At 44.7% G+C, this 71324-nt stretch overlaps 3 protein-coding genes and 1 pseudogene across 17 annotated transcripts in view; 2 read left to right on the top strand and 2 right to left on the bottom strand.

Annotated features, from left to right (window-relative positions):
- The window catches only part of GBF1 (golgi brefeldin A resistant guanine nucleotide exchange factor 1), a 122187-nt gene extending 87549 nt beyond the window's left edge, over positions 1-34638 (bottom strand). For 5 of the 15 annotated variants that reach the window (XM_027112400.1, XM_027112403.1, XM_027112405.1 and 2 more), the window contains exons 1-3: positions 34367-34613; positions 20418-20526; positions 18837-18903 (exon numbers count right to left, since the gene is read on the bottom strand). In XM_027112400.1, the coding sequence (XP_026968201.1) occupies positions 18837-18903; positions 20418-20513 (163 nt within the window). In that variant the 5' untranslated portion in view covers positions 20514-20526; positions 34367-34613. Of the gene's footprint in view, positions 1-18836; positions 18904-20417; positions 20527-34366 lie in introns of those variants that run through there. The other 10 variants (XM_027112402.1, XM_027112406.1, XM_027112409.1 and 7 more) reach the window with 4 other exon arrangements.
- A 3410-nt stretch (positions 34639-38048) lies between these two features.
- On the top strand, positions 38049-49385 carry PITX3 (paired like homeodomain 3). The gene is made up of 5 exons (XM_027112399.1): positions 38049-38229; positions 39752-39871; positions 47148-47277; positions 47451-47653; positions 48196-49385. The coding sequence occupies exons 3-5, from the start codon at positions 47160-47162 to the stop codon at positions 48781-48783; spliced, it is 909 nt and encodes a 302-aa protein (XP_026968200.1). The 5' UTR covers positions 38049-38229; positions 39752-39871; positions 47148-47159; the 3' UTR covers positions 48784-49385.
- Positions 49386-49701: 316 nt separating this feature from the next.
- ELOVL3 (ELOVL fatty acid elongase 3) lies at positions 49702-52785 on the bottom strand. Its single transcript, XM_027113117.1, is given in 6 exon segments — positions 49702-50263; positions 50266-50459; positions 50718-50819; positions 50822-50868; positions 51508-51639; positions 52585-52785. Coding segments are annotated over 6 exon segments (810 nt in total). The 5' UTR covers positions 52686-52785; the 3' UTR covers positions 49702-50029.
- Positions 52786-56240: 3455 nt separating this feature from the next.
- Positions 56241-57351, top strand: LOC113623606 (formylglycine-generating enzyme pseudogene; annotated as a pseudogene).
- The last annotated feature ends 13973 nt before the right edge of the window (positions 57352-71324 follow it).

The raw sequence follows: 71324 nt of genomic DNA, 5'->3' as shown, positions 1-71324 counted from the left end.
TCCTGCCACATGGTCCTGTCACTCAGCCACAACACTCAGAGGGGAATCTGTCCAGAGGGCAGAGCCTAGAAATCACTACACACTAATCCATGCTTCCTCTATTGGTAGCCTTCAGAGTAAAGTGAGACAAAATACGGACAGTATTACTCCCTGTTTATTTTGGAAGTGACTGGGGAGACAAGACGTACTTCATTTTGTATAGTTGCTAATTTTGACTGCTCTCACAGTAGCCAGTGGAGGAGCCTAAAGAATGAAGGGATTGAAATGGAAGGTTAAAAATAACTGTTAATGCTAGCTCTCCAAAAGGCATCACTTAATAGACTCTTCCACCCCAACCTACTAGGATCAGGCTATCAAGTCACCCTATTACAGGGTAAGCCCTTCAGTTCTGAGTGGATGGATCCAAGGAGTCAAAGATGGGACCATTTCATTCAACCCAACCTCATCCTACCTTGCAACCCCCTCTACTGAAGGGGGAAAGCCCAAACAGTAGACTAGGTAAAGGTAAATGTTAGAGCTAATTCCCAGTTTCCTATTTAGCAGCCCTGTATTCTTGGTCCTTCCCTCCAAGTTCTTTTCTTCTCCTCCTTTCTGTTCATTCTTCCTTACTTTCTGCCTCTCTAGTTCCATTTATTTTCTTTCCCTACTTTTATCTCTCTTTTTAAATTTATCATGGGCAAGGTTTCCTCCACAAAACATAACTGATAGCTAGTAAGGCTTTCAGTAGTAATGTCATATCATCAGCCTACTCTTCACTGTAGTAACACCAAAGGACCTGAGACTCAAGAGCAATACCTCTTTCTCTCTCTGCCTTTTCTTTTCTTAGGGAAGCTCATTCACGCATATTGATCAGATCCTTCAAAGGAATAAAAGGAAAGTAGAAGCAAAAGGAAAAATGTAGAGAAAAAAAAAGCGAAGGAGAGAAAAGGGTGATAGTAAATAAGAATGGGGAGTACTTTTCTCAAACCATTTTTCTCTCTTAAAGCTCCTGAGGGGCATTTCAAAACTTTATTCATTTTAAAAAGCTGAAGTAGAAGTTCTTAATGAGCCCAACCAGGCTTTTAAAACAGATTTGAGAAAAGTTGAAATATGTTGCATTCATATTGCTATCCCACTTATTAAAAGGGGGAAAGAAAAAAAGAGAAGGGAATCAGCTTCACATGGCTGTTTCCAGTCTGGCTTAGAGGAGAAACATTTATGCTGTTGGTTGAGTGGAGAACAAATTCCACTGGGTTATGTTGCCATATTCTAGGAAATCACCAAACCCTCAGTCAAGCCTCATTGAAATAAACCTTTTCCCAATTTTCAAAACTCTTTTAAGTTACTGGATTTTTTTTTTTTTTGGCTGTGCCACACAGCTTATGGGATTTTAGTTCCCTGACCAGGAATCTAACCCGGGCCCTTGGCCATGACAGCGCAGAGTCCTAACCACTAGACTGCCAGGGAATTCCTCAAGTTACTGGATATTTTTAAAAAACAGCATCACCGAAGCCATAAAGAAATACAGACCTTCAGGACATGTGACTGTATTTCTTAGAAAGGAAGAAACACAAGCAAGCTAAGAAGAAAATTCACATTTTCTTTCCATACCTAAGAACAAGTCCTTTAAGAGCAGGTATTTTAAGCAACCACTCAAAATTTTCTGTCACTGCAATCTGAAAATGGTTCAGGCAAAAATCATCAATGTATGATAAATCATGGGGGGAAAAGTTTAATGAAGAGCAAAACAAGGTCTTAATGTGTCTCCCCACAGACTCCTTATGAGTTCCAAGGGGCTAATAGTATCTATCCAGTGGAGAAACAAAGTAACATCTTGATGAAATGATCAAAATTAATATCACAAATGAGGGGCACCTCCACATATCATATCCTGAGAAGGACACTGTTATCAGTAGTGATTGTATAGATTCATGCCAGATACATATAACCTGAATCATCATGACGAAAACACCAGACTAACCCAAATGAGGAACATTCTCGAAAGAAAGAAAGAAAGAAAGAAAGAGAAAGAGAAAAAGAGAGGGAAGGAAGGAGGGAGAGAGAGAAAGAAAGAGAGAAAGAAAGAAAGGAAAAGAAAGAAAGAAAAAAAACTGGCTGGTATTCATAAAAAATTTCAATATCATAAAAGACCAAGAAAGGCTGAAGAACTGTGTCAGATTAAAGGAGACTAAAGAAACATGACAACTAAATGCAATATGTGATCCCTGACTGAAGGGAAAAAACTAAAAAGTTTATTATTGGGACACTTGACAGAATTGGTATATGAATAGTACTGTATCAATGCTAAATTTCTTGAATTTGATAACTGTACTAAAGATTATGTAAGAGAATATCCTCGTTCTTAGGAAACATACACTGAAGTATTAAGGGATAAAAGGTCGTGATATATATAATCTACTCTCAAATGGTTTAGAATAAAGTTTATATACATATGTATGTGTGTGTGTACAGAAAGAGAATAATAAAACAAGTAGCAGAAGGGTATATAGGAGATCTCTGTATTATCCTTGCAACGTTTCTGTAAGTTTGAAATTATTTCAAAATAAAAATTCGAAAGAATTCACCATCAGTTGACCTGATTAAATGTCCTGACACCAATTAGGTAAGGAGGAAATGGGGCTGGACTCATATTCTAGATAACAATACAACCATCTATGGTAGGGAAGCAAGCCAACTTTTTCCTTCCCTTTGGAGCTTTCAGAGGAAAACTATTACCAACATAAATATTTCCCGCTCTCTGACTTCTGTTACTGCATGCACACAACCCAGTTTTGCTGACTCTCGAGACTGTAGCCTACCTAGGACCACTTAGCATCCTGGCAACAGCTCCCATTCTCTAAATACCAAAGAGTTCTACCAAATGCAGCCACTGCTCATTTCCTTCTTTATAAAGAACCTAGAGAACAGAATAAGTCTTTAAAACCTCTGAAACGAGACTGATTAAGATGCTAATCTTGGGCTCACTTGGGAGGATTAATGAGCCATATTTGGATTCTGGCAACAGAAATCCACTTCCCTTGACTACTTTCCCCACAATGCTTCTTTCCAGGTGGGCTGAACCAAAAGAAAACTTCTCTTCCTGGGCCAGAGCGAACCAGGATCCTCTGCCAGTCACTGGGCTCTGGTCACAAAAAGTATTTGGCTACAGTAGGTATTAACGATGTACCTTGGATGTACACTCATCCCAGAAAAAAGGTAAAGGAGAAAGAACTGCACTTCAAACATAATAAGCGGGTTTCCCTGGTGGCTCAGTGGTTAAGAATCCGCCTGCCAATGCAGGGGGCACGGGTTCGAGCCCTGGTCCGGGAAGATCCCATATGCCGCGGAGCAACTAAGCTCGTGTGCCACAACTACTGAGCCTGCGCTCTAGAACCCACGAGCCACAATTACTCAGCCTGCGAGCCTAGAGCCCGTTCTCCACAACAAGAGAAGCCACCGCAATGAGAAGCCCGTGCACCGCAACGAAGAGTAACCTCCACTCACCGCAGCTAGGGAAAGCCCGCGCAGAGCAACGAAGACCTAATGCAGCCAAAAATAAATTAATTAAATAAATTAAAAAAAAACATAATAAGCTATCAAGCAAATGATAGGTCACAGGTCTTTTTGTGGAATACATTTATACTCCAACAGCCACTCCAACCTTCTTTTTTCTTTTTTGGCTGTGTTGGGTCTTTGTTGCTGCACATGGGCTTTCTCTAGCTGCAGCGAGCGGGGGCTACTCTCATTGTGGTGTGCGGGCTTCTCATTGTGGCGGCTTCTCTTGCTGCGGAGCATGGGTTCTAGAGCGTGAAGGCTTCAGCAGGTGTGGCATGAGGGCTCACTAGTTGTGGCTCATGGGCTCTAAAGTGCAGACTCAGTAGTTGTGGCTCACAGGATTAAGTGCTCCACAGCATGTGGGATCTTCCCGGACCAGGGCTCAAACCTGTGTCCCCTGCACTGGCAGGCGGATTCTTAACCACTGCGCCATCATGGAAGTCTCTCCAACTTTCTCTTTTAGAAAGATCTTAACCACTGTTTGTTTGGTTTCTTTTTTTGGCTGCATTGGGTCTTCGTTGCTGTGCACAGGCTTTCTTTAGTTGTGGCGAGCGGGGCCTACTCTTCGTTGCAGTGCGTGGGCTTCTCATTGCAGTGGCTTCTCTTGTTGTGGAGCACGGGCTCTAGGTGTGCGGGCTCAGTAGTTGTGGCACGTGTGCTTAGTTGCTCCGCGGAATGTGGGATCTTCCTGGACCAGGGCTCGAACCCGTGTCCCCTTGCATTGGCAGGAGGATTCTTAACCACTGTGCCACCAGAGAAGCCCTTAACCACTGTTTAACTGCTTCACTGCCTTACTATCTCTTTCCACCCTTGAAAATCCTAGGAATACATTTTTTTTTCCTAAGGAAAAAGGACATTTCTAAAGGGCATTCTCTCTAAGGACCCAAGTTTCTTAAGGGTTACTTCTAAATAAGGGTGCTTTTCTCTGGGATTCACAAGATAAATATATGATGGTATGTTCTATTAATCTGAAGCTAAATCCTATCCAAAGTCACATGGGTTTTGATACTTTTTCCTCATATGAGGCCGCTGGGCTAAAGACAATGGGCTGCTACTAAAAAATGTTCATGTTATTTTTGAAATGGGATTGTCCGATTCGAGCTATAGAAAAGGACTTTGCTCATTCTTTATTTATTTTTGGTTGTGCTGGGTCTTCATTGCTGAGCCCAGGCTTTCTCTAGTTGCGGTGAGTGGGGGCTACTCTTCGTTGTGGTGCGCAGGCTTCTCATTGCAGTGGCTTCTCTTGTTGCGGAGAATGGGCTCTACGCTCGCGGGCTCAGTAGTTGTGGCGCACAGGCTTAGTTGCTCTGTGGCATGTGGGATCTTCCCGGACCAGGGTTTGAACCCGTGTCCCCTTGCATTGGCAGGCGGATTCTTCACCACTGCGCCACCAGGAAAGCCCCTCATTCTTTTATTTATTTTTTTACAGTGTTAGCCCAATTAAGTTATGAATTTTTATTTTATTTTTTTGGCCACGCCACAAAGCTTGAGGGATCTTGGTTCCCCGACCTGGGCCCTCAGCAGTGAAAGCAGAGTCCTAACCACTGGACCGCCAGGGAATTCCCCTCATTCTTTCGGCACCTTAGCTAAATAGCTATTAATATCTTCGTTTTGTGCCCCAAGACCGTAGAATCCTAACAATTGTGTTAGAAGCCCCAAGCCTGAGAGCTGAATTTTATTAGAAGCTGATTTTTTTTTTTTTTTTTTTTGCGGTACGCGGGCCTCTCACCGCTGTGGCCTCTCCCGTTGCAGAGCACAGGCTCCGGACGCACAGGCTCAGCGGCCATGGCTCACGGGCCTAGCCACTCTGCGGCATGTGGGATCTTCCCAGACCGGGGCACGAACCCGTGTCCCCTGTATCGGCAGGCGGACTCTCAACCACTGTGCCACCAGGGAAGCCCTAGAAGCTGACTTTTATTAGAGAAGACAATTAGCCATTGATTTTTTTTTAATAAGTTTATTTATTTATTATTTATTTTTGGCTGTGTTGGGTTCATTGCTGCACGCGGGCTTTCTCTAGTTGCGGTGAGCTGGGGTTACTCTTCATTGTAGTGCGCGGGCTTCTCATGGCAGTGGTTCTCTTGTTGCGGAGCACGGGCTCTAAGCACTTGGGCTTCAGTAGTTATGGCATGCGGGGGCTCAGTAGTTGCGGCACTCAGGCTCAGTAGTTGTGGCCCATGGGCTCTAGAGCGCAGGCTCAGTAGTTGTGGTGCAAGGGCTTAGCTGCTCCGTAGCATGTGGGATCTTCCCGGACCAGGGCTCGAACCCATGTCCCCTGCATTGGCAGGTGGATTCTTAACCACTGCACCACCAGGGATGTCCCCAGCCATTGATATCTTATCCTGTGGTACAATTTTAGTCAGTTCAGCTCTGAGATGCAGACTGATTAATCAAAGATGAATATAAATGGACTAATCGAGCCAAGACATTCAAAGCCCTAAAGCAGCTAATGAAGCTGCCATGCACATGGTTACTGCCAAGTAGCCAAGGCGAGAGGAGAGAGTGGGGGTGGGATAGATAATGCAGACAAACACAAGTGCTGTTCTTCTGACCACCCTAGAACCTCTTTCAGCACACCAGGGCATACAACAATTTCCTGAGGTCACATGTGGAAGCTGGGAAGACTTCAAACCAGTGCCCAGCTGTCCACTCAAATTCCAGAGCTTCTCAAATCAACAGCCCACTAGACCATATACTTTATGAGGACAGGAACTGTGTTGGTCTCCTTGAAAACTAGGTTCTTAATACCTAATTCAGTGTCTGGCACACATTATGTGCTCGAGAAATACTTGTTGACTTAGTAGATAAATGAATTTCTGCCAAGAGCAAAGTTCCTGGAAAAGATGCTGTTCTGGAGTCTTTCCAGCACAAATTACTCCCTCCTTGACCCACCAAAAGAACTAAAACGTTTAAAAAAAAAAAAGAACTAAAAGGATGGCCAGGTCAGGCCATGTCTAACACAATGTGCTATCCCCCTTTCCTGAACAATCAGCTTAACATCACATAAAACAGATAAGGTACAAGGTGCAAAGTGACTAGTTAGTCACGATTACATCCACAATCATTATCTCCTTGGGGGAAATCATAACATTCTCCAGGACTGTTATGATTCAAATGGTCTCAAATTAACCTCTGCCTTGCAAAAGCTGATTCATCCAGAGAGAAATGACCATATAAATAGAACTGCTTCAGCCATAAACAAAAAAAAGGAAATCCTGTCATTTGTAACAACATAGATGAACCCTGAGGACCTTATGCTAATTGAATACATCAGACAGAGGAAGATAAATAATGTATAATCTCATTTACGTGTGAAATCTGAAAAAACCAAATTTATATAAACAGAAAGTAGAATTGTGGTTGCCAAGGGGCTGGGTGTTGTAGGGAATGAGGAGACGTTGGTCAAAGGGTATAAACTTCTAGTTATAAGATGAATAAGTTCTGAGGATCTAATATACAGCATGGTGACTACAGTTAAAAATAATGTATTATATACTTGAAAGTTGCTATGAGAATAGATCTTAAATGTTCTTAACACACACACACACAAACTGTAATTATGTGAGGTGATGGATGTGTTAACTAACATTATTGTGTTAATCATTTTGCAAAATACATGTGATTCAAATCATCATGCTGTACACCTTAAACTTACATAATGTTATATGTCAATTATATCTCAATAAAGCTGGGGAGAGAAAAGAGATCTTTAAGTAAATAAAGGAATGAACAGATAGATAAGATAAGGCTCTCTTTACCAGGGCTTTCAAAGTTTTTTTTTTACCATGACCTACAGAAAGAAATAGTTTGCACTGTAACCCAGAACATACACGTCTCTAACTGAAAACAAAAGTTTCCCCAAACAATATTTATCCTTATTATGTGTGATGCACTGATACTTTCTATTCTATTCCTTTTAATGACCACAGCTTGTACCAGGAAGCAAGGAAGTGCTCAAAGCGGTCATATCAAAGGAACTAGTTTGAAGGGGCTCTCACTGATCAAATTTGGAATTACTTGAGCACCAAAAATAATCATAAATGAAATTAACTGTAAACATTGAATAAATAAAAATTCACAGGCCCCCCAAAAGGGGGAAAACTTACTTGCCACCGTCAGTTGTCATTATTACACAAACTCCTTACCTGAAAATTGGCGATTTAAGGGAAAGAATTAAGCATTTTCCTTGCCTTTTCAGGAGAAACTGTGGTTCATCCTCCAGTTTGTGAAGGAAAGCTATTCTAGACACTGCCAGCTAATAATGTAGAAAGAATGACAGAATTAGAAAATCATCATTCTGCAAACCCCCTCCCCCCAGTGAAATAAGTGATTCTGGCAAAAATTCACCAGTGGGTGATCATTAGGTAAAAGGATATTAGAGACAGGATATTCACAAGGTGCCAAATTACCACTTCACAGATTATCTACCAATTGCAAAGAGAAAAATAAATTTATTTTACAGTGAGGAGATATGGCAGTCACCACCAGAAGCAAGTAATCAAATTTAACACCACCAACGGTGGGACAACATGTGACAGTATGTGCCTCCTGTGGTGATAGAATATGAAGTACGCAGTAACATCTATGAAATACTCTTGCCAAAAATGTTTAACCTGAATCAAATTAAGCTTTTAATCCTAACTTCTAGAATGGAAATATATGAGATAGAGTCACAAGTTAAATAACACCATAAGGACACAGACAAACCCAGAATATAGAACATTCTAAAGATAAATGGCCTGGTCTCTTCAAAAAGTCAATGCCAAGAAAAAAAGCAATAGGGTGGAGAAAACTGTATTAGATTTTTAAAGTCTAAAGAGATATAACTACCTAATGAAATGAGAATTCTGCTTGGATTTTGGTTTGTAAAACCAGCTATAGCTATAAAAGGCAGTTTGGGAACAAAAAGGAAATTTTAATACATGGACTAGATATTAGCTAATATTGGTAAATTACTGTTAAGTTTCTTAGGTGTGACAATGGTACTATGATTATGTAGGAGAATGTCCTTATTTAGGATGCATGCTGAAATATCAACACATCTGCAACTTATTTTCAAATGGTGTATGAAAAATATACACACATATATATTGATAAAGCAAATTATGGCTAAATATTAATAATTTTGACTCAAGAGCTTCCCTGGTGGCTCAGTGGTTGAGAGTCCACCTGCCGATGCAGTGGACACGGGTTCGTGCCCTGGTCTGGGAAGATCCCACATGCCACGGAGCTGCTGGGCCCGTGAGCCATGGCCGCTAAGCCTGCGCGTCCAGAGCCCGTGCTCCGCAACGGGAGAGGCCACAGCAGTGAGAGGCCCGCGTACCGCAAAAAAAAAAATTTTGACTCAAGTGTGAGATGTAGGTGGTCACTGTTGTATTATTTCAATTTTGCTGTGTTTGAAATTTTTCATACTAAAATTTGAGGAAAAAATGCTGTGCAACCCTTTAAAATGATATTACAGTTCATTAATAGAATGCAACTTGTAGTCTGAAGATACCACTCTAGCCCACAGTAGGGTAGTCATCATATTATCTTAGCTCTCTGGGACTTCCTTGGTGGTCCAGGGGGTAAGACGCCGTGCTCCCAGTGCAGAGGGCCAGCATTCGATCCCTGGTTGGGGAACTAGATCCTGCATGCATGACACAACTAGGAGTTCGCATGTCACAACTAAGAAGTCCTCATGCCACAACTAAGAGTCCGCATGCTGCAACTAAGACCAGGAGCAGCCTAAATAAATAAATAAATATTTTTAAAATAGTATTATCTTAGCTCTCACTTTATTACCAGTATGGAGGCAGTTTTCTTTAACCTGTGGCCCAAAGAGAAGAATGAACCTTCATGAAAAAGCTCACATGGAATGAGGCTTTCTTATTCTGCAACCCTTTGTCAAGAGCCTCCCAAGTTTTATATTTTTCTGCCAATTAATAACTCGCTTTACTTGAAAAGGAAGAATAATCAGTTGAAAAATTCCTACTAGAGTCAGGAAAATTTCATTTTGTCCCTCTACTTTTAGATGATCTTTCCCAATTCAGGGTCCATCACAGATAACATTAAAGTCCTTTTGATCCTCTTCCTCACCAATTAATGTCCCCAACTACCCTTAGCCTCCAGTTCCCAAGCTGCTTTCCAGGACACCTGGAAGCAAGCTACATGGCTGACTGCAGAAAAACCTTTGCTCCCACACTACATCTGGCCCTGCCTTTCCACCAAATCAAATGCCAATTTATTGCCCTCTGATGTACAGTCTATCAGTCCACTTCCTGGACGGCCCCACTTCACATTGGGCCAGAAACCCAAAGCAATAATGTGAGTTCTACAAACGGGCAAGTAATTGCTCAACAAGCGTGGAACAAGGAAAGGTCAGTTGTGATATGTGCACATGTGGCAGCCCTTCACAACTCAAACTACAGTGGTAACAGTGGTAACAGAAGGCTGGTGTTCCAGAAGAGGCATGCACTGAGAAGCCAGCCAACAGGCAGCCAGGAGTGCTTGTCCATCTAAGTCCTTCAGACTTCCAAAGACCAAAGTAAAGAAACAAAGACAAATGCACTCACCCTTTCCATAAACATATCCAATATCATTTTAGAAACTGGGGTGACCAACTGAGCATCTATGAGCATAGAGAGGTGGTTAGAGAAGGTAAAGCTAAGACAAATAACTCTATACTATCTCTCCTAATCAAAACTGCACACTGAATTTCAAACACCTGGCTTCTTCTGAAACCCTCTTGGCACTTGCCCTGAGTTTGAGTGGGTGGAAAAGAAGAAAGGGACTCTGCCTGCTTCCTTGTTAAAAACAAAGCAGCAGCTGGCTTTCCCTCTTTTAACTCATCTGACTGCTGTCATGGCAAGTTGAGCACATACCCAGAGAGAAATTTCAGGCCTTGAGAGGTGGCTGTGCTAAAGAGGACAATGTCAATGAGAGCAATACCAGCAACAATGACACCCACCACACACCTCACTGTTACCCTGTCCCCCAAACTCTACTAGAAATTAGGTTCTTTGCTTCTGATTTTGAGAGCCGAGCTATTAAGAAATGCCCTTTTTGGGACTTCCCTGACGGTCCACTGGTTAGGACTCTGTACTTTCACTGCCAAGGGTGCAGGTTCAATCCCTGATTGGGGAACTAAGATCCCACAAGCTGCGCAGCACAGCCAAAAAAAGCCCTTTTTTTCACAACTTCCTTTCAGATACAAGTAGTGGAAAATGTGCCAGGAGACTAGTTCTAACCGCTAAGCATGTTTGAGCACCAGGGAGAGAAAAAGGGAGAGCTGGACCAATAAGAAGCCAGACTACACAGAACTGCTTCTTCTCAAGAAAGTCTTCATTTTATAGTCCTGAGGACAAATAAATGTTTAGAAGAACTTCTTGGTTTAGAAGTGTCAAATGAAGAAGGTTCAGATCATTTGGGGAAAGCCCCAGTAAAAAGAAATGACCAAGTTAAGTCATCAAAATACAGGCCTCTGGAAGCCATCTTATTGATATGAATATTCCCTAGGGGAAAAAGAATCACAGTACCTTTATTTTCCCTAACTGTGCTCAAATGCCTGCAAGACTGAGGCTACTCAAGCTACCAAGATTCCAAATTGCCAAAGTCAGCCTGACTCAAATTCAAGTCACACCCTAATGTGCTACTCAACAATCTCCAAACTAATATAGTCACGAATTTTATTATACAACAAGAAACACAAAAAGGGCACAGGAGGGACTTTCCTGGCAGTTCAGTGGTTAAGACTCCACACTTACACTGCAGGGGCACAGGTTCAATCCCTGGTCAGGGAACTAAGATCCCGTGTGCTGCATGGCGTGGCCAAAAAAAAAAGGCACAGGAAAGAGATACTTATATTAGTGTGCCCAACCTTGCCTCTTCTAATACTTAGCCCATTACATAAATTTGTCTGCCAAAGTTTATCATACTTGGTTCTTTCAGCCTCCACTTAGGCCTTGAACAATTCACCAGCTCATTTCCAAGTGGGTCAAAGCTAATGACTCGGGGAATTTCCTGGTGATCCAGTGGTTAGGACTCTGAGCTTCCACTGCCAGGGGCCCGGGTTCGATCCCTGGTTGGGGAAGTAAGATCCCACAAGCCGCAGCACGGCCAAAATCAAAAAAAAGTTAGTGACTCATTCAACCTTCTTCTCATGGCTTCTCATGCTGATTAATAATGATATATTGCTTACTCTAGGGAGATGGTAGCTCTAACACCAATTTTTTTTTCAAATATTACCCTTACTCTAACAGCAAATTTTTTTTTCAAATATTACCCTTACTCAATCTTTTTCCTGACAGTGACTACTAAAATCTCTTCACTACACTTTCCCATGTTCCAACTGAAACAGATTAACTTGAGGTATGAGGCATCCTGGAAGAGTTTTGCTTCAACTTAGAAGGCTATTTCTATGAGGCCTAAGCCAAACAGGTGTTAAGTCATAGTTCCTCCCAGGTTGGCTTTCAGACTCTGTTTAAATGTTCTCTGTAAACCTCTGGAGGTTACACGGATTCAAACCTCCTAGCTCAGATTCTGAATTCACAAAGCTTGAGACAGACAGTACCCTACAGGTGTGTTTGTCCAGGATAAACTATATTTAAATAAACTCCTGATACATCCACTCTCTCCAGGCACCTGCTTCTCCCTCTTAAACTCAAGCACACCATATCTTGCTGTCCAGGTAAGCACAGTAAAGAAATATCCTATCCCTCAAATATCTTATCCCTCAGAGTTACAATATGCAAACCCACCAACGTCTTTGGGAACACCTAAACTCTGGCCAGAACAGCTTTACATGAGAAAGCCAAATAAGCAAATATATGAGTTAAATTTTTGTTCATTTCTTTGGCTTATGTGTTAGCAAGGGAAAGAGTGGGAGTAAGAAAAGATGGCAATAGATTTTTCTCGTTCACTCTCACCTATTCCATACCTGATAGGGAACCATATGGCACAGAGTAGAGGCTACAAAGGTTAGCCTTGGAATGGTCAGCTAGAGCCACTAGTCTTAAAAACCAGTGGTTACGAGGGCAGGAAGTTTGTTTACCATTACAGATCCAGTGCCTAAGTGCCTAAGCAAAATGTCTAGCACATAGCAGATATTCAATAAATATTGGTTAGAAGCAATTCAACAAGCTAGACCCAGAAGAAATCCAAAACTTGGTGAATCTCACAAAGAAAAGGTCCAAGCAGCTACAACAGTTCCATAGTTAATACAGGTGCTTATACTGAGCCTCAAGACCATATTAGTCTTATGCTAAATACCCCCAACCCCATAGGTCCTCAGAATTAAAAAGGCCAGCCAGGGGTTATATCTCCAAAGGCAAACTCACTACCCTCCCCACCACCACCACCCCTGACACACACCACTAAGAGGTCTTCCTCAAGCCCTGGCCTTAAAGGGCTTTAAAGGCTTTAAAGTCATTAACAGGTGATTCCTTAAGAGAAGATTCTGGTTGTGATACTTTTAGACTGTTCTTCTCTCTGTGCTTTAAAACAAAAATTTTCTGGAAAAGAATCTCTTTGTAATGATCTAAGTTTGAAGACCAAGGACAAAGGCAGCCTCAATCTGGAGGCAAATGAACACAGCCAAACACCACAAATCACAACTGACTAGAGCCTTGTCCATGAAGTTATACTGAATGAAGGGTACTAAGGCTTGCAAGGACTTACCTAATCTGGGAACAAAGAGATCAAAGACCAGAGATAATGCTGGCTAGAAGTATTCTTCTAAACTGTCTACTCTGGGGGGACTTCCCTGGCGGTCCAATGTTTAAGACTCCATGCTTCCATGGCAGGGGGCACGGGTGTGATCCCTCGTTGGGGAACTAAGATCTCACATCCCGTGCTGCGTGGCTAAAAAAATAAAAATAAACTGTCTACTCTCCACAGACCTAAAACCAAGAGCAGTATCAAGTATCCTAATATTTCACTTTCCCTTTCATCCCCCTATCCCATGCCACAGATCTTACCACCCAGTCTAACTGTGAGATCGGAGATAACTCCAATAAGCAAGAGCCCCAACAAGATCTCTAAAAGGATAAAAGGAAATGTGTCTTTGGAATCTAAGCCCATGGTAGGGCTTGGGCAGATGCAAGGGAGAGGCATTGGTCCTTCTGCCCCTAAGGCCAGGACAACCCAGCCCTGCAGGCAGCACAGAGTTAACTACCCACCCGCTTTGAGAAGCACAAAGGTACATCACTGCAACATGCCTAACATTTACATTGCCTCTCTCTGCTCATTAAACAGGTTTTGGTTAAATAATGAACAAACTGTATTACAGACTCCGATGAGAATTCCAAAATTATAAATCAACTGGGAAAGCCCAAAGGGGCAGACAGACAGGGAAGGGGGGAGAAGGATAATATTGACTAATATAAAGGGCGCAGCTTGACAGTGGATATTCCTGCCACACCTGATCAAACACACTCCGTTGGGGGAGGGGAAAGAGAGCAAGAGAGGGGAGATGGGACAAGAGAGCCTGAAATTTGCATCCGGAAAAGATTAAAATGGATTCTTTGGGGATAGAGAAAATACATAATATATATTACTATAAATGCAAAACTGTACTAAAAGCTAACTCAAATGTCAAAGATTACAGCTTGAATAAATTTAAATATAAAAGCCATGTGCTTCTTGAGTTAATGAGAGAGACATAAAAGGACAAACTGGGCTAGGAGGCTGAATAGAGCCTTATGCTGCCTTTGCTGGGCAATGGGTTCAAAGAACAGCAGCAACTATAGTCAGAGGCTTCCCTTCATGGCTCTGAGCCTTGAGAAAGAACTGGCAAATCCCATTACTTTTCCAGTGTACATTTGCTATTTTTAAAAATTAAGATACAATTCATATGCCATAAAATTCACCCTTCTAAAGTATACACTTCAATGGTTTTTAGTATATTCACAAAGCTGTACAACCATCATCATTATCTAATTCCAGAACATTTTCATCACCCCAAAAGGAAAGCCTATAACCATTAGGTTATAACCCTATAACCATGCCCACTCCCAGCTCCTGGCAACCACACATCTGCTTTAACTCCTTCAGAATAACCTCCTAAAGGATTCCTAAGAGAACTGAAAGACCAAATGAGGGGCAGCAGTCAAGTCTCACTGGTGGTGAGCTATGGCTTTATCCAAAGTACCAATATGCAAACTTTGCTCTTAGGCACTCCATACCTTCCAAGTGCAACCCTCTCTTTAGATTTGGTATTAGAATATTCTATTACTCTAGATGTTACAGAGCATCCAGTTGTCATGCATTTTAGGCAAATACTGACTGCAAATGTAGTCCAGAGACATATCTGTGAGAATAACTGATATGGACTTGCTAAACTTACTAGAGACAGTGGACTTATTTCCTTCACAATGCTCAGATAATGTTCCTGGAGAAGTAGGTAGCACTTATGTCGGTAAAAGATTCTCTGACTGCTTACAAGAAAAGAGACAAAATCATTTAGGTTGACTGACAATGTCCAATGAACCACCTATTTCCATTAGTAATATTCTTAACCAACCCAGCCAGCAAATAACCTAGAAAAGTGCAAATAGAAAGCCTTTGTAAAAAGAGACCAAGCCCAAGTCATTTTCATGAGTTAAACTGAATAGAGTCTTAGAATTCCTGCCATACTTCCTCTAAACTAAGTGGTACAACATTCCCAGTCACATAGCACAGGCAGTCCCTTCAGTCTCTCTCTCCAAGTTCAAAACCCTTTCCCAGCCTCCAACCGTTAACAGGCTTCCAAGAAAGCAGCCCTCCTGACACTGCCAATCAGAAAAATCTGTTTGTTTTGGTAAAAGAAACAAGAAATTGGTCATGGATTGCAGAGTCCAGGACCACAGGGGCAGTTGACCCATAAACCTGTTCCTGGAAGCCAGCACTATGTGGGGGGTCAGAACCAATCAGAAGATCATGAAATGCTCTATTTTGGGTCCACTCTGTTATTTTCTCAGGCAGGTAATATGCTAAAACCCAAGAACAATGGGGCAACCTTGGCAAGCACCATTTCAACATCTGCCACAGCTGTTGGTCCCTGGAAAATACTACAACCTTCTTCCTTGCTCTGAGGGAAAGCCTGGCAACCTTGTTGGAACCCAGCTATGTTCCTAGTACCACTGACAGAACTGGCTCCTCAGTGCATTCTGGTTTTAATAGTTTCAAGCAGAAGATAATCTGGATTCCTAACCCAAAGATGTAAGAAAATTAGGCAGCAGACTCAACTTTGGTAGCTCTTAGATGGTCTAGACTCCAAACCCTGGACTGCACTATTCACCACAGACACAGTCTCTGAACTGAAGTCTTGGGATATGTCAGAATGGAGAAAACAAGTGTGGGATATGGATTGGATGGCAAGTAGGAAATGTGGCTCTGTCAGGATAGCAGCACCACCTCAGCTCCTCAAGGTCTGCAGCATGCCCAAAAAGCCTACAAGACTACTCCAGTCTGACCTCAGCCATTTTAAGGTGTCCCCAGCCACTTATAACAACAATTCCTAGCTGTCTGTAAAATAATTGCCAAGTTTCCAAATGTATTAACTTGTTTAATCCCCTTAACTCTCTTAGAAAGACAATACTCTGAACTCTGACCCAACAAAAAGAGTTGTAAATATCTACTCACTACATTTTCTTTTTAATTGGGATGTGTACGCTTTATCTGAAAAGTTGAAAATATCTGGCAGCAGCATGGATGCAACTAGAGATTATCATACTAAGTGAAGTAAGTCAGAAAGAGAAAGACAAATACCATATGATATCACTTGTATGTGGAGTCTAAAATATGACACAAATTAACCTACCTAAGAAGCAGAAACAGAACAGAAACAGACTAACCTACCTAAGAAGCAGAAACAGAAACTCACAGAACAGACTTGTGGTTTTGGGGTGTGGGGGGAGGGGAGAGATGTAGTGGGAGTTTGGAGTTAGTAGATGCAAACTATTACATATAAAATGGATGAACAACAAGGTCCTACTGTATAGCACAGGGAACTATATTCAGTATCCTCGGATAAACCATAATGGAAAAGAATATAAAAAAGAATGTATACATGTATAACTGAGTCACTTTGCTGTATAGCAGAAATTAACACAACATTGTAAATCAACCATACTTCGATTAAAAAAAAAAATCTGTGCAAGCCACCAACTTTCTAAAGCAGCCAAATCACTTACAGTACAGGCCATAAAATGGAAACATGCCACCTAGTTGCATTAGCCTTGCTAACCAGCTAACAACAACAACCTCTATACTACTTGATCGTTCTTGGTTAATACTGCCAACACTTTTTAACTGAGTAGAATTTGCTCCTTTTGAGAAACATGTAGGGGCTTCCCTGGTGGCGCAGTGGTTGAGAGTCCTCCTGCCAATGCAGGGGATGCAGGTTCGTGCCCCGGTCCGGGAAGATCCCACATGCCACGGAGCAGCTGGGCCAGTGAGCCATGGCCGCTGAGCCTGCGCGTCTGGAGCCTGTGCTCTGCAACGGGAGAGGCCACAACAGTGAGAGGCCCGCGTAACGCAAAAAAAAAGAAAGAAAAAATAAGAAACATGTAGGGAATCCTTAGATAACTTCTGCCCATGTTTAGGAAAGTAAAAAGGAATTTTTCTCCAGATATTCTCCTATTGATACATTTCTCATGAAAGGAAAAATTTATTTGTTCGTTTATTATTTATTTAATTTGCAAAAGCTTTAAAAACTATTTCATTTGTGGTCTTAGATATGTTACTAGCTAAAACCATTCCAGGGTTATACACTGCAAAAGCCCTTTACAGTCAACAGAGGAACACGGCTCAGAGGCTTTCCCTTTAGGTCTACATATACCCCCTTGAAAAACCTGAAGTGTTGAGACTTGCCTCCTCCCTTGGCATGTTTTTATACATAATATAAGGCACTTCCTGTGTACCTTCTCCTCTAACTGTAAGAACAGAAGCAATGCAGAACAGGGCACTAAACCAGGCATCAGGGGCCTGAATTCTGACGGAAACTCTGATGGAGTTTTGACTCTGCTTCTTAGGATCAGTGTGACCTCAGCTAAATCACTTAAAATATCTCTGGGCTTCAACTTCATTCATAAAAAGGGGACAATATCTAACATGACTCCCCAACAGGGTTGTGTGAAAGTTCAATAAGGTACGGTAACTAGACTTACCATGGTGATCATTTTGAAATGTACAGAAATATCAAATCACAATGTTGTATAACAGGAACTAATATAGTATTATAGGTCAATTCTATTTCAAAAACAAACAACTCACAGAAAAAGAGATCACGTTTGTGATTACCAGAGGCAGGGGGTGGGGGAAGGAGGAACTGGATGAAAGCAGCCAAAAAGTACAAACTTCCAGTTATAAGATAAATAAGTACTAGGAATGTAATGTACAACATTATAAATATAATTAACACAGCTGTATGTTATATACGAAAGTTGTTAAGAGAGTAAATCCTAAGAGTTTTACATCACAAGGAAAAAAACCTTTTTTTTCTATTTCTTTAATTTTCAATCTATGTGAGATGATAGATGTTCACTAAACTTACTGTGGTAATCATTTCATAATGTATGTAAGTCAAAGCATATGTACACCTTAAACTTACACAGTGCTGTATGTCAGTTACATCTCAATGAAACTAGAAGAAAAAATGAAGTTCCCCATACAAAAAATAAATAAATAAATAAGTGAAAACAGTTCAATACAGTAATAAATATGAAAGTGGCTTTGAAAATTCTAAACACATGAATATTATGTAACATAATTATGATTAGGAAAACAGGGGCAGAGTGTGTGACACAAAAGATTCTGGGAACAAGAGAAGACTAAAAGATCTGCATTACAGAGAGCTAAGGCCCTAAAACCAACAATGATTTTCTGTAAGAAAAGGGTTTTTCTGCAAGTATTAAAAACTTCACTTGTGCCACCCACTTCCTATCTTATAGAATACTTAAGTTAGAGAAAGAAAGTAGTTAAAGCAAAACAAAACAAAACCAAAAAATAGCCAAAAATAACTTATTTATAACTCAAGCAATGAAGGAAGTTTATAATTGTACGAATGCTGATTCCCCACTAAAACGGGACACTCTACTAGGAAGGATCAGCAATAAAGTAAACCAGAGCAAACTATACCCGTGGGCCAAAGCTGGCTTGCAGCCTGTTTTTTAAAAGAAAATTTTATTTATCACTCATTCATTTAAGTATTATCCGAGTCTGCATTTGAGCTACAATGGCAGAGTTGAGTAGTTGCACAGTTGCTACAGCCTGCAAAGCCTAAAATATTTATCATATAGTCTTTTACAGAAAAAGTCTGCCCATCCCTGCAATAAATCACTTACCTGTTACATTGTTTAAAACCTCCTTTAGATGACTGAAACTATGCAGCAGAGGATCCCGTTCTTCATCCTATAACACATAAATTAAAAAAAAAAAATTCATTATCAGGCCAAGAGGAAAGAGGAAATAAAGGACAGATCAAGAGCTCTTTCTCTGAAGCCAACCAGAAAATTCAGTTTTCCTTCTGAAGAAAAGAAAGTTAGCTATAGTTCATTTTTCCAGTTCCCTAACCTCTTATCTCATAGAAGTACTCTGGGCTTACCAAAAACAGTACATCCTGAAATACTAAGCTTAATCTACACCATGACCATAGCACTCAAGCTACCATAGATTGCTAGGTCCTTTATATGTGCTATGGTCTGAATGTTTGTGCCCCTCAAAACTTCTAGGTTGGGATTTCCCTGGCGACTTCCCAGTGGTTAAGACTCTGTGCTTCCACTTCAGGGGGCGCGGGTTTGATCCCTGGTTGGGGAACTAAGATCCCACATGCCACATGGCGCGGCCACAAAAAAAAAAAAACTTCTATGTTGAAATCCTAAGGTGGGTGATTAGGTCATGAGGGCAGATTCCTCATGAATGGAATTAATGCCCTTTATACAAGAGGCCCAAGAGTGCTCCCTTGCCCTTCTACCATGTGAGCATACGATGAGAAGTCTGAGACCCAGAAGAAGTCCCTCACCCGAGCATGCTGACATCCTGATCTTGAAATTCCAGCCCCCAGAAATAAATATCTGTTGTTTAAAGAAAAAAAAAAAATCTGTTGTTTATAAGCTACCCAGTCTTTGGCATTTGGTTTTGGTTAGAGCATCCCAAACAGACTGAGACATACAGACTAAGATGTATGTATTATTCTATCTCTTCTATTTCTTCATAGTCATCATAATCACACATATTCATTTCTAAGACATTCCTGACTCCACTCGTACTTCTAATACAATCCACTTTTTTTTTTTTACAATCCACTTTTATAAATGAACATAAGAAATTTCTAAACACACATATACATATTCACCAAGTTGGAAATGTCTAAACTTAATTTTACAATTGTACCAAAAACTGTCTTACACAACTGTACAAAAAATATCCTTGAACATACAAATACAATAAAGAAAGTCCGCTTTACAACAGGTAATCTTACTCATCTGATTGGCAAGATATGGTCTGCTCTATATAAGAAAAATTGCTGAATTCCCAAGGAGTACCATTACCAAGCCATACTCCATGTATCAATAACTAAACTAACTGAAATGAATTCGATAGCTAATTATAGTTCTTGGGAATTAGAAGATAAGGAATCTTTCTGACATTTTTAGGCATATAAAAGAGATCTCAAGTGTTTGCTTAAGTTGTTTATGAAAACAGCTAAAGAAAAATGGTATCATCTTTTGGCTTCCAGAGAAAAAAACGCAGCTTATAAATTTGACTCTAGTTGAAATAAAACAAAACGGTCCTTGAAACCCTTCTGAAAAACACTGAATTCCTACTATTATCATTATTACCAGGAAATTGATTACTGTTTTAACCACACACCAGATCCCCTACAGCAACTCAGTGACCAGGTTCTCTACCCACTGCCCACTTACCAGTGGAGTATGGGTGCTCCATCGCGCATTTCGTTTGATGGCCCCAACCACAATGCTAATTTCCCCTTGAATGATGTAAATATTTTTATCCACCATCCTGGCAAACCTACTGAAACAGTGAAGAGAAAAGTTAGTTAATATTTGGTTACCCAAGAGCACACCCATGCTTAAATCAGTATCTGATAAGGTCAGAACTACGATTTAACTTTTCAGTACCAAGATTTCCCACCTGTAATACTAAGATGGGATGAAGCCCTTCTTATGTTATGAATCCAACTACCTGGCTCTTTTAGAGGTCTCTGCGAGTTCAAGATACAACTCAAAAAGCATCACACCAGAAACTTTTCAAAGGCACCTCAACAACCTCTAACAAGCATGTCAAATTCTTCAAAGTCAATTGTCCCCCAAATCTCTCCTACGAATCATACAGATATGCAGATACATCCATGTTGCTAGTTTGTTAAAGAAATATTTCAGATCTTCCTTTTGTTCTTCCTTTTTTATCAACTCAATAAATAATGAAGGTTTAAGTTAAAAGAAAAGAATGAAGGCTGTTAGAAAAATAGCCCTGGTCTGGAACCACAGTTACAATGTCAATTTATAGACTGCATCCATTCTGCCAAGTCAGCTCCAGAAAATTGGACAGTGGCAGTGATGCAACCTTTGAAAAGTTCTGAAAAGTCAAGTTCACTTGCTTATAGCAGGAAATCGCTAATAAGCAGACTGTAAGGTAGACTCTTCTTGGCATAGAGAAAACCCTAGGAACATGTAAAATCAACCTAATCACTTCCCATTGTTTAGAAATCCTCCTGAGAAAAGACAAAATTTTAAAAAACGAAAGGGATAGAAAGCAGGGTAGGGGAGACATACAGTTAGACAAACATTTATATCAGGCTCAAGGAAAATTAAAAAAGTAAGGCTAACAGAGTAAGGAAAGGAATTCCAAAAATATTTACTTAATAAGCACCTACTATGCATAAGGCATCTTTCAGAGTGCTAAGGATACAAAGCAAATAAGACATGGAAAGAGCTTCAGGCATACTGTGGAATGAAAAAAAAATTGTAATGCATGACTGTATGTTGCCAACTATGTAAAAACCAACCAACCAACCGACCTTACATAAAATACTAGATTTTTGTTTTCAAAAATATACCGTATTTAACATACAGTAAGATATAAAGAGAGTATAACAACCAGTATCCAGATTAAGAACAGTACAACTGAAGTCTCTGTGTGTCCTCCCTAATTACATCCTTCTCTCTTTCATCTATAGGTCCCACTATTCTTTTCTTTATAAATTTATTTACTTATTTATTTATTTATTTATTATTTTTGGCTGCGTTGGGTCTTTGTCGCTGCACACGGGCTTTTCTCTAGTTACGGCGAGTGGGGCCTACTCTTTGTTGTGGTGTGCGGGCTTCTCATTGGGTAGCTTCTCTTGTTGCAGAGCACGGGCTCTAGGCACGCGAGTTTCAGTAGTTGTGGCACTCGGGCTCAGTAGTTGCGGCTCGCAGGCTCTAGAACGCAGGCTCATAGTTGTGGCACACAGGCTTAGTTGCTCTGCAGCATGTGGGATCCTCCCGGACCAGGGCTTGAACCTGTGTCCCCTGCATTGGCAGGCGGATTCTTCACCACTGTGCCACCAGAGAAGCCCTGGTCCCACTACTCTTAATCTGATGTTTATTAAACTTTTATGTTGCTTTATACTTTTACTTCATTGATATGTATCTCTAGACAATATGTATCATTCTGCATATTTTTATATTTTGTATAATTAATATCATTTTGTATGTATTCTTCTGCAATTTGCCTTTTTCCCTTGAAACATTATGTTTGTGAGTCATCTATGTTGTTAAGTATACTTAATGTATTTTGTACAGGCATATAAAGAGATATATAACACAGAATAAAAGGTCTGGGCAGATGTACCCCAAACTCAACAATCATAGTCATCTCTAGAGAAGGTACTATGAAATCAGGGTGTAATCAGAGGATACTTAGCCTTATCTATATTTTAATTTTTTACAAGGAGAACATATTACTGTACCATCAATATAATTAAAAATTAATAATTATGAAAGAAATGAGATACAATTTCTGCCCTTGAGGCATTTACAGAGTTCAGTAGGATCTAAAAGAAAACTGAGCCAGAGACATGGAGGGAAGAAAAGCACCCTGAAAGTAGCTCTATTTGCATATTTTTTACACAAGAAAGTGAGAAGAATGAAAACCACTATGATAAAGGAAAAAAGAACTGGTACAAATTTTGTCCAGGCCCATAACACCTCTCCCAATCCACAAGGGAATCCAACAAAAGACAACACTTATTTTAAAGACAATTTAAAGAAACAACTAGGTTACTCTCAGAAGACTAAATGCTCTAGACACACAACAATGTTCTCTTCAATGAATAGATAAGATTCAATGATGAGAACATACCACAATGAAGAGGAGGAGAACCAAGAAGTGTAAGAAAGATAAACAAATTCAAAAATAGAGTATCAGGGGCTTCCCTGGTGGCGCAGTGGTTGAGAGTCCGCCTGCCAATGCAGGGGACACAGGCTCGTGCCCTGGTCCGGGAAGATCCCACATAACGCGGAGCAGCTGACGCCCATGAGCCATGGCCGCTGAGCCTGCGCGTCTGGAGCCTGTGCTCCGCAACGGGAGAGGCCACAACAGTAAGAGGCCTTCGTACCACCAAAAAATTAAAAAAAAAAAGTATCAGAAAAGAAAAGATAAAATCTCTAGTATCTCTCCTTCCTTAAATTATTTAGGCAAGATGAATATGCTCTAGATCTCTGGATTTTTTTTTTAATACACGTTACATTTTATTTTATTTATTTATTTTTATATATTTATTTTGGCTGCATCGGGTCTTAGTTGCGGCACGCAGAATCTTCGTTGCAGCATGCATGATCTTTTGTTGTGGCGTGCAGGCTTCTCTCTAGTTGTGACACGCAGGCTCTAGAGCACGTGGGCTCTGTAGTTTGCGGCACACAGGCTCTCTAGTTGAGGTGTGCAGGCTCAGCAGTTAAGGCACGCAGGCTTAGCTGCCCTGTGGCCTGTGGGATCCTAGTTCCCCAACCGGGGATCAAACCCACGTCCCCTGCATTGGAAGGCAGATTCTTAACCACTGGACCACCAGGGAAGTTCCTGGAAGGTTTTTTTTAAGAAACTCCTAACAACACGGGGAGGGGGAAGGGTAAGCTGGGACAAAGTGAGAGAGTGGCATGGACTTATATATACTACCAAATGTAAAATAGGTAGCTAGTGGGAAGCAGCCACATAGCACAAGGAGATCAGTTCAGTGCTTTGTGACCACCTAGAGGGGTGGGATAGGGAGGGTGGGAGAGAGACGCAAGAGGGAGGAGATATGGGGATATATGTATATGTATAGCTGATTCACTTTGTTATAAAGCAGAAACTAACACACCGTTGTAAAGCAGTTATACTCCAATAAAGATGTTAAGGGACTTCCCTGGTGGCACAGAGGTTGGGAGTCCACCTACCATTGCAGGGGACACATTGCAGGGGGGGTTCGAGCCCTGGTCTGGAAAGATCCCACATGCCATGGAGCAACTAAGCCCGTGCGCCACAACTACTGAGCCACATGCCACAACTACTGAAGCCCGCACGCCTAGAGCCTGTGTTCCGCAGCAAGAGAAGCCACTGCAATGAGAAGCCTGCGCACCGCAACAAAGAGCAGCCCCTGCTCACTGCAACTAGAGAAAGCCCGTGCAGCAATGAAGATCCAACGCAGCCAAAAATTAATTAATTAATTTAAAAAAAAAAAAAAGAAAGAAAACTCCTAACAGAGGTTGCCTCCAGAGAAAGGAACTGGGGAACAGTGGTGAGAGGAAGACTTATTTTTCTCTACATATTCTTTTGTGCTTTTTGAATTCTGTGTCACATACATATATTACTTATTTTTAAATTTTAATTAACAGATTTTTTTAATGAGTAGGCGCTACAGAAAAGTAGTTGTATTATTCCATGTATAAATGATTAAGAGCAGCAATCAAAGTTAATTAACTAACAAACATTTATTTCAGTCAACCAGATATTACTTAGCACATGCTAAGCAAAATGCTAGACAGAGTCATACAGAATTGTCCCTACCCACCCACAAGGAATTTATAATCTAGTAGATTAAACACATACATCTACACACAAACCCATACATATCTCCAATACATAAGTGATACACAGTGTCACAGTAGTGAAGCAAAGAAAATTATTTCTGGCAGAGGACCCTGAAAAGGCAAATGAAAGACAGGATTCAAACAGTCAAAAACACAAGGAGAGAATGGCAAGAGTAAAGGCTTATTGGTAGGAAAATGCTATATGTATTTAGGGGGTCATGATTATTCCAGACTTGTTGGAACATTATTCCTAGGAGAATAACAGCATGTAAAGCTAGAAAAGCAAGTTGTAGGGGGAGCATATCATGGAGGGCTTTCAATATATATAGTACATATACAGACTACCTATCATTGTAAAAAATATTTTGGGGGGCCTGGATGGGGCCACTATAAAATAAGAATATTTAATTTCTCTCTCTTTTTTTTTTTGGCTGTGCTGCACGGCATGTGGGATCTTAGTTTCCCAACCAGGGATCAAACCCGCGCCCCCTGCAGTGGAAGTGCAGAGTCTTAACCACTGGACCACTGGGGAAGTCCGTTTAATTTCTCTTTTAAAGAACTAAGAGAATGAGAGAAAACACCTATACTGAGAACAACACAGCAACAAGTAAATAACAAACACTACACTACAAATTGCAAACAAAAGTGTCAACAGGACTTAACTGAGATCTAATAGGATCTACATGCTATTTGGAAGGCTTTCTGGAGGAAATAAATTTTGAACTGGGATACCAACTGAAATAATCAACCTAACACTCAATCAAAATTCATTAGGCATCAGAAGCTAACAATTTTCTAAGATAGCAAAGATCTAAGCAAAAAATCACTGTCTTAAGTTTCTTAGTAAAAAAGAAACATCTCAGGAATAAAGAGGAATTATTTTCAAGGACTATGCAGAGTTGCCTAATCTCCCTCCAAGCCTGAGCATGTCTCCTCACCCAAGAATCTCCCAAGGGAATTTGCCCTTGATGCTCAAATGGGAAGCTCCAATGAACCACTTGCTGTCTGGTAGCCAATGGCCTAGAACCCCTTGCCGTAAGGTCACAAAGGCCGGCAGAGACCTCACGAGTATGGTAGAAAAGAACTTAAGGTTTACCTTTTATCAGAAATAATATGAGAAGGAATGACCAAATACACACCAACGAATATCCCTCAGCCAAATAAGCTAGTGGTTTATCTGCTCAGAGACTGCGAGCAACATATATTCTTTGAAAGTACGATCTGTTTAAAGCTGGGCCTATAGGATTACAATGGTGCTTTGCTGCATTCTGCAACTGGCAACTCCCTCTAGATCTAAACAAAAGCAGGAGAAACAGAAACAATAAATTGGATCCTTCATGGAATACCAAAAATTCTCTTTAGAATGAGTTAAAGACTTAAATGTAAAAAAGCAAAACCTGAAAACTTTTAGAATATAGGAGGGTGTTCCCTGGTGGTCTAGTGGTTAGGATTTAGCGCTTTCACTGCCGTGGCTCAGGTTTAATCCCTGGTTGGGGAACTGAGATCCCACAAGCCACGTGGCGTGGCCAAAAAAATATATGAGAATATTTTTATAATTTCAGCATAGGGCAGACGTACCTAAATAGGAAACAAAAAGCAGAACCCATAAAAAAAAAACTGGTAAATTAAACCATGTTAAAATTAAAGACATTTATTCAAAAGACACCATAAAAAAGAGGAAAAGATAAATCACAAACTGGGAGAAAATATATGTAACACATATAATAAAGAAGCAAAGAAGAATGGATAAAGAAGATGTGGTACATATATACAACAGAATATTACTCAGCCATAAAAAGGAATGAAATTGGGTCATTTGTAGAGACATGGATGGACCTAGAGACTGTCATAGAGAGTGAAGTAAGTCACAAAGAGAAAAACGAATAACATATTAACGCATATATATGGAATCTGAAAAAAAATGGTATAGACGATCTTATTTACAAAGCAGAAATAGAGACACAGACACAGAGAAAAAAACGTATGGATACAAAGTGGGAAAGGGGCTGGGGTGGGGGTGGGGGGATGAGCTGGGAGATTGGGATTGACATATATACACTATTGATACTATGTATCAAATAGATAACTTCTGGCAACCTACTATATAGTACAGAGAACTCTATCAATGCTCTGTGGTGACCTAAATAGTAAGGAAATCCAAAAAAAGAGGGGATATATGTATACGTATAGCTAATTCACTTTGCTGTACAGTAGAAACTAACACAGTATTGTAAAGCAACTATAATCCAATAAAAATTTTAAAAAAAAAGAAGCAATATCCATAATATAACTGCTACAAAACTATAAGGATAGACATATAAACCCTCCCCAAAACTGGCAACAGACATGAACAGGCATTTCACAGAATAAGGAAAATACAAACAGTAAATATATATACGAAAAGACTATGAGCTTCATTAATAGTCAATAAAATTACAAAATAAGATTATTAATGAGAAACCATTTTACACCTCCAAAATAGCACAAAATTTTAATTTGACAATACCAAAAGTTGGTAAAAATACAGACCAAGTGGCTGTTGAGTCTGTAAATTGATACAACTCATTTGGATAACAATTTGGCATTATCTTGCAAAGTTGAAGAAGTTCATATGCTATACCTCGCAATTCCACTGCTAAGACTATACCCCAGGGAAATGAACAAAAAATTTACAACAGTTGGCTAAGGGGAGGGGAGACGTGACTAATAGGGAAGGGCATACCCGCTGCCCCAGTTTTGGTAATGTTCTGTTTTTAAGCTGGGTTGGGGACACTGATGTCCCTTATATGCTGTATAAACCCTAACCCTTACTCATTCCATCCAAAAGTCAATGAGAGAATCAGAATACCACAGTGGTATTCCTGACTGTTATTACCTGTATGATCTTAGCCAAGTTTCTTAGCCTCTCTGATTCCCAGTTTACAGTTCTGCATTGCATAATGGAGATAGTACCTCCTCACCCATTTGTTGTAAGGCCTGGCATGCTATTAGGAATATTAAAACCCAAAAAAAGGTTGGCTGTTATTATGATAATGCCTGCTCTGTTAAGTCTTCCCTGGCTAACCCACTCCCCCAGAGAGTATTAGTACTCCTTTTTTGTCACCCCATGGCACAGGACATACCTCTATTTAAACATATCTTATACTCATTTATAATTAGTTATTTAATCTCTCTCTCCCATGAGTCTATGAGCCTCTCAGAAAGAGACCATAATTTATCACCTTTTTATCCTCAATGCCTAACATATAGTAAGAAAAATGATAAATACTGAATGAACAAATGAATAACTGAAAGAATATCAAGACTGACTCTTCAGTATTGGTACAGCTCACATCCACCTCTTGTGAGAACAATTACTTCATAGAAGACAAGGACTCTACGCCAGGCAGGCAAACCTTCTTTCTGTATCCCATGTTTGTTTCTGTACTAGAAGTTACAAATCTTCCATATTAGGCACTCTATGGACAAAAAGAACCCACATTTATCCACCAGTCAAATCATAATGCTTCTGTTTTCACATGTATCTTCCTGAAGTCTTCTCATATGCTATTTGCATGTTCACATTTCTTCTGCGAAATATACAATTCTTTATGTAATTGTCCATTCTTCCCATATGTATATATGTGTCTTATTTTCTTTGGTTCTAAATAGATTATTAGTGCTCGCTTCAGCAGCACATATACTAAATAGATTATTAGTAGACCATTAAGTTATTTTTTTTCTTCATTGCTTAAAAGTTGTTCTTATTCAATTAGAAATTAGATTCTCCAAAGGCAAAGACTCAGGTTTTTTTTCTTTTTCATGGTGCTTTGATGTCTAATACAGAGCTATGTAAACCACGAAAACCCTGATGGGCTTTCTGAGAGGAAAGAAGGTACCAGGGAGCTGAACAACCATCAGCTGGCCCTTCTGAGGTTTATTTTCACTCGATCTCTCAAACATCCCGGAGAAGCACCAAAGACACAGAGTTTTTAAGGTTTCCAGAGCTAGCCAAGGAACGCGCCATAGTTCTGTGTTTTGTTGAGAGTGACCCAAAATTACTAAACTAGTAAACAACTTGCTAGACTCAAGAAATTTACTCAAAGGGTGGAGGTAAGAGAAAATCAAACCAAGAAAAAAGCTGGTGCCCTGACAGGATACAACTGGAAAATCCTCCCAACCTGATAATCAGGTGACCAGTGTACCTCAGCTCTGCCATTCCCCCTCCTCCCTCTATGGAGATTCTGAGGTTATCCCAAGAATTATATGCAAGGTGAGCTACTGAGATAAGCCCAAAGTTGTCCTAAGATGCCCCTTCTGCCAGCTTGGAGATGAAAAATGAAACAAGACTTCTTTCCCCCACTCATCTTTTAACCACTCAGGGCACCGAACATGACAACTAATGGTGAAAGTTGGCTGAGTACGACAAAGATTAAAAAGTGAGCCTGGTGGGCTTCCCTGGTGGCTCAGTGGTTAAGAATCCGCCTGCCAATGCAGGGGACACGGGTTCAAGTCCTGGTCCGGAAAGATCCCACATGCCTCAGAGCAACTAAGCCCATGTGCCACAACTACTTAGCCTATGCTCTAGAGCCCACGAGCCACAACTACTGAGCCCATGCACCGCAACTATTGAAGCCCGTGTGCCTGGAGCCCGTGCTCTGCAACAAGAGAGGCCACCGCAATGAGAAGCCCACACACTGCAAAGAAGAGCAGTTCCCGCTCACTGCAACTAGAGAAGGCCCGGGGGCAGCAATGAAGACCCAAAGCAGCCATAAATAAATAAATAAATCTATTAAAAAAAAAAGTGAGCCTGGGGACTTCCCTCATGGCCCAGTGGTTAAGAATCCACCTTCCAATGCAGGGAACATGGGTTCGATTCCTGGTCGGGGAACTAAGATCCCACATGCTGTGGGGCAACTAAGCCCGTGTGCTCTAGAGCCTGCGTGCCACAACTGGAGAGCCCATGCGCCACAATTAGAGAGCCCGTGCACTGCAACTACTGAGCGGGTGCACTCTGCAGCCTACATGCCAAAACTAGAGAGAAGCCTGCACACAGCGAAGAGCCTGCGTGCCGCAACGAAAGATCCTGCATGCTGCAACTAAGACCCAACACGGCCAAATAAAAAAATAAAAAGAACCCCCCCATATCGTTCTTTAAAAAAAAAAAAAGTGAGTCTGGAGGATTTCCCTGGTGGCACAGTGGTTAAGAATCCGCCTGCGGGCTTCCCTGGTGGTGCAGTGGTTAAGAATCCGCCTGCCAATGCAGGGGACACAAGTTCGAGCCCTGGTCCAGGAAGATCCCACATGGCACGGAGCAACTAAGCCCATGCACCACAACTACTAAGCCTGTGCTCTAGAGTCCGCAAGCCACAACTACTGAGCCCGCATGTCACAACTACTGAAGCCCGTACACCTAGAGCCCATGCTCCGCAATGAGAAGCCCGCACACTGCAACGCAGAGTAGCCTCCCACTCGCCGCAACTAGAGAAAGCCCGCATGCAGCAACAAAGACCCAACGCAGCCAAAAATAAATAAATAAATAAATAAAAAGGAAAAACAAAGTGAGTCTGTATGATTGTACGTAGAGAATTGCAGTGATTAAGTCTCATAAGGCCTGCCCGTTTTGTATATCAGGGGTCATCCTCCACTGTCATCAGGCAGAATCTAGTCCACAGACATACATTTTTCCTCCTGTAAAAGGTTTTTAAATAATTTAACTAGTTGCCAACAGTTTAAAACACAATGATCTGAATTCCCAGTTTCTCTTGAAAAATAGGAAGAATGGTCATACTGTGCCCACATTCCAGTACACTACAGTCACTAGTACATCCTAATACATTCCCTCCTGGCTCACTTCCCTCATTTACATTACCTGCCTGATACTCAGGCATTTGAGCTTGTAATCCCTGCTTTATTTACATGATGGCAACAAATCATTACTTCCATGATCACATCCACTGCAACTGGGGCCCCAAATCACCACAGTGCCCTACTACATTTTCATTTAATTTAAACAACTGCTGTGGAACACACTGAAATACAGAAAAAGAGGAACAATAAAAACTGAACACCTGCCAATTACATTTACAAAGCTCTTCCAGCCAGAGATAAAATGAACCTCCCTTTCTCCCTTCAACTCAACCCCACAATTACCCCAACAGCAGAATCACTCTAATTAGTCACCTTGAACCACAGGGACAGACTGTGATCAATCAACCGAAGTGGTATAAAAAGACTAGGCTGATCCTTCCAGTGAGTACTGTATAAATACAATGGGTCTCCTCAAAAGCAGGAGCTGTGTCTTTTTCCTCTCCAGCTGCTCACACTAGCCAGTCTAAGTACCCTATCAATGAAGTTATTATCTAAAAGTAGCAGTCATTCTGCCTTCTGGAACACGGGTAAGTGAACTAGTAGTGTAACTCTGAGAACTTCGAGTTCAACTGGGATTGGTGCCCAGCTACTCATGAGGAGATGTGCCTACAACCTGAGTTCCGACTGTGCCAATGAGCATCAACGTCAAGGTTAGAACATACTGTCTACCACCACCTTTAAAAAGAAGCTGAAGAAAAAAAAAAAAAAAAAAGCTTAAATACAAGTCTTGAAGGAAAAACAAATTTTCTGATCTGGGATGGGGGCTGGGAGTAAAGAACTATTCCTATCCAGAAAATGACTTTTTAAAGTAAGAAAAGGTAAAATCTTGTTGCCTGACTTAACCTCCAGGCCCAACTGAAAAGATGCTGAACTGGTCACACTATCAACCCAAAGACTAGACTGCCTATTATGCAAAGCATTATCAACTCAACAGGGCTCAACAGGGCATATCAACCCAGATGAGAAAGGCAGACCCATCAAACCTGGATACTTCCCGAGGTGACTATGTCATTTCATTAGCCATTCTAAATTACTTTTTTGGAAATTCTACAATATAGATCAGCAAGTTAAAATGCAAACAGTTTCCTATACCATTTCCACCTCACTTATTTTATTTATTTACTTACTTTCTTATTTATTTATTTATTTATGGCTGTGTTGGGTCTTCGATGCTGCGCACGGGCTCTCTCTAGTTGCGGCTAGCAGAGGCTACTCTTCGTTGCGGTGCACGGGCCTCTTGTATGGCCTCTCTTGTTACGGAGCACAGGCTCTAGGCACACGGGCTTCATTAGTTGCAGCACTCAGGCTCAGTAGTTGCGGCACGCAGGCCCTAGACTGTGCAGGCTTCAGTAGTTCTGGCGCATGGGCTCAGCAACTGTGGCTTGCGTGCTCTACAGCGCAGGCTCAGCAGTTGTGGCCCATGGGCTTAGCCGCTCCACAGCATGTGGGATCTTCCTGGACTAGGGATCAAACCTGTGTCCCCTGCACTGGCAGGCGGATTCTCAACCACTGCACCACCAGGGAAGTCCCACCCCATTTATTTTAAATCAATAAGTATCAATACAGCAACCTAAATGTCCATAAACAGATGAATGGATAAAGAAGATGTGGTACATATATACAATGGAATATTACTCAGCCATAAAAAGGAACAAAATTGGGTCATCTGCAGAGACGTGGATGGACCTAGAGACTATCATACAGAGTGAAGTAAGTCAGAAAGAGAAAAATAAATATCGTATATTAACACATATATGTGGAATCTAGAAAAATGGTACAGATGAACCTATTTGCAAGGCAGGAATAGAGACACAGATGTAGAGAACGAATGTGTGGACACGGGGTGGGGGAAGGGGGGTGGGATGAATTGGGAGATTGGGATTGACATATATGCACTACCATGTGTAAAAGAGATAGCTAGTGGGAACCTGCTGTACAGTGCAGGGAGCTCAGCTGGGTGCTCTGTCTTGACCTAGATGGGTGGGATGGGGGTGTGGGAGGGAGGCCCATAGAGGGAGGCAATATATGTATACATAATATATACATATAGCTGATTCACTTCCTTGTACAGCAGAAACTAACACAACACTGTAGAGCAACTATACCCCAATTAAAAAAAAAAACAATATAAACAATGCTATCTCCCCTACCAACGTGCGCGCGCGGGCACACACACACACAATTTCAGGAGAGCAGAGTTTAGTCACTCTAGAACCTAGATAGTTTTCCCTTCTAACACAATGAGGTTTTGATCCTTCTTATTACTACCTCACCATGCAAAAGTCCTGACTGCCAGGGCTAGAATCAGGCCACAAGTCAGGATCACATACTAGAACTAATCCTAGGAGGGGTCTTCCCTGGTGGTGCAGTGGTAAAGAGTCTGCCTGCCAATGCAGGGGACACGGGTTCAAGCTCTGGTCCAGGAAGATCCCACATGCTGCGGAGCAACTAAGCCCGTGTGCCACAACTACTGAGGCTGCACTCTACAGCCCACGAGCCACAACTACTGAGCCCACGTGCCGCAACTACTGAAGCCTGTGAACCTAGAGCCTGTGCTCCACAGCAAGAGAAGCCACCGCAATGAGAAGCCCACGCACTGCAACGAAGAGTAGCCCCCGCTCGCCACAACTAGAGAAAAGCCCACGCGCAGCAATAAAGACCCAGTGCAGCCAAAAATAAAATAAATAGGCACAGATAACACTTATTGAGTGTCCACTATATGCTGAAAAGCATTTAGGTTGACATGCTCTAGCTAGACTGGTGCACATACATTGCTACTGCTTTTAAGAAACGCATAAACTGAACAGAGCAATCCCCAAATGGACCTTTCCATTTGCGTCCTCCACAGGGCTCAGAGGAGTGCCTTGTGTACCTAACTTAAAGGCATACAAATTTCTATGTCGTGTATCAAAAGACACTGTACCTACACTCTTCCTCATTTTTAAAGGCATTCTTTACCCTTGAGGGACTTTTATAGCTTTACAATACAGCAGTTTATCAAAGATCATCACAGTGCCATAAACTATAGTTTTGGGGTTGTTCCATCATTCACTCTGCAGCCCTGACCCTACCACTTTTTATTTGACTGAACACCTCTCATGACCTCTTCTTACCCACTAAAAATAACAGGCCCAAGTACCAACTTCACAGGTATTCAAATCCCTCTCTGCTCTCGTCCAAATATGTCATAATAGAGTGGCTTCCTTGTGACTGAACTTCATCTCCTTAGGCCAAGTGAAGACCTGGGGAGGAAATGCCAACCAAGAACATACACCAGAAGAGAATATTACACAATATAAAAGATTGTGTAAAAGAAAAAACAGGCTCAGAAGGTAAGTCCAGTGTTTACATACAGTCCCAGACTGGCAGGTGAGCAGCCCCATAAAAGGAAAGCCTTCTCTTAGCCCAGGTCCCCAGGAGGCTGGCCTCAGTCCTTCCACACCTTTTCTCACTACCTGGTCTAGGTTGCATTAGTTCATCATCATTAATGAAGCAGTTCAGCTGAATTAATGAGGCAGTCACACAGAAGTGGGCGCTGCACAAAATCTGGAGAGACTCTCATATCTAAGGTCTAAAAATCAACCCTGAAAAGTAGATACAATACTCTTCAGATTTGCTTTCAGCTTCTGAGGACAGGAGTCTTTAGGATGCAAAAAGCTCCAGAAGAGAGAAACTGAAAGCTAGGTTAAGCCTAGAAACACAGGGAGGATTCCGGTACCCGCAAGGGTTGAAAGGCCAGAGTTGAAGTCGTCCCTCCGGCGGCAGGGGCCTGACCTTTGCCCCCTACACCTCTCCCAGTTCCCTCCCACAGCAATCTCTCCCTCGTCTCGTTCCTGCCCCTGCGTCCTTAACCCACCCCGGCTCATTCAGTTTAAGGGCCCTCCTCCTCTCAGTCCCTCTCGCTATGTCAGGGCGGCCTTCACGACACTGGAACTCTAAGAAGAGACTTCGCTGACCTGTCAGCGGATCCAAAATGGCGGGGCCTAGTCCCAGGACCGGCAGCCGCTGCTCATGTCCAGCCCAGGCCCCGAAGGCGTCCCCGAGCGGCTCTCCCGGCTCTGGTGGCAGATGGGAGCAGGGAAGAAGCCCGTTTCTGGGAGTTGAGGCCGAAGTCAAGGCCCGCAGAATCAGTCAGCAAGAGTCGGCCGGAACGGGCGGTGGAGCCGGCTACCTTCCCTGTCAGCTCACTGACGTGGTAACTAGCCTCAGTCTAGCCCGCTGCCTGGTCACTGCACGAGCCCTGCCGCGCACAGCCAATCATAGGTTGGCATCGTGAAAAGTGGCATTCCAGCAATCCAATCGAAGAAAGGAAATTGGCTTCGGGAGGCGGGTAGTGCCTAAAGAGGCGAGATTACAAGAGAAAGAAAAGGGTAGGCAGGGAATAACCAACGGATATGAGGACTCTCTGAGTGACAGTACTGAGAAACCAATAAAAAAGGAGAAAGTGCGCTGGGCCGTTGGAGAGGTGGAGTTAGGTAGAGTTCGGTTGCAGTGCACGGTTTGGCAGTGGCTGCTGGGCATTATGGGGAAGAAAGCTACGACTTGCTGGAAAGGGGGCGGAGTCCTTTTTGAGAGCCTGAGTGGACGACCCTACTACCCCTAAACGCAAGCCCGTCGCCGCTCCCTATTAAAGTCACCTGGGCCAATACCGTGACCCTTGAGGGATCATTTCCTTTCTAGGCAGTTCTGAGCTCCTTCCAGGATGGAGGGAGCAATCTATTCCAACCTCCCTTCCCCCACCGTCGCGTCTGCTTGCCCTGTTTGGCTTCTCATAAATGAATCTGTCCCATCCCAACTTTGTTTCTATGTCTTGTGCCCCATTCCTATCATCCTGAAATAGAGACAATGGGAGGTGACAAAAAGCTTGGATATCTAATCCAGGTCCTTTCATTTTACAGAGCAGGAAATTGAATCCCAGAATGGAAAGATGGCCCCCACCATCTGTATAGCTAGTTAATGACAGAGCAGAGAAACAAACCTAGGTGTCCTCACCCCCAGTCCAGCTCTCTTTTTCACTGCCCATCAATACCTCTTATGCTTTAGTTTATCAGACTGTGACTCCCAGCTCTGACCATCATCCTAAGCCTTGGACACTCTTTACCTACCTAGAAAAAAGATAATCACACAGGTTATTCCACATCACCACTGACAGGAAACTGCAGCCTTTCCTGAAGCCTTAGAAATGCTGAGAGGCCTGAGGGCAAGATACCCACCGCAGTCTTCACTCTCCTGCCCCCAGCTGCCTCTCCCCTGGCAAAAGATGATAGAGGTTGCTAGGATATTTAGAATTACCTATAAGTGAGAGTGTGTAGAAAGAGGACAGAAGGATGAGTTTTCTCCTTGCAGATTGAATGGTGGAATTCCCAGCCCATCTGCTGGAATAAATCCCAGTGTCCCTACAGACCTGAAGAGACTGCTAGGAGACAATGAAAAAAGATACCAACTCTCTCCCCATTTCCTCCCATTTATGGATGACTCAAGTCCAGGGAAGCTCCATTCCTAACCCCATAGGACTGTGGTCTCAAAACCAGACATCCAAAGACCATCCTCGTGCTAGAATCCTCTAATACCAAGAAACCATCAGGCCTGAAATCAGAATTGAAGAACTCCTTAACAGCTTCCTGTACCTGCATGTTGGGCTCCTGATCTCTGGGTCCAGCTGAGGATCTTGCCTCTTTCACCCAACGAGAGTCAGGGGCAGAGGATACAACCACCATAGCACATTTTTCTAGCCCATCTCTGAGCCATTTTCCACCTTCATTTGAAAACTGGGATTTGGTCTCCTGGGCTCATCTCAGATTGAGAGGTCCTGCATAACCAACTGAAAAATCTTCTAAGTGGGACAAAACTCCCTACTACCCTATCTCCACTCCTACATACCTCCAGAAATCAATCAACCTAAAAGTATGGATGGAATTGTGTGTTAGAGATAAGGAGGAGAGAGATGACAATGTCCCAGCCCCTTCTAACCTCCATCATCTTACCAGACAAAACATCTCCCTCTCAGATTTTAGTACTGAGTGTCTACATCATGCCTAGGAATAGAAAGATGAGGAAGATATGGTCCTTGCCCTCCTAAATCTTAGCATCATAGGGGACAACACATAAGCTGATCTCTTCCATATCATGGGTGGGGAAATAGAGATACACACAGCAGGGCTGGGGGAGCAAGAGACTACACATCTGGCTAACGTGGGAATTCAGGAAAGGCTTCCCAGAGAGAATGAGGCCTGAGTGGAGCTTAGGGGGATGAGTAGGAGTTGACAAAATGAAGACTGGTTAGAAATATGTTACTGTCAGAGGTGTGCAGAAAACCACTAGGAGACTGGAGATTAAGACAGGGTCAGGTCCCGAAAGTCTGCTGTGCCACGCAAGGGAGCTTAGCCTTTATCCTGAGGGCAAACAGGAGCCACTGAAGGGTTTTAAGCAAAGACATGACTGGTCAGATTCACCTTAGGAGTATATTATATAATAGGGCTTAGGGCCCTCAGGGACACCCTAGAAACCCAGCCTGACTCCACATGTTGCTTGGGACATCTGTCCTATCCCTTGCAACTCCCTAACCTGCAAGCACCAAGGCCACACCTTGCCCACAGAACTGAATTTGGTATCACCAAGGAGCAGGTAGCCCTGGTAAGGCTGGGAGAACATAGCTTGTGTGAGACAAGAGTGCAGACTGACAGGGAACTTGCCCAGGCCTCTGAGGAGTGCCCAGCCCAAGCCCTGAGAACCAGCTAGAACCTCTTTTAATTTTGCGGGGGGAGGGGGAGTAAGGGAGTCATAGTTAAGTTACTTGTCCAAGGTCACTCAGTGATGTTGCAGCTGGTGGCAGGGTTAGAATACTGTTTTAGTTTGTCACACTCCAAACTCTGCTTTCTCCACGAAGCCACCTTCCTTGGAGGAGAGGAAAAAAGGGCTGGGGTGGGGGTGGGGATGGGGGGTGGGGGCGCAGCCGAGAAGAGGAAGAGAGAAAAATGCAAGGAAAAAAGGAAAAAGAGGATCAGAAAGAGAAATTAGTCTTTCGAAGTGGCAGGGGAGGGAGGAGTGAGACAAACAGCAGGGGCAGAGTGGTGGCGGAGAAAATAAAAGAGGAAAGAAAGGCGAGACGTGGGAGGATTGGAGCAGAGACAAAAGGGCAGAGAGACAGACAGCGACAAGTGGAGAAAAACGCCGAAACTTGAGCGGCAACGAAGTCTGAGCGCTGAAACCCCACGGCCTCTCCCGGCCCGTGCGCCCTCCCACCTGGTCCTATCCCCCAGCACCGTTCCAGTTCGCTCGGTGTGGCGGCCTGGTCCCACCTCGCCGCCGACCGGCCCCGGTTCCGCGGGGATACCCGGTCCACTCTACGCTCGCCCGCTCGGTTCCGCCAAAATGTTCTTCAGCAGCGCCGTTTCAGCCACGTGGGAGGGGCGTGGTCCAGTTGCTGAGGAGCGCCTCCGATTGGCTAGGGGGCGGGGTTCCTGGCGGCGCGCCGGCCGGACCACCCCCCTGAAGGCGGGGCCAGAAAATTCACAGCTGGAAAGGGTGGAGCCCCGGTAGCGCAGCTGGAAGGGGGCGGGGCCCGACGCGCGAGGCTCGCAGCGGCGGGCTGGGGGCGCCCTGGACTGCCATAAAGTGAATGGGCGCCAGCGGGGGGTGGCAGTCCGCGGCGAGGCTTACTCTCTCCCAGCGAGTCCGGGAGCGCCGGAGCGGAGCGGCGGCCCGGGCGCAGGGGGGCGGCCCCCACCCCGGCCGGGTGCCCGGCCTCTGGCCCCTGCTTGCCCTCCAGACTGCGGCCGCCGCCGCCGCTGCCGGGAGTCTGCCTGCTGCGGGACTCACTGTGAGTGCTTGACCATGCGGGGGACAGGGGCTCACGGGGCCGAGGGGCCATGGCCGGACTTCGGGATCCCTAAAACGGGACCTAGGGCTGCTGAACTGGAGAACGGTGCCTGGGGAACGGGTCGAGACAGGGAGGGGGGACTGCAGACCTGGGGCCAGGACTTAGAAAAAGGGAAACTTAGCGCCAGGACTCGGGGGACAGAGAAGGGGAAGACTCGAGGGATCCGAAGAGAAGTCGGAGACATGAGGTCAGGACAGGGGCTCCGCGAAGCAGGGAGTAGAGTCGGGAAACCATTACCAGAAAGCGCCCCGGAATCCGGGGGCGCGGGGCCGACAGCCAAGGAGCCAAAGGGGTTGGCGAGGCCCTGGCCAGTGGGGCCAGCTGGCGGCGGGCGCCCAGCAAGGCGGCAGTTGGCAGTGCCCAACACCCCTCGGCTGGGTCTCAGACTCCAGGGACCGGGAGCAGGGGTGCGTTAGTCGCACAAGCTTCTCTCTTCCCAGCTGCTTTGCAATTGGGATAGGAACCGTGTTGTGAGAACCCGACAGCGACCGGGTCAGATGGCCGCTGTGTGGGCTGCAAGGCCGAGGTTGGGTAGTCCGAGTGACCAGGCGGTGGGTCTGGTGTGTCTGCTTGGGGTGTCAGGGCCCCGATGGGTCCCGACCTGGGGCAGCCACGGAATTGGACGGAATGTCCGCGGCGCGCGGGGCTCAGGGCTTACAGAATGTCCGGCGCAGCGAGGTTGGTCTCTCCGGAGCAGGCGCTGTGTCGGGCAGTGGTGGACAGAATGTCCCTGGCCGAGTGGCATGTCCATTTACCCCGCAGCGCCTGCCCAGCTGCTGCGTGTACGGTGGTGTTTGCTGTGGTGGGTTGCCTAGAATCGCAGCTCACACTTTTCAAACTTGTCTCTGCTCCTAGGGGCTGCGGGACATGGAGCAGGGAGTGAGAGTAAAGGCTGAAGCCTGGCCTCGGGCTGGAGTGGCCCGGGAGACATTCCCTCTCTAACCCAGACTAGATGCGATCTGAGCATCACCCCGGACTTCCAGAATCCAAATTTGTGGAGAGAGAGCCAATGGTGGGACTGCTAGTGGGAACCAAGACCAGGAAAGGAAGGAATGAACCACAAAGGGCAATGAGAGGGCAAAGAAGAGCCTAGCACAAGCCCCTGACAGCTTCAGTTCCCTCACAAACTCAGAGTCAACCCCTAATTCCAATACAGCTGACCAGGTACCCCCCAGACTCTGCCTGGGTGTCAGCAGGCTAAAGTCTCCTTTCCCACAGTGGGCAGGAGCCCAGGCCCAAAGAGAAAACTGCAGCCCTTTAGCAAAGCAAACCCTGTGGTCTTGTTTCCCTTTTTGCTTCCTCAGTCCCACCAATCCCCACACCACTCTGGTGGCTGAGAGGAGGTAGGAAGGAGACACAGAATCCAGACACTGGGATCCAACACGGGACTTTATTGCCCTCCATCTCTGGTTGGGAAGGATGTCTCAGCCCTACCCAACTACCCTGTTTGCTTTTCCTACAGCTGGGAGAGGGCCCTGATTTCTTTGGACCCGTACAATGACCGCCCATCCTGACTCCAACTCTTTAACCAGAGCCCAGTTAAGCTGAAGGGAACAGAGTAGAGAGAACTCTCCCAGTCTATGTAAGTAAGCAAAACAGCCCATTTGGCGACTGAGTTTCATGGGGACAAGTGCAGGGTAATATGTTTAGCAATGAGTAATCTAAACAAGTGGGTTTCAACCTTTCTTACCCTCCAACCATGAATGACATATAATACGTCCTCCCCACACTCCCACCTCCACTCCTTACTTTTAAATTCACTTATCACCAGCTAGAACATTGTTTTCCAAACTCTTTTGTCCCTCTCCCCTTTTTGATAAATATAGAGTCATATCCCAGTTACCCCCATCACATTCTGATACCCTTTTCAAGGGGCTTGTGCTCCCATTGTCTTTGAAAACCACTGAAATTATGGGTGAAATGAAAGGCTGAGTCAGGAAAGGAATAGGGAAGGCATTACCTGAAGACTGTAGCCCTGAGTTCTACTTTTGCCAAAAAGGCCAAAAAGCAATGGCATTATAATAAAGATGACTAGAAACAAAAGGCAGACCTCCTGCCCCTGCATAAAGCCATTTAGCTGAGTGCATGCCTGGTCACTGGCTCTTAGGGAGAATGTCATGGACCTAGAGAAGGGTCAGAGAATGGTGGCAGAAGGGGGAGCCAGAGGCTGCTGGAGAGAGCAAACTTGAAGGTTTAGGCCTTTGGAAAGTGAGATAGGATGGAAATTCACAAAATAAGGAAAGGCCTAGATAAGCAGATTTGTTTGCTCCCCAAATCCTGAAACCAGAGATGAGGGGGCCTCTTAGAACTGGAATGATGCAAGCATAGGATGAATAGGAAAATGTTCCTTGGCACACTGTGGGCAGCAAACTTCCAGAGCTCTTTTCCAGAGAGGTGGTAGAGGCAGGAAGTAGAAAAGGAATCCTTAAGGGCTTGGAAGGATCAATGCATGTCAGAGCTACAAATGGTTGCTGGAGCGGAGGGGGTGAGGAGTGGAAAGAGCTCAGTCCCTGGTCTTAGGAGAACTGGATTAGAATCTCTTCAATCTGTGTAACCGTGAACAAATTCGTCTTCTTAGAGGTGCAATAGGGATGGTCATTCCTGCCATTCAAAGTGGTTTTAAGAGTTAAACGAAATCATATATTTGAAAGCCCTTTGCAAATGGAGAAGCACCACAGAAATAAGAAACATTATTGCTATTATTATGCCCAAACTGTAGGTCCCCTGTAAGCACAGAATCTTCATTTCGAAGGGTGGTGTCTCAAGCCTTAGATCAGCCTGCTAGCGTCCGTGATCCAGTCATGGGAAGATTCTCAATGACAGATGAGACACCCTATCCTAGGCTTCAGATGCCAGCCACTATCCCTCCCCAAGAAGAGTTCCAGGGAGCTCCCCAAATGCTTAGATCCTCTACCAGACCAAATATCCTGATCTGATCCCTGCCTGCCTCCTGCTCAAGGATGTGAATATGGACCCGGAACCCAGGTCCAGGAAGGGAGGGCAGAGGAGGCAAGCTGGAGCTGAGTTGGGGATGAGCACAAGAGAAAGACAACACCCAAATCTTTTCTTCTCCATTTACTCTAAATGATGCTTCCTAGAGTGTGAGGGAGGGAGATGGCAGCTAACCTGAAGGATCCACTAGGTCCTGAACTTTGGGACTATCTAGAGTGTCTAGAGTGTCTAGTCCCTAGTCACTGACAGGGACTCATGATAAGAGTGATAGGGAAAGAAAAGAAAAGGCAGTGGGGTGAGAAAGCTGCTTTCAGAACTCTCTCCACTCCTCCTGCTTCCCTGGGGCCTTCTTTTCACCTCTCATAGTTTCCCTTTTCTTACCTCTCCCCTGCCCAATCCATTCTGCTCACCACTGCCAAATAAAGATCCCAAAGACATTGCTTTGATGTCACTCCCTCACCTACAAGCCTCCAGTGACTCCCACTGCTGGGAGCAATGCTTCTCAGTGGGGGGTGAGGTGGGAGAGGGCAGTATAGGAGTGGGAGTGGCATGACACTGCAGGCTAAGCCAACCCCATCTTCCTGGTGTGGTGATGTCACTTGAAGATGTCTCTTGGATAGAAAACACTTTTTTTATATTAAAACAAACATAAGTATGGAATGGAATGCAAAATTTGCTTTGATTTTTAACATAAGGCTGAAGATCTCAAAGAAATTTCATACTGGCAGCCGCTGTTTCAGGTTGTGCCCCTAGTGTCCTGTACTATCTTCTCTCTTACTTAGTCTTAGGGTTGTGTTGGTGGAAAAGCTGGAGTTGCTCTAGCCTACACTGTATCAAGCCTGGACCCCCACCTCTTGCCCCTCATTGGACACCCTCTCAGCCTGACCATTATTCTCTGATGATCTCGCATTGCCCACACTGATTCCCTGCTACCCTCTGAACCTACTGCTCTGTTATTTAGAAGCCTCTGCCCCCTTCTCTGCCTCCCTAATTTCCAGATGAGCCAGGTGCTACGTCCTCTGAGCCCCAAAACTTGATACCACCTTACATGCACTACCGTCTTTCTGATCTTCCACGATCTGAGAATCAGGCCCATGCAGACCACCATTCCATCCTGTGCTCTGTTTGCCTCCCTAGACTGTAGGCTCCTAGAAGTTAGGGTCTGTGCCTTACCATTCTTGGGTATCTGTCTTAGCACCTAATGCTTGTTGAAGGAAAGAAGAAGGGAAAGGGGGAAAAGGGTGTAGAGGCCCATTTCTCTGATCCCTGATTTACCCTTTGATAAATTAAGTGCATCAAATCATTGCTGCCTCTACCCGAGTCTTAGGGTTTCCTCTTGGCTGTGAGCGGTGAGCCTTGTCTACAGCTGTCTTCATTTGCCCTCATTTGCTGACTGCAGCTCAGCAGACCAGACAGTGTGGGTGCCCGGCATCCCTAATGAACATGAGGCTGTGTGCACTTAAGGGCCTCACTTTAGTTTTAGGTTTATAGGATGGTTCTGTCCTAGTTTAGGGCCCTGGTTTACACCTGTTTGCCAATTTGCTGCTTGCTGAGCTGAGCCACAGCATCACAACTCCATCCCCTCTTATCTTCTTTTTCATTCAGCCCATGCAAGAAAAGGTTTTCTCGCATTTCAGTTCCAGGGTGTGCCTCCTGCCTTGGGTATTATTATTGCAACTACTTGGGGGCTCTTTGGCTGTGACCCTGGCCTACCCCTTTGGCTTCAGGACAAAAGTGGGCGCACATGGCAGTTGCCTTCTTGCCATGAGTTGTGTCCCTTGGAAACCATGGCCTCCCCACTATGGCCTCGCTGGTCTGTGACATTCTCGGATCTCCTCCTTAATTATCTTGGATATTTTGTTCTTGCTGCAGTCCATGACAGCTTCCTGTAATTCCATGCTGTACTTCAGAGTCAGAGGTCACCTGCAGGCCTTCTATTCTCCCTAGGGCTGGGATTGCCACCCTGACACCAGTGGGGCCTGGGCCATGCACCCCCTGCAGGGTGTGTTGCAAAGGCTGGGGTGGGGCAGGAGGCCCCCCCAAGAGCTGGACTCAGCACCACTGTTATCTCTTGACTCTCTTTGGACCTTTCTGGTATTTCCTACCAGCATCAACCAAACGTGTGGCTTCCAGACCTACTGCCTGTCCCTGTCCACTGAGTGAGGCGAAGTCCCTGGCCGCAGTCCCAACTCCCCAGCTTCCCGACCTCCAGCAGTTTGGGGGAGCTTAATCCTCAGCCAGCCTGTCTCCAGCTCAGACAACAGCTTGGCGCCCCCAGCCTCTGCCTGACTAGCCCACCGGACACGAGTCTGCTAGAGGCCTCTGCCCCCACCCGCTCTCTCTGCTGCCTGCCTGCTATTAGTGTTCCTGCTTTTTCAGCTCCACAGGCAGGGCCCTTCTCAGCCACACCCCCTCTTTCTGCTATGACTAACCCAGCCAAAAGCCTGAAGCCTTTATTTTTTCCTCTACCACCAGTCACTGGTGCCCAAAGTGGCTCCCAGCTTGGGCTACTCTGCCCATTTGGCTGTTTCCTTATTGCCTGGACCCTCCTTTATGTTTAGGACAGAGTGCTCACAACACACACTTGCATCCTCTCTAAAGTGCAGCATGCTTCCCTGTATTCAGAGCAACTCTTCACTGGGAGACACAGGATCTAGGGAGGTGAACCACTCAAGCAATGGCAGAGACAAGAATGAGATCTTATTTACCACTCTATCCTGAGTGCCTTACTCAACGCCCAGCTCACAGAAGGTGCCAAACAAACAACATTTCAATGAATGAGGGGGAAAACAACAACAAGAACAACGACTTGGATAGAGTTTGACCCCTACCCATTTTTTAAAATAACTTTATTTATTTATTTATTTATGGCTGTATTGGGTCTTCACTGCGGCGCACGGGCTTCTCATTGTGGTGGCTTGTCTTGTTGCGGAGCACGGGCTCGAGGCGCACAGGCTTCAGTAGTTGTGGCACATGGCCTCCGTAGTTGTGGCGCACGGGCTTAATTGCTCCCCGGCACGTGGGATCTTCCCGGACTAGGGTTCGAACCCGTGTCCCCTGCATTGGCAGGTGGATTCTTAACCACTGCACCACCAGGGAAGCCCCCTACCCATTTTTAAATGTTATGTTTTATTTTAACCTTGTAACAATACTGAAGGTAGATAGGGAAGGGATCATAATCTCACTTTTACAGATGAAAAAATATGCCTAGATAGGTAATTTGCCAAGGACATAGAGCTAGTAAGTTGGGGAGCCAGGACGTGAACCCAGATCTTTTGACTCCAATCCTAGTTTCTTTGGGGTATACCAGATTACTTTCCCAGGAGGGGCCTCGTCAGTTTCTGCCCCCCACTGCTACCCAATCCTCTTTTTCCAGCATTCTCATACCTTCTCCCCACTCAGCCAAACAGTCTCTCTCCAGCAGCCACTGAGTGTAGACCACTCCCTCCCGTGGCTCCTTTGGCTTCCTCCTCCCCCACAGAGTCATTAGTTCCTGGGACTGAGAGCTGCGGTTCAAAGGGGCCAGGAAGGGGAAGGGGGAGGATAATGGCTAGCTCCAAAACAGCCGAGGCAGCTGTCCCTGTCACAGAGAGAGGAGACTGTGTGACGGTGTGTCCGTCTGCCTGAATGTGGGAGCGCGTGTGGGAGAGTGTGTGTTTGTAGGCCTCTAGCTCCAAGTCCTGGTGCTTATTTTGTCTGAGTGGGGGCCCGTGTGTGTCTGCATGTGTGTCTGTCTGTCTCTGGGAACACACAGCCTGAACTCTGCTTTCTCAGCCTCGTCTTTTATTCTGGCCCTTATCTCTCCTCACCCTGCCTCCCTCTGCTGAAATAAAGGGTGAAACCAAGACACAGGTATGGAATGCAGGGGGAACGGGAGTTTGGAAAATGGGAAGTCTGGAGGCAAAGCAGACTGGAAGGATGAACGGCAATGGTGGGATTCAGCTTTCCCTACAGGGAAACCCAACTGTCCCTATTTTCCCAGCTCTGCCTTGCTCCTGTGGGCCTCTGGAGAGGTCAGAGGCATGGTTTGCAATTTTGAGGGCATCTTAGGTATGAAGAGACTTCAGAGCACCCCTTTTTCCAGCTCTCAGTTCTAAGCCTCCCCAGCTACTTGGGAAGAGCTACTAGTCAAGGCTGCTCCAGGTCCCTCCCAATGGCCTCTCCCTTCTATTGGAGCATCATTGGGCCAGCCCTAAGCCTCTGGCTCCAGTCCTCATATCTGGAAGGGGAGGGAAGCAGAGCAGCCCCACCCCTGGCCTGACTTCTCTCCTTCCTTCCCGGGGTTCCATTCAGCCCTGCTTCTCCAACCCTAGGAGAGGGTCCAAGGTCTAGTCCTCTCTGCCTGTGGAAAGAACAGGGACTGTTTCTCAACCTCCTGCCTTGACCTCTGACCCATCCCCAATCTAGCTTGAGAGGTGGAGAGGTGGGGGGACAGCTGTCATCTCTGAGCTTGTTGAAGGGGGCATTACCATGTGCAAATACAGGCCGCTGCCCATCTGCGCCTCCCTGAGAAAGGCTCCTAATAAATTCAGAGCAGCCAAGTGACACACGTCTCAATCTAGGCTAATCCTCCACATTAATGCCACCTTGCACAGCCTGCATTAAGTCCCTGTTAATGGGGAGGCAGATGGACCCCTCCTACCCAGCTTTTCATCCCTGTTTCTCTGTCCCCAGCCTCCTTTGGTTCTCCTCTGACCAAGAGGCATCTGGAGTCTTGAGCCCCACTAGTGCCCTTTTCCCTTCCCCCCACCAGAGGGGGCCTGGGAGAGCCAGAAGGAAAGGGGACCCTGCAGGGGAGACTTGGAGGGGGACCCAGGCAGGCTCCTGGGCAATGTCAGGTAAGGTTTGGCATAGGGAGTAAGGGTAGGAAGGGGGTTTTAAGAAGCCCACATCCACAGCCTGGGGTGGGCCAGCAAGAAGCTGTGCGTGACAGTGGTGACTGGTAGGGTGCAGTGTGTGTCTGGGCAGGTATAGAAGCAGAGAGTGATTTTCAAACTTGTTTTTGATCATGGAAGACTTTCTTCAAATGAAATCTCTCCAGAAAGCATAAACAAAACAGACAAAAGCAGGGCTGCCCTAGTTGAAGTAGACCCGAGTAAGATCAGGCTAGATCTCTGTCCCTGAGGTTAGCCCTAAGTTCCAGTCCCTGAGGGGGTTTGTGAGGAGGGCCCCAAAGAACACAGTCTGAAAAAGCAAACCAAGAGAAGCAGTTTAGGAATCTCCCAGACCTGGTTTAGATCCCAGCTCCACTGCTTACAAGCTCTTTAACCTTAATCATTACTTCAAGTCTCAGTTTCCTCACCTGAAAAAGGGTGATCATACCTAATATTGATGCATTCTTGTGAGGGGAGAGATAATGAGGTGAAGACACATAGTAAGTACTCATAAATGATAGCAGTGATTCTCCTTATGGGAGACATATCAGGCCTGGTTCAAAATCAAATCTGTCCCACTGGAGAGTGAATAACACAGGTTCAGACTGCGTCTCAGGTGTGACTGGCTGAGAGGCATGTTTGAGTTTAAGGGGATATTGGGCACTCGTGTGAGAGGGAATTTAATTTTTGAGTATGTGGTGTATGGTATGTGGTGTGCAACAGTGTGGTTTTCATTAATTCAATAAATATCTGTTGAACACCAACAGTGCACCAGGCAGGGTTCTAGGTGCCCAACACTGAAGAAATCAAAGTCTAGTGTGTATAACTGTGTATAAAATCTCTTGAGTATACACCTCTCCCCGCCTTAGGCTGCTGTTTCACCATTCTATCCTAGGGCACCCTACACAGGGGTAGCTTTATGTCGGTGGCAGAGAAAAGGGGCAGAGAACTAGTGGGGAAACACTACTGGGAACCGGATAACCTGGAGATTTTCTTCCCATTAACCAGGTCTGTGTCTTCGCTTCCCTCCAGAGTCCTCCCCCCATGGAGTTCGGCCTGCTCAGCGAGGCAGAGGCCCGGAGCCCCGCCCTCTCGCTGTCAGATGCGGGCACCCCCCACCCCCCAATCCCGGAACACGGCTGCAAGGGCCAAGAGCACAGCGGTGAGCGCGCCACCTTCTGGGGGGTGGGGGAAATAACAGCTCCATCCCTAACGAGGGTGGGACCCGGGAGTGCAAGCCCAGGGGGGAGTGAGGGGCCCCGCCGAGGAAGTCCCCGAGCCCGGGAATCCGCACAGGCAAGAACGCGCTGTGACCGACCCCACCCCGGCCCCCAGACTCGGAGAAGGCCTCGGTTTCGCTGCCCGGCGGCTCCCCCGAAGACAGCTCGCTGAAGAAGAAGCAGAGGCGGCAGCGCACGCACTTCACCAGCCAGCAGCTGCAGGAGCTGGAGGCGACCTTCCAGAGGAACCGCTACCCCGACATGAGTACGCGGGAAGAGATCGCCGTGTGGACCAACCTCACCGAGGCCCGCGTGCGGGTACGCCGCCCCCCACCCCCAGAGCCGCCACCCTCACTCCATCCCGGGCCGCTCCGCAAGTAGCTTCGGAACCAGCATCCTGTAGTTCTGCCCTGCCTGCCCCATCCTCGGACCCAACACCCGACGTCCCCCGGCCCCGGCCCCTGCCCGCACGGCCTTCTTTCCGCCAGCCTCCAATCTCTGCTCTTCCTGCATCCTTTCACTCCAGACGGCGCGCTCCCTCTCCCCTGGCACTGTCTCTGGTTCCCCTCTTCACCTCTCCTAGACCCGATCCTGCTGCCCACCCCCGCAGCCCTGTCGCCCCCGACTCAGTTCTGCGGCAGACTGTTTCTTTCTCAGCCCGCTGACTCCGTGAGCTCTTCCCTCACCCCGACCGGCTGCTCCACCACCCCATTCCCGTTTCTGGGGTGGTTATGCTCCACCACCTCCTCTCGCTTATGCTCCGCCCGGCCCCGGACCCCGCTTGGTCCCCTGCCTGGGCGACCCACCCACCAAACAACTGCGAGGGCCGGGCCCTGACAGCCTTTCTCCCACGCCCACAGGTGTGGTTCAAGAACCGGCGCGCCAAGTGGCGAAAGCGCGAGCGCAGTCAGCAGGCGGAGCTGTGCAAGGGCGGCTTCGCGGCGCCGCTCGGGGGGCTGGTGCCGCCCTACGAGGAGGTGTACCCCGGCTACTCGTACGGCAATTGGCCACCCAAGGCGCTGGGCCCGCCGCTCTCAGCCAAGACCTTCCCGTTCGCCTTCAACTCGGTCAACGTGGGGCCTCTGGCTTCACAGCCTGTCTTCTCGCCACCCAGCTCCATCGCCGCCTCCATGGTCCCCTCGGCCGCGACTGCTCCGGGCACTGTGCCAGGGCCCGGGGCCCTGCAGGGCCTAGGTGGGGGGCCCCCCGGGCTGGCTCCGGCCGCAGTGTCCTCCGGGGCAGTATCCTGCCCTTACGCCTCGGCCGCCGCAGCCGCAGCAGCAGCCGCCTCCTCCCCCTACGTATATCGGGACCCGTGTAACTCGAGTCTGGCCAGCCTGAGGCTCAAGGCCAAACAGCACGCCACTTTCAGCTACCCCGCCGTGCCCGGGCCGCCCCCGGCCGCCAACCTCAGTCCGTGCCAGTACGCAGTGGAACGGCCTGTGTGAATGGCCCCGCCCGTCGATCATCCCTGAGGGCGGGGGCGATAATTTACGGCCTCTACGGACTGGGGTCGTCTTGCCTGGCTTGCCCCCGCCCCGGGGTCTGAGAGGGGTGCTGGGGCAGTCGGGCTTGGGGAGGCGGCCGGCTCAGGAGAGAGCCTTCCCCCTCCCAGGCCTGAGGGGTGGACTGGGCCCTTAGTCCGCGCCCCTGGAACTGAGGCCAGGAACAGGGACCAGTTCCCCGGGGGGCCAACTCACCCTTGGTCCACCCCGCCTTCTCCAGACTCCCCTTCCCCGGTTTTCAAAGATAAATGAAATAAACGTGCGCGGACTGTCAAAGGCCTGATGATTCAGAGTTGCGGTTGAGCCTTCTCCCCTTATCCTTTCCCATGTCTAAAGGAGAGCTGGGTGTACAGGAAACAGATAGGGGTCCTGGCTTCTAGGGCTTCAGTCCTCCCCAGGCCACCATCACCAAGACGGGGAAGCCTGGGGATTCCTGGAGCTGAGCGGCGCACGCATGCGTGCGTGCGTGTGTAGGTGTGTATGGCTTGGACAAAGCTGGTACTGCAGCGCCACCTCGTGGTCTCATGGAGGATAACTGGAAGGTCTGATCTTGAATGCTTACTTAAAGATGTCAATTCTGCAGCTTAGGAAGCCTATGACTTTAGAAAAAGTTACTCCACCTTTCTGCAGCTGTTTCTCACTGTTCCTATGAGGGGCCTGGGCCTCTAACAGCAATAAACTTCTGGTCTGTAACAGACATTTATTAAGTGCCTACCAGGCCTACTATTCTTATTGAGTGTCTGTGTGTGACTCATCCTTCCACACACCACACCCTCTTAAGCTTCTCACCCACTGCCAGCAGCCCTCCTCCATCACAGCAGTCCCCTTCATCCTCAAAATCCCCAAACCCCAAAAACCTTGTTGAAATCTTTAATTTAAAAAATAGAGCAAGAAGAAGAAAGATTTCTGGAAATATAGATCACTCAGCTCTGGGGAGCCTCTTCAGTCCCACTCCATCCCAGGGACTGTTTGGCCTTCACATTAAAAACAGAAACAGCAAAGTACTAGATCACACCCCCACCCCAGGGGTGACACTTCTTGACTGTCATAACCTCCTGCCACCTTGGGGTACACATCCCGTGGGGAAACCATGCAGAAAAGGCATCCTAATTATTTTCCCAAACCTAAGCTCAGCCCCTCAATGCCCTGGGGAGGAGAGAGCTTGGGGCTCCTTCTTTTCTCCAACCCTTCACTGGCTCTTGGTCTTGGCCTTGACCTTGGTAATTATATAGTTTTGGTGGAAGAACTGGACAAAGAGGAGGAAATAGGTTGTATACAAGATGAAGGACCAGAAGAGGTGTTCCTTTGTTGTATGGCATCCCTGTTCCTGTCTCCAGATGTAAGTCAGGATACCGACAGTAGCTCCCATAAACATCTGCAGGATTTGCAGGCTGGTGACGAGCATGGGAAACCACCTGGGGGGGGCTTTACTTTGGCAGCCTTCAGAGTATAGTAGTTGTACATGATGGCATGTACACCGTAGTTCATGGTCATGAACCAGCCGCCTGCAGCCACCTTGTTCTTGTATCCAAAGCTCTTGTACACTAGCTCTGTGCTGTGGTGGTACCAGTGCACAAAGATGAGTGGCCATTTATACAGGATGATGAAGGCTGTGTCTCCTGGGAGATGGGGAGTCATAGCTGGCATACCACCCAGTGTTGGGACCACCCTCTGCACTGGACGTGGGGGCATATGGGGAATTGTCAGGGCAGGGAGAGGGGTTTTTGTGGCAGAGAATCTAAGGAGGGGCTTGGGTGAGAGGTGTTGTTAGGACCCAGGGGTGGGGAAGGGACTTTCCATGTGATGGGTAAGGCGGGGGGGCCCGGGGGAGGGGTGCAGTTGACTGGACACCAGAGAGACGAAGCCTTGCCACTCACCAAGTTCAGTGATCTTGCTGAGAACAAAGAGGCAGGATCAGAATTTGATTATGGGATTATCGGTGAAGATGAAGAAGCATACAGTTTTCTTTAGGCTCCCCTAAGTAGCACAGTCCCCGTATAGCCCCATGTCCTCACTGCCCCAAGGATACTGAAATGGGACAGAGGAAAAGGGTATAAGGGTCATTCCCAGGCATCAATCCACGCTTCACCTGGTCAAATTCCACCACCTCCCCCCACTCCACAGGGGATGGGTCACAGCTTCTGAGATCCTGTGGCCAACCTGGTAGAGCCAACCAGTAATCTAGAAGACATGAAGGCTAGGGAAGGACCAGGGAGTGCTGGCGGTTGGGACTGAAAGTTGAATTAGGGAATAGGGCTCATGGGATGGGAGGAGATGGGTGGCAGGATGGGGGGTGATCGAAGGAGTTTGGGGGGGCGGAATATGGGAAGAAGGGGCTGGGGAAGTTATTGGGAGGTCTTGGGATAGGGTATTAGATGCAGAGAGTATTAGAGGCTGGGGAAAATGTTGGAAGTACCAAGACTCCATGAGCACAAGAGGACTTGTGAGAGAGAGCAGAGACAGCTAGTTCGGGGACTGGAGAAGGAAAACAGGGGAATATGGGAGGAGGGTGGAACCTGAGGAGAGAGTTAGAGCTGAGAGAATGGGACAGGAAGAGAGTTAGGGGGCAAAACTTGGGGAGTTGATACAATTGAGGTTTCTAGAAAGTTTTTAGGGATAGAATGTGGGTCTAGGGTCTATAAGATGGGTTGTGTGGGGGGGTCTTACCTGAAGATTGCAAGGCAGAATGACCAAAGGATGAGCGGTCCCTGCAGGTTGAAGCCCTTCTGTGCCTTCATGTAGTTCTGCCCCACAAAGATGAGCAGCAGGTAGATCAGAGCTATGGTGAATGAGGTTGCCCTGGCAGGCAGAAGGGAGAGGGATGGGCTTATGGGTAGGTGCTGGTTAGAGGAATGCCCACTCATATCCCCAGGTGAGTGCTCTGGGTTGGAGTCCTACTTCTGCCATTTACTAGCTGTGTGACACTGGAAAAACTACTTAGTTTTCTGAGCATTAGTATTCCCCCTATTTTGTAAGAGGGGAATACCACTCCTTTCCTGACAGTGTTAATATATACAAAGTACCTAGCACAGGGCAGGGGCTATGTCCAAGGTTTCTTTGATTACTGCTCTCTCAATGGGGTTGGGAGCAGGTGACAGCTGCTGACCCATGCCTAGAAGCAACCCAGGACTGTGGTGTAAGAAGAATGTGGCAACAGCTTCTGCCTGGTTGGGTCATGACAAATTGGAGCACAAAGTCAACCCACAAACACCTCTGAGGAGCTCTTGGGCAAAGCCCGAGGAAATTTTGGAAGAGTATCTAGATTTTGTCTCCTTCTCCACAGCAGGGATGGTGGAGCATTTGAGGAACAAGATGATAACTGTGAAGGGAAGGCTGTCCCCGGGTACCAGCACTATGCACGCATGCGCACACATGCGGCCACAAAGGATGGAGAGTCATCTATAAGGTGGGTGCGAGTAGGAGTTCAGATCAACTCCATTCTTCAGAGACCAGTTCTCACTACACTCTTTCCTCTTGGTTTCTGTCTCCTCCCACATTCCTCACCCCATCCTCTTATTTCTGCCTTCCTTTCTTCCAGACCTAACCTCTCTGAGGTGCCACACTACCTGCACCTTGGACAACGGGTACGTGAAGCCAGTACTGGGGAGCCCGATACCTTTGCTCTTTAGCAAAATCACTGTGGGTATTCTGTGTATCGCCCTCCCCCTCTTCCGCCAATCCCCCCAAATAGCAATCATCAGAGTTGGGCCCCTGACACGGCTCTTCCCCTTCTCCAGGTCTCACCAGTACTCCTCCAAAACGGGCCTTATGTCCTGGAACAGCTCGAAGTTGTAGGGCTGGAACATCTGCTCTACTTCATCTGAGACATTCATGGCTGTGACCATTTCGTTCTGCAGATGCTGAGGTCGGGTGCTTAGGGAGCCGGACGAGAGTTAGGGGACCGAGGATGGAGCGAACCTTGGGGCAGGACTGACCAGACCCAGAACCCAAGGTACTACGCGGCAAGCCGAAGAGCGTCAGATCCAGGCACGTGCGCTGCAGTCCAGCCGGCTTCCACCACCGCCGCCACTGCGGTATATAACGCGGAATTGCCAAGCAGCAGGCCTCGGAGGCTCGCGGCCCCCTCCCTGCGCCCGGCCATTATCCAATCTCGACCAAGATACGCCCCTGTCCCACCCCTGGGCCGCAGCCCGCTCTCTGATTGGTCATTCAATGGATGAGGCTCCCCCCAGAAGCCTCGCACTACAGTTGGCCTTCGCCACGCCCACCTTCCCATCTTTTTCTCCCGGCAACACTTCCACTCCCACCTGTTTGGCTTAGCCATTGTGGCCTTGCTAGTTACCGAGACAGGCCAGGCTTCCCCTGGCACTGCCGACTATAACTTTGGCTTCAGTTTGCTTTAATCCTGACCTACCTGGCAGTGAACAGAGAATGGAGGTGTCCTCAGTCTCTGGTGCCAGACATAGGGGTGTCAGTTTCCCACCTCCCCGAGACGCTGGGAAAACCAGGCCTGGGATGAGGCTGGGTCAGGCTGGGGAAGGAGCAGCAAAGAGCCCCTCCCGTAGTCCCACCTGCCTCCCTCAGGTCTGTAGTTGTGGGTGGGAGGGAGATGAATTATAATGAGTTTTATTGTGGAGGTAGTTGATGTTTGTTGAGGCTGTTGTGGTTTCTTTACAGTTTCCTGAATTCCTGAACTGCTCCAGCCTGACACCCAGTAATAACCCTGGGGAGGGAATGGGGTCACCCTCTGGGCTTCTGGGATTATTGTCTTCAGGTTTCCTGGAGACCTCCTGCGATTTATAGAAGAGGAGATGCAGTGCATCTCCCAGTGTCCTGCGTTCACCCCTAGTCTGTGCTTATCTAATCAAATCTACTTTTTCCTTGCCTGTATACCCAGCCCCAAGCAAATAAATATTTTAAAACTTTTAAGGCCTTATTTATTTCTCTCCTAGTCTTTATGAGAGTGAGGGAGAAATACAAGGCTTGAAGGCAGTTTGAGATAAGATGGAGATTTGCAAAACAAATGCTAAGATAATTAAATATAAAATATTTAAAACCACAAAGCTGCTATAAATGGCTCTGTGCAGTAAAGCCCACAGGCTCTGTAGCCAGAGGACCCAGGTAGGAATTCCAGCTCCACTTCTCAGCTACTGTCTGAGCTGAGGGTGGAGTGAGAAGTCCTGCCCATGCTATCTAAATGACTCTCAAGTGCATCCCTTTGTCTCTGTTCCTCATCACTTCTCACCGGGTTACTACAGCCACTACCTTAGTCACAATAACTGGTTGCATCACCACCTTCTCTAATATAGTGCTTTCTATTGCATTAGAATCAAAAAAGAACACCCAAACCTGGCTGATCATAGCATTCCTGAGCCCCAACCCCAGAGCCTCTGACCCAGTATGTGGTCTCGGACCATTCTTTGAAAACCACCACTTTCTGTCCTCTCAGCCAAAAGAGGGTTCTCAAACGTAAACTGGATCAAGCTGCTCTCCTGCTTAAAAACTTACTGGCTCTCGATTGCTTCACGCATAGCCTGACACTCAGAAGGTGATCAGCACATGTTTGATGGATCAATGAACAAATGAAAGAATGAACATTGCAAGAATAATACCAGCTAGGGACTTCCCTGGCAATCCAGTGGTTAAGACTCTGTGCTCGTAATGCAAGGGGCACAGGTTTGATCCCTGGCTGGGGAAGTAAGATCCTGCATGCTGCACAGTACAGCCAAAAAAATTAAATTAAATTTAAAAAATTAAAAACATAGGTGTGGCCACCTGTTGGGATCTTTAATAATTGAAAAAAGAAAAACAAAACAAAACAGCTTAAAAAAAAATAATTCCACCTAGGTGTTACAAGACCTGGATTCAAATGTCAGCTCTACCATTAGTCATGCGATTTTAGGCAAATTACCTAACTTCTCTGAGACTCAGATTCTTCAATAAAATGTAGATAGTCATACTTGCCTGCCTACCTCACAAGGTTGGGGTCAGTATACAAGTCAGATAATATCAATGAAAGGATATTATGGACTAGACACATGGAAATGTCAGGGTGAATCATTTGGGGAGGTTTACAAATGCATATGGGTATGTATACACAGTCCTGGGTTTCTCTCAAATAAAGATATTTTACATTGCCTTTCCCTGTGAAGTTTAATGGTGAGGCTTGAGGGAGGGGTGTGTGTAAGAAGGGAAGAAGAAGAAAAACCTCCAGAAATTATTTCCTAGGGGAAACCTTCCCTGACATTTGGACTTGGTCTGCTACTCCTGTTATATATAAATTGCTCTCATAGCATGGCATTTCTTTCGTTCAATGAGAGTTTATAATTATGATTTCTTGATTAATACTTGTTTCCCCTACTAGTCCTTGAGCTCCATAAATGCAAGGAATATGTCTACCTCTCATTAGCTACCAGAAAGGTCTTTCTAAAACATACATTAGATCATGTCATTCTTCTTTAAGAACAAAAAAATCTTCAGGACAAAGTCGGATTCCTGAGGTTAGCCCTAACTCTTTCTTTATAGCCAATGTCCCACCATCCTTCAGCCGCAGCGTTCCACATTTTAGCTATAATGGAAGAGTTGCAACCCCATAACACAGCACCATATTTTCAGACTTTTCAGCTCCTTTACCTCTCTCCGTATTGTTCCCTCTCCCCACACATCATTTTCTCACCTGGACAAATCTTATTGTTCCATCCTAGCTCTGAAGTCACTTACCCTGCAAAAGCCTAATCTTTTTCAGACAGGGACAACCCTTCTCTTCTTTGTCTTCCACCCACAGGACTTTGCCCAAACAGCCTTCCAGGATTGTGCTTCTACCGAGGGAGTACAGTTAACCATATATTTCCTATACTATCCTGGCTCCCACACCCTATCTCAAAGGGTCGTTTTTGTTAGGTCACTCCCCCTCTGAGGGATGCACACAGCTCTTGGCACAGAGTGGGCACTCAAAATATGTCTGTTGCTTTGAATTGAGTAGGCACCTAAGAGGAAAAACAAACAATAAACATGTGTATTTTAAAAAAGACTCAATTCCTTAGTAATTAGGGAAATGCAAATTAAAGACTGTAAGCATAGTATGGTTCCAATTAACAGCCATTAAACAGAGTAAAAATTAAATACCCAGCGCTGGTCCAATCTTTGGGTAACAACAGATACATTCACACCTGGCTAGTGGCCAGGTAAACTGCCATAATCCTTCGAGAGGCACACTTAGGTCACACTTAGCAAGAGCCAGCTAGTTTGCTTTGACCCAGTCTCTCATCTAGGAATTTAAAACCCAGAAATAGAACAAAAGAAAAAAAATATCTATGTGTACTAAAATACTTACGTCATTGGGACTTAAAAGGGCTGCAAACAATCCACTAATGAGTGCTTAAATTATTAAATACTATACTACATACTAAGATTACAAAACAGCTTGCAGCTACCAGAACATGGAGAAACGTGAAACCATGTTTGTAAAATAACGTGAAAGAAAAACAATATTTAAAACTGTATCTAGCTCGTCCTTCTGCCGCTGCTCTTGGGCCGGGCAGCGCGTGGGGGAGGGAGGCGAAGGGGCCGGGGAGAGGCTTCGGGCGCGGCTTCCCTCGCAGGCTCCTGGGGTTCTGGCACTCCCCAGCGGCCCGGGGCCCATGGCAGCTCGGCGGCAGCGCACCGGGAAGCCAATGTCCGGGGCTCGGTCCCCAGAGAGCCGCCGTTCCTACGCTCCAAGGTGATCCCCATCCCTGCCGGAGTATTTACAGTGGGCACCAATGATCCTCAGATAAAGTAGGATGGGGAAGCACTTGCGAGGAGAGTTGCTATTGATGTCTTTTACATGGATGCCTATGAAGTCAGTAATGCTGAATTTGAGAATTTGTGAACTCAGCTGGCTAGCTGACAGAGGCTGAGAAGTTCGGTGACTCCTTTGTCTTTGAAGAAATGTTGAGTGAGCAAGTGAAGTCTAATATCCAACAGGCAGTTGCAGCTGCTCCCTAGTGGTTACCTGTTAAAGGCACTAACTGGAGACACCCAGAAGGGCCCAACTCTACTGTTCTACACGGGCCAGATCATCACGTCTCCTACTGCACGTGGATGGGGAAGTGGTTGCCCATGGAAGCTGAGTGAGAATACAGCTGTCGACGAGGCCTGTAAAATAGACTTTTCCCCTGAGGCAACAAACTGCAGCCGAAAAGCCAACATTATACCAACTTCTGGCAGGGTGAGTTTCCTGTGACCAACACCAGAGTGGACGGCTTTCCGAGGAACCGCGCCTGTTGACGCCTTTCCTCCCAATGGTTATGGCTTATGCAATATAGTAGGGACGCCTGAGAGTGGACTTCAGACTGGTGGACCGTTCACCATTCTGTTGAAGAAACGATTAACCCAAAAGGCTTTCCCCTTCTGGGAAAGGCCGGTTGAAGAAAGGTGGATCCTACGTGCGCCATAAATCCTACTGCCTATAGGTGTCGCTGTGCTGCTCGAAGCCAGAACACACCCGACAGCTCCGCTTCGAATCCGAGATTCCGCTGAGCAGCCGACCGCCTGCCCACCACCGGCTAAGAGCCAAGAAGAGCCTTCCCGAATCCGAGAAGTCGTGTGTAACCTGCACACGGCTTCCATCAGAACGCTGAACAATCTCGTGTGAAGAATTCCCGCCCCGAGGTGGGTTACATGCCTGCCCGATGGCCAAAGGAACGCCATTGCCAGACCAAATCGCTGACTTGCATCAGCATGTGTGGTTTATCGTGTGGTGTATTTCACGTTACCTTTGAGAGTCTTTAAAAGAGGAAGGAAGTGGAGGGCACCCTGAGCTAGGCTTCAGGAGGCCTGCCTTCTCCCCCTGCGGTTAGACCCCAGAGTCCCACACTTGACCTTCCTGGGCCTCAGTGACCTCATCTGTCCAGTGAAGGGATACATAACACGATTTCTGAGGCTCTCTCCCGCTCACAGATTCTCTGAATATATCAGATTCTGTTGTGATTTCATAGTGAGAATTTATGACTGATGATTTTTTACCTATTTTTTTTCCATTTGTGAACCTTGGGTGATACTAACCATGTACAATAACTGTTCTCTTATGTATTATTTTCAGAAAAGGATGGGGGTGGGGGTGGTGATGAGTCTTTATATTCATACTGCATTTCTTTTTGTCAAGGAAATCAGGGTCTTTTACATTGTTATGATGAATCCCACTTGGGTCAGTGATGGTATGCTCAAGTTCAGCAATCTAAACACACAGGAATGTCTGCGGGGTGACTCTACTGTGCTTTATCCTTTAACATTAAATGCCTGTGGTTCAGGGGGGCAGTTACAAGCCCCATTTCCCCCGTCCCCAAAGCCTTTGGTGAATGTGAAACGTGTGCTACACGGAGAAACCTGTTTAATTCCAGACGTACGAGAAAAGTAACAAGCACCTTGAATTAACTGTTTTCAAGGTATCCAATGTTTTGTAATAGGGAAGCAGGAAATCTTACTGGCTGTGGAGTATCAGATGATTTGGATCATGCACTGTCAAATAAGCTGGTATCTGCTAAATAAGAAAAAAAATTTAAAAAAGAACTATCTATCCTATCACCTCAGTTATCTAAAAGTGATGATGTCCGTAAAGTTTGAAGTCAAAAAGAAACACTAAAATATGAAATCATTTGATGGGATGGGTGAGATTATAGGAAAGAATTAGAAGCATTTAAGGTTATATTTTAAAATTGATCTCATAACATTTTTTAATGCTATGCACCCAGGGAATTATGCTTTTAATATAGGAAATGATCAGATATAATGTTAAGTAAAAAAATGTAGGATATAGAACGTACATGTAATATGGTCTCAAATTGGTGGGAGAAATGTAGATGGAAAGAATATTTGTAAACTTTTTGTAGAGAAAAAATATGGAAGAAAACTATGTTGAGAACCAGTATTGGAAGGAAATTCACCAAAATGCTAATAGAGTTTGTCTGAATAGTGAAATAATGGGTGATTTTTATATTATTTTTAAAATCAGTAAATGTTCAAAACTAAAATGAATGTATTGAAATTCCTTGGATTTCAGTCTTTGCCATGTGTTCTGTCACTAATTGGCTTCTCTGCTTCTACCTTCCCTACTCTAAGGTCCTGCATGTCCCTATCAGGTTCATCTCCTTTCCCCAGTATTTTTACTGACTTGGTTTGGCTTCTAGATTTCTGCTGTGCCTTTACTGATGCTTCTTCTCATACTTCTCACTTCTTTAATGATGTTCTTTCTTTCTTTTTTAAAAAATATTTATTTATTTGGCTGTGCTTGGTCTTAGTTGCAGCATGCAGGTTCTTCGTTGCGGTATGTGGGATCTTTTAGTTGTGGCATGCAGGATCTTTGAGTGGCGGTATGCAGGATCTAGGTCCCTGACCAGGGATCAAACCCATGCCCCCTGCATTGGGAGCACGGAGTCTTAACCACTAGACCACCAGGGAAGTCCCAATGCTGTTGTCTCTTAAAGTCCTGTCCCATCTCTTTCTCTCTCACTCTATACTCTCTTTCCTGGCTATCTAATTCCCTCTTAGGGCTTTACCTGTTACTTCTACTTGGATGACCCCACATTACTTATCTTCTATATTGACCTGTCTTCTCTATTCTTGCTCACATTTGCAGCTGCCCATTGGACTTCTCCACTTGATGACTTGAGTTACAGACAGCTCACACTCAGGTGTAGAAACCCAGCTCATCTTTTACCCAGACCTGCCTGTTCATTTCGCTAACTTATTTCCATTAAAATCACCACCGGGCTCTAGGTTCCTAGGCAGGATTGGCTACATAATTTGCAGGGCTCGGTGCAAAATAAAAATGTCAAGTCCCTTGTTCAAAAATTATTAAGAATGTCAAGTTGGCGGCAGCAGAACCTCAACCAAATGCAGGGCGCTTCTAAGTGTGGGGCCCTGTGTGGCTGCACAGGTGGCACACCTAGGCTTAAATCTAGGGGTCATCTTGGACTCCTCTCTCTCCTTTATTTTTATTATTTTTTATCATTTAAAATTTATTTTTTTATAGAGCAAGTTCTTATTACTTATCTATTTTATACATATTAGTGTATATATGTGAATCCCAATCTCCCAATTCATCTCACCACCACCCCACCACCCCCGCCACTTTCCCCCCTTGGTGTCCATACATTTGTTCTCTACATCTGTGTCTCTATTTCTGCCCTGCAAACCAGTTCATCTGTACCATTTTTCTAGGTTCCACATATATGCTTAATATATGATATTTGTTTTTCTTTCTGACTTACTTCATTCTGTATGACAGTCTCTAGATCCATCCACGTCTCTACAAATGACCCAATTTCATTCCTTTTTATGGCTAAGTAATATTCCATTGTATATATGTACCACATCGTCTTTATCCATTCATCTGTCGATGGGCATTTAGGTTGCTTCTATGACCTGGATATTGTAAATAGTGCTGCAATGAACTTTGGGGTGCATGTGTCTTTTTTTTTTCTTTAACATCTTTATTGGAGTATAATTGCTTTACGATGGTGTGTTAGTTTCTGCTTTATAAGAAAGTGAATCAGCTATACATATACATATATCCCCATATCTCCTCCCTCTTGCATCTCCCTCCCTCCCTCTCTATCCCATCCCTCTAGGTGGTCACAAAGCACTGAGCTGATCTCCCTGTGCTATGTGGCTCCTTTCCACTAGCTATGTATTTTGCATTTGGTAGTGTATATATGTCCATGCCACTCTCTCACTTCGTCCCAGCTTACCCTTCTCGCTTCCTGTGTCCTCAAGTCCATTCTCTACATCTGCATCTTTATTCCTGGCATGCCCCTAGGTTCTTCAGAACCTTTTTTTTTTTTTTAGATGCCATATATATGTGTTAGCATATGGTATTTGTTTTTCTTTTTCTGACTTATTCACTCTGTATGACAGACTCTAGGTCCATCCACCTCACTACAAATAGCTCAATTTCGCTTCTTTTTATGGTTGAGTAATATTCCATTGTATATATGTGCCACATCTTCTTTACCCATTCATCTGTCAATGGACACTTAGGTTGCTTCCATGTCCTGGCTATCGTAAATAGAGCTTCAATGAACATTGTGGTACATGACTGTTTTTGAATTATGGTTTTTCTCAGGGTATATGTCCAGCAGTGGGATTGCTAGGTCATATGGTAGTGCTATTTTTCATTTTTTAAGGAAACTACATAATGTTCTCCATAGTGGCTGTATAAATTTACATTCCCACCAACAGTGCAAGAGGCTTCCCTTTTCTCCACACCCTCTCCAGCATTTGTTGTTTGTAGATTTTCTGATGATCCCCATTCTAACAGGTGTGAGGTGATAACTCATTGCAGTTTTGATTTGCATTTCTCTAATAATTAGTGATGTTGAGCAGCTTTTCATGTGCTTCTTGGCCATCTGTATGTCTGCTTTAGAGAAACGTCTATTTAGGTCTTCTGCCCATTTTTGGATTGTGTTGTTTGTTTTTTTAATATTGAGCTGCATGAGCTGTTTATATATTTTGGAGATTAATCCTTCGTCCATTGATTCGTTTGCAAATATTTTCTCCCATGCTGAGGGTTGTCTTTTCATCTTGCTTATGGTTTCCTTTGCTGTGCAAAAGCTTTGAAGTTTCATTAAGTCCCATTTGTTTATTTTTGTTTCTATTTCCATTACTCTAGGAGGTGGATCAAAAAAGATCTTGCTGTGATTTATGTCAAAGAGTGTTCTTCCTATGTTTTCCTCTAAGAGATTTATAGTGTCTGGTCTTACATTTAGGTCTGTAATCCATTCTGAGTTTATTTTTGTGGATGGTGTTAGGGAGTGTTCTAATTTCATTCTTTTACATGTAGCTGTCCAGTTTTCCCAGCACCACTTATTGAAGAGCCTGTCTTTTCTCCATAGTATATCCTTGCCTCCTTTTCATAGATTAGTTGAGCATAGGTGCGTGGGTTTATCTCTGGGCTTTCTATCTTGTTCCATTGATCTATGTTTCTGTTTTTGTGCCAGTACCATATTGTCTTGATTACTATAGCTTTGTAGTATAGTCTGAATCCAGGGAGTCTGATTCCTCCAGCTCCGTTTTTTCCCTAAAGACTGCTTTGGCTATTCGGGGTCTTTTGTGTCTCCATACAAATTTTAAGATTTTTTTCTTCCAGTTCCGTAAGAAATGCCATTGGTAATTTGATAGGGAATGCATTGAATCTGTAGATTGCTTTGGGTAGTATAGTCATTTTCACAATATTGATTCTTCCAATCCAAGAACATGGTATATCTCTCCATCTGTTTGTATCACCTTTAATTTCTTTCATCATTGTCTTATAGTTTTCTGCATATAGGTCTTTTGTCTCCCTAGGTGGCTTTATTCCTAGGTATTTTATTCTTTTTGCTGCAGTGGTAAACGGGAGTGTTTCCTTAATTTCTCTTTCAGATCTTTCATCATTAGTGTATAGGAATGCAAGAGATTTCTTTGCATTAATTTTGTATCCTGCAACTTTACCAAATTCATTGATTAGCTCTAGTAGCTTTCTGGTGGCCTCTTTAGGATTCTCTTTGCAAACAGCAAAGTTTTACTGCAAACAGCAACAGTTTTACTGCAAACAGCAACAGTTTTACTTCTTCTTTTCCAATTTGTATTCCTTTATTTCTTTTTCTTCTCTGATTGCCGTGGCTAGGACTTCCAAAACTATGTTGAATAATAGTGGCAAGAGTGGACATCCTTGTCTTGTTCCTGATCTTAGAGGAAATGCTTTCAGTTTTTCACCATTGAGAATGATGTTTGCTGTGGGTTTGTCGTATATGCCCTTTATTATGTTGAGGTAGGTTTCCTCTATGCCCACATTCTGGAGAGTTTTTATCATAAGTGGGTGTTGAATTTTGTCACAAGCTTTTTCTGCATCTATTGAGATGATCATATGGTTTTTCTTCTTCAGTTTGTTAATATGGTGTATCACATTGATTGATTTGCATATATTGAAGAATCCTTGCATCCCTGGGATAAGTCCCTCTTGATCATGGTGTATGATACTTTAATGTGTTGTTGGATTCTGTTTGCCAGTATTTTGTTGAGGATTTTTGCATCTATATTCTTCAGTGATATTGGTCTGTAATTTTCATTTTTATAGTATCTTGGTCTGGTTTTGGTATCAGAGTGATGGTGGTGGCCTCATAGAATGAGTTTGGGACTGTTCCTTCCTCTGCAATGTTTTGGAAGAGTTTGAGAAGGATGGGTGTTAGCTCTTCTCTAAATATTTGATAGAATTCACCTGTGAAGCCATCTGGTCCTGGACTTTTGTTTGTTGGAAGATTTTTAATCACAGTTTCAATTTCATCACTTGTGATTGGTCTGTTCATATTTTCTATTTCTTCCTGGTTCAGTCTTGGAAGGTTATACCTTCTACAAATTTGTCAATTTCTTTCAGGTTGTCCATTTTATTGGTATAGAGTTGCTTGTCATAGTCGCTTAGGATGCTCTGTATTTCTTCGGTGTCTGTTGTAACTTCTTCTGTTTCATTTCTAATTTTATTGATTTGAGTCCTCTCTTTTTCTTGATGAGTCTGGCTAATGGTTTATCAATTTTGTTTATCTTCTCAAAGAACTAGCTTTTAGTTTTATTGATCTTTGTTATTGTTTTCTTTGTTTCTATTTCATTTATTTCTGCTCTGGTCTTTATGATTTCTTTCCTTCTGCTAACTTTGGGGTTTTTTTGGTCTTCGTTCTCTAGTTCCTTTAGATGTAAGGTTAGATCGTTTATTTGAGATTTTTCTTGTTTCTTGAGGTAGGCTTGTATAACTATAAACTTCCCTCTTAGAAGTGCTTTTGCTGCATCCCATACATTTTGGATTGTCGTGTTTTCATTGCAATTTGTCTCTAGGTATTTTTTGATTTCCTCTTTGATTTCTTCAGTGATCTCTTGGTTATTTAGTAACGTACTGTTTAGCCTCCATGCTTTTGTGTTTTTTACGTTTTTTTCCCTGTAATTGATTTCTAATCTCATAGTGTTGTGGTCGGAAAAGATGCTTGATGTAATTTCAATTTTCTTAAATTTACCAAGGCTTGATTTGTGACCCAAGATGTGATCTATCCAGGAGAATGTTCTGTGTGCACTTGAGAAGAAACTGTAAGCTGCTGTTTTTGGATGAAATGTCCTATAAATATCTATTAAATCTACCTGGACTATTGTGTGATTTTAAAGCTTGTGTTTCCTTATTAATTTTCTCTCTGGATGATCTGTCCATTGGTGTAAGTGAGGTGTTAAAGTTCCCCACTACTACTGTGTTACTGTGGATTTCCTCTTTTATAGCTGTTAGCAGTTACCTTATGTATTGAGATGCTCCTATGTTGGGTGCATATATATTTAGAATTGTTATATCTTCTTCATGGATTGATCCCTTGATCATTATTTTGTGTCCTTCCTTGTCTCTCGTAACAGTCTTTATGTTAAAGTCTATTTTATCTGATACAAGTATTGCTACTCCAGATTTCTTTTGATTTCCATTTGCATGGAATATCTTTTTCTATCCCCTCACTTCCACTGTACGTGTCCCTAAGTCTGAAGTGGGTCTCTTGTAGACAGCATATATATGGGTCTTGTATCCATTCAGCGAGCCTGTGTCTTTTGGTTGGAGCATTTAATCCATTCATGTTTAAGGTGATTATCAATATGTATGTTCCTATTACCATTTTCTTAATTGTTTTGGATTTGTTTTTGTAGGTCCGTTTCTTCTCTTGTGTTTCCCACTTAGAGAAGTTCCTTTAGCATTTGTTGTAGAGCTGGTTTGGTAGTGCTGAATTCTCTTAGTTTTTGCTTGTCTGTAAAGCTTTTGATTTCTCCATTGAATCTGAATGAGATCCTTGCCAGGTAAAGTAATCTTGGTTGTAGGTTCTTACTTTTCGTTGCTTTAAATATATTGTGCCACTTCCTCCTGGCTTGTCGTGTTTCTGCTGAGAAATCAGCTGTTAACTTTACGTGAGTTCCCTTGTATGTTATTGGTCGTTTTGCCCTTCTTGCTTTCATAATTTTTCTTTGTCTTTAATTTTTGTCAATTTGATTACTATGTGTCTCAGCATGTTTCTCCTTGGGTTTATCCTGCCTGGGACTCTCTGCACTTCCTGGACTTGGGTGGCTATTTCCTTTCCCATGTTAGGGACATTTTCGACTATAATCTCTTCAAATATTTTCTCAGGTGCTTTCTCTCTCTCTTCTCCTTCTGGGACCTCTATAATGCGAACGTTGTTGCGTTTAATGTTGTCCCAAAGGTCTCTTAGGCTGTCTTCATTTCTTTTCATTCTTTTTTCTTTATTCTGTTCCGTGGCAGTGAATTCCACCATTCTGTCTTCCAGGTCACTTATCCATTCTTCTGCCTCAGTTATTCTGCTATTGATTCCTTCTAGTGTATTTTTCATTTCAGTTATTGTATTGTTCATCTCTGTTTGTTTGTTCTGTAATTCTTCTAGGTGTTTCCTCTTTAATTCTTCTAGGTCTTTGTTAAACATTTCTTGCATCTTCTCGATCTTTGCCTCCATTCTTTTTCTGAGGTCCTGGATCATCTTCACTATCATTATTCTGAATTCTTTTTCTGGAAGGTTGCCTATCTCCACTTCATTTAGTTGTTTTTCTGGGGTTTTATCTTGTTCCTTCGTCTGGTACATAGTCCTCTGCCTTTTCATTTTGTTTGTCTTTCTGTGAATGTGGTTTTCATTCCACAGGCTGCAGAATTGTTCTTCTTGCTTCTGCTGTCTGCCCTCTGGTGGATGAGGCTATCTAAGAGGCTTGCGCAAGCTTCCTGATGGGAGGGACTGGTGGTCGGTAGAGCTGGGCGTTGCTCTAGTGGACAGAGCTCAGTAAAACTTTAATCCACTTGTCTGCTGATGGGTGGGTCTGGGTTCCCTCCCTGTTGGTTGTTTGGCCTGAGGTGACCCAGCACTGGAGCCTACCCGGGCTCTTTGGTTGGGTTAATGGCAGACTCTGGGAGGGCTCACGCTAAGGAGTACTTCCCAGAACTTCTGCTGCCAATGTCCTTGTCCCCATGGTGAGTCACAGCCACCCCCCGCCTCTGCAGGAGACCCTCCAACACTAGCAGGTAGGTCTGGTTCAGTCTCCTATGGGGTCACTGCTCCTTCCCGAGTCCTGATGTGCACACTAGTTTGTGTGTGCCCTCCAAGAGTGGAGTCTCTGTTTCCCCCAATCCTGTCAAAGTCATGCAATCAAATCCCGCTAGCCTTCAAAGTCTGATTCTCTAGGAATTCCTCCTCCCATTGCCGGACCCCCAGGTTGGGAAGCCTGACATGGGGCTCAGAACCTTCACTCCAGTGGGTGGACTTCTATGGTATAAGTGTTCTCCAGTTCGTGAGTCACCCACCCAGCAGTTACGGGATTTGATTTTATTGTGATTGCACCCCTCCTACCATCTCATTGCGGCTTCTCCTTTGTCTTTGGATGTGGGGTATCTTTCTTGGTGAGTTCCAGTGTCTTCCTGTCGATGATTGTCCAGCAGTTAGTTGTGATTTCGGTGCTCTCACAAGAGGGAGTGAGCACATGTCTTTCTACTCTACCATCTTCAACCAATCTCCTTTATTTTTTTTGGTTTTTGGTTTTGGTTTTTTTGGCCATGCCACACAGCTTCCAAGATATTAATTCCCTGACCAGGGATCAAACCTGTGGCCCCTGCAGTGGAAGCACAGAGACCTGGACCGTGAGGGAAGGGTAGATAATGCATCCACTCACAAAGATGGGAAATAATGGGAGAGGAATACATTTGAATAGTGAGGTGAGAACGGAGATGAGTTCATTTTGGGTCCTATGAATGCAAGGTGCCAGTGGAACTTCCAGGTCAGAAGATCCAACAACCAGTTTCTAGATATCAGGCTGTCAGTAGAGGCTCAAGGTAGAGGGTATCACTGAACTACTGTTTTGAATGAAATTGGCCATGGAGTGAAGGTCAAGCAGGGCTTTTCAAAGTGGGGTCCATGGATCATTTATATTGTAATCTGAAGCTTGTTAAAAATGAAGTCTCTTGGGCCCAACCCAGCCTTCTGAATCTGAATATATCTGGAGGTAGAAAGGGCTTGGGAATTATAGCTTTTACAAGCTCCGCTGGTGATTCTTATGCTCTTAGAATTTGAGAACAATTGATGTGAGTGAGAAGACTAAAGCAGCTACAACACCAGAGGAAATGTCAATATATAAAGTAGTGGCTTTCATACTTTTTTGACTGAGACATGGAAGGAGAAATACATGTTGTATTGTAATTCTGTACATATTTGACACAAAAAATTTTAAAGCATACGTATCTTTACCATATTGTGTCTGATATTTTTTTCTATTGTATTTCATTATTTATTTTATTTTATTTATTTATTTAGGTTGCACCAGGTCTTAGTTGCGGCATGTATGCGGGATCTAGTTCCCCGACCAGGGATTGAACCCAGGCCCCATGCATTGGGAGCTCACATTCTTACCCACTGGACCACCAGGGAAGTCCCTGTATTTCATTATTTTAAAATGCCCATCATGACCCACTAATAGCCTGCATCCTATAATTTGAAAAAAAAAAAATCTGGTTAAGGAGTTATCAGAGGGAGAAGATGTTGCTAGTGAAAGGGAAAAAATAAATCTAAACTCTCCACAGGTTCTTCAGAGTCTAAACTACATTTCAAAGCTTTTGAGAGCAGGCCTGCATCTGAGTCATCTTTGAAGAACTCTCTGTGCTTCACATGTGGTAACTGTGACTGGATGAATGAATTCACAGAAGCCATGGCTCTGCCAAGAGCCCACAGTGACCCCCGCTGTCCATGTCAGCAGCCCAGGTCACAGGGAGGCTGGTGCCTACTAGATGTAGTGGCTAGAGAAGCTGCCCTGGCTTTGGCTCTGCCAGCTGCTCACCAGTCCTGCTAGGATTGCTTCTGTCTTCTGGGTGGCACCTGCCTTCCTTCTCAAAGGCCTCCCTGACCCCAGCCTGTCTACATCATCACCTTCTGTGATTAAGAGCCCAAGAACTAGTTTGAGCCTAAGAAAGAAAAAGGAGGTCCTGAAATCCAGGAATTAGTCTGACACTTAAAGCTAGATCTCAGTATTGTTAGAAGCCGGCCTGGGGCTCACAACTGGGCCAAGTTATTCTGCTCGACATAAACAATCTCATAGGCTATTGAACATTAGGCAAAGTCAATCTGAAGTCATGATAGAGTGAGGCAAAACAAAGTTACTACATAATTGTGTCTAAGCACAGGGACAAGGTCACTGTGCAACCCACAAAATCCTAAACATCCCCCTCCCAGCTTATGTGAATAGCACCTGCTTCTTAAACAGCTACAGCTTTATTCTCACTCGTTTGTCCTCCCCATAAATAAGATCTATTGGGATGAAGATGAAAGAGTAGGAGGATGTGGAGTTCAAGTCTCCTTACAACCAGGGCACCTACCAGGCATTGGTGGGGGACCTCGGACACCTAAGGGGACAGGAGGAATCCCCGTGTGACCGGGTAGGACGTGGTGGGGAAGGAGGGGAGAGGAAAAGTGGAGGAGGGATGGGACCAGCACCCCTGAGGGGTGGCTGGGGGAGGGGAGGGTTTCCCATGCTCAGAGGGGCCCACTCATGGTGAGGGGATCAGTAGGGAAGGGGAGAGAACTTTGGGGGATCGGGGGAACAGAGGGGAATGCAGTCAGTGTCTCCCCCACCGCTCAGGCCCCCGCCAGCCTGCTGGGGTCCTGGACCTGAACCTTCGCCCTCCAGGAACCCCTCCAGCCACGCAGGTCCTGAAACTAAGCCCCCCTCTGGGTCTTTTCTGGCCCCATGGGTGCTGAGCCTAAGCCCCCCTCCCCCCACCAAGGCCTCTTCCGGCCTCAAGGGTCCTGGCCCTGAGCCCCCACCCCCACAGCCAAGGCTTTTTCTGGCCTTTTTTTTTTGCTGTCGTGGTTCTGTTTTGCTTTGTTGTTGTTTCATTTTTATTTTTTATATTATACTTTTTATTTTTCTAATTTTATTTTACTTTTTATTCTTTGTTATTGTTCTACTCCTTTTTGTTTGTTGCTTTTTTTTTTTTTTTTTTTTTTTGCTGCTCCACACAGCTTGTGGGTTCTTGGTTCCCAGGCCAGGGTTCAGGCCTGAGCTCCTGTGGTGGGAGTGCCGGATCCAAACCGATCCTCTGGACTAACAAAGAACCTCAAGCCCCAGGGAATATTAATTGATGTAAGCTCTCCCAGAGGTCCTCAGGCCAAGCAACCAGCAAGACAGGAACACAGCCCCAGCCATCAAAAAAAATGAGATGATGAAAAAATACCTTACAGACGAAGGAGCAAGGTAAAAACCTACAAGACCAAATAATTGAAGAGGAAATAGGCAACCTACCTGAAAAAGAATTCATAATAATGATAGTAAAGATGATCTCAAATCTTGGAAACAGAATGGAGGCACAGATGGAGAGAATAGAAAAAATGTTTAACAAGGACCTAGAAGAACTAAAGAACAAACAAACAGTGATGAGCAACACAATAACTGAAATGAAAAATACACTAGAAAAAATCAATTGCAGAATATCTGAGGCAGAAAAATGAATAAGTGAGCTGGAAGATGGAATGGTGGAAATAACTGCTGAGGAGCAGAATAAAGAAAAAAGAATGAAAAGAAATGAGGACAGTCTCAGAGACTTCTGGGACAACATTAAATGCACCAATATTCAAATTATAGGAGTACCAGAAGAAGAAAAAGAGAAAGGGCCTGAGAAAATATTTGAAGAGATCATGGTCAAAAACTTCCCTGACATGGGAAAGGAAATAGCCACCCAGGTCCAGGAAGCACAGAGTCCCATACAGAATAAACCCAAAGAGAAACACGCCAAGATACCTATTAAACTAATAAAAATTAAATTCAAAGAAAAAATATTAAAAGCAGCAAAGGAAAAGCAACAAATAACATACAAGGGGATCCACAAAAGGTTATCAGCTGATTTTTCAGCAGAAACTCTGCAAGCCAGAAAGGAGCGGCAGGGTATATTTAAAGTGATGAAAGGGAAAAACCTACAATAAAGACTACTCTACCCAGCAAGGATCTCATTCAGATTTGATGGAGAAATCAAAAGTTTTACAGACAAGCAAAAGCAAAGAGAATTCAGCACCACCAAAACAGCTTTACAACAAATGCTAAAGGAACTTCTCTAGGTAGAAAACACAAGAGAAGAAAAAACCCCACAAAAACAAACCCAAAACAATTAAGAAAAGGTAATAGGAACATACATATCAATAACTACCTTGAATGTAAATGGATTAAATGCTCCAACCAAAAGACACAGACTGGCTGAATGGATACAAAACAAGACCCGTATATATGCTGTCTACAAGAGACACACTTCAGACCTAGGGACACATACAGCGAAAGTGAGGGAATAGAAAAATATATTCCATGCAAATGGAAATCAAAAGAAAGCTGGAGTATCAATACTCATATCAGATAAAATAGACTTTAAAATAAAGACTGTTACAAGAGACAAGGAAGGACACTAACTACCTTATGATCAAGGGATCATTCCAAGTAGAAGATATAACAATTATAAATATTTACGCACCTAACATAGAAGCACCTCAATACATAAGGCAAATGGTAACAGCCATAAAAGGGGAAATCGACAGTAACACATTCATAGTAGGGGACTTTAACACCCCACCTACACCAATGGACAGATCATCCAGCCAGAAAATAAACACTTGGGCTTTCTCTAGTTGTGGTGAGCAGGGGCTACTCTTCATTGTGGTGCGTGGGCTTCTCATTGTGATGGCTTCTCTTGTTGCGGAGCACAGGCTCTAGCATGCGGGCTTCAGTAGGTGTGGCGCACGGGCTTAGTTGCTCCACGGCATGTGGGATCTTCCCAGACCAGGGATCAAACCCATGTCCCCTGCACTGGCAGGCGGATTCTTAACCACTGCACCACCAGGGAAGTCCCAAAACACAAGCTTTAAACAACACAATAGACCCAATAGACTTAATTGATATTTATAGAACAATCCACCTGAAAGCAGCAGAGTACACTTTCTTCTCAAGTGCACACAGAACATTCTCTATGATAGATCACATCTTGGGTCACAAATCAAGCCTCAGTAAATTTAAGAAAATTGAAATCATATCAAGCATCTTATCTGACCACAACACTGTGAGATTAGAAATCAATTACAGGAAAACAAATTGTACAAAAACACAAACACATGGAGGCTAAACCATATGCTACTAAATAACCAAGAGATCACTGAAGAAATCAAAGAGGAAATCAAAAAATACATAGAAACACATGACAATGAAAACACAATGACCCAAAACCTGCAGGACAGAGCAAAAGCAGTTCTAAGAGGGAAGTTTACAGCAATTCAATCTCACCTCAAGAAAAAAGAAAAATCTCAAATAAAAATCTAACCTTACACCTAAAGCAACTAGAGAAAGAAGAAGAAGAAGAACAAGAAAAAACAAACTTAGTGGAAGGAAAGAAATCATAAAGCTCAGAGCAGAAATAAATGAAATAGAAACAAAGAAAACAATAGCAAAGATAGTAAAACTAAAAGTTGGTTCTTTGA

Source organism: Aethalodelphis obliquidens, unplaced genomic scaffold (genome assembly GCF_003676395.1).
Source record: "Aethalodelphis obliquidens isolate GAN/ISIS:26980383/991018 unplaced genomic scaffold, ASM367639v1 scaffold11, whole genome shotgun sequence".
Lineage (NCBI taxonomy): Eukaryota > Metazoa > Chordata > Mammalia > Artiodactyla > Delphinidae > Aethalodelphis > Aethalodelphis obliquidens.
This window is presented reverse-complemented; position numbering and strand designations above follow the sequence as displayed.

Coding starts and splice junctions, on each gene's coding strand:
- PITX3 (XM_027112399.1), top strand. CDS start 47,160: ATGGAGTTCGGCCTGCTCAGCGAGGCAGAGGCCCGGAGCCCCGCCCTC. Junction 47,278..47,450: donor CAAGGGCCAAGAGCACAGCG/GTGAGCGCGCCA, acceptor CCCGGCCCCCAG/ACTCGGAGAAGGCCTCGGTT. Junction 47,654..48,195: donor TCACCGAGGCCCGCGTGCGG/GTACGCCGCCCC, acceptor CCACGCCCACAG/GTGTGGTTCAAGAACCGGCG.